At 44.0% G+C, this 72,089-nt stretch overlaps 1 long non-coding RNA gene across 1 annotated transcript; it reads right to left on the reverse strand.

Annotated features, from left to right (window-relative positions):
• Positions 1-405: 405 nt before the first annotated feature.
• On the reverse strand, positions 406-45,333 carry LOC115462429. Its single transcript, XR_003940842.1, has 4 exons — positions 45,223-45,333; positions 7,263-7,355; positions 1,389-1,464; positions 406-443 (listed from the first exon to the last, which is right to left on the reverse strand). It is a non-coding gene; the product is annotated as an uncharacterized LOC115462429 (long non-coding RNA).
• Positions 45,334-72,089: the final 26,756 nt, after the last annotated feature.

Raw genomic sequence — 72,089 nt, forward strand, 5'->3', positions numbered from 1 at the left:
GTGATATTGATTTATCAAGGTTGATCTTATTAGGTGACTTCATTAGGATCTGTTTTTGAGAGCTACATAGCCTTTTGACTTTGATCAAATTGTAAAGCGACCCATGTAAGCACTATCGTTAATCAAATCTCTGCTTCCTCGCTCTCCAGGCATCTAGGAAGTGCAAATCTTGATTTCCACTTCATTCCTGGATGCCTGGAGAGGGAGGCAGCAGAGATTTGATTAAGGATAGTGCTTATCCCATGGACAGATCATTATCTAGTATGTTTTTAACATGCTGTTGAATAAACCACAAGAGTGGAAGTAGCCAAACACAATCCGCAGATGGATCACAAAAGTCATTTTTTGGGTGTAAAAATATTTAATCATTTTGACTTCAAAGGTCTTACATTCCTGGATAGTCTCTTTCGGTATTCATACCATAAAATCATTGATGCAGTGTTCTGATTGAAAATAGAAAAAGACAGTATTATAGGATGTTACACTTTGAATTGACCCTGAGAATGATTTGAAGAATTGCATAATAGTCAGTTCCGATTGTTAATGTAGATATGGTAAATCCTGATGAGTATCTACAGATGAGTCATTTGAATTTGTGCAAGAGAAGAGATGAAACAGTACCATGTGAACAGAGTGGAGGTTAAAGGATCTATTTTGTGATCATAGTTTGTTTGTTTATTTATTTATGACATTTATATCCCACAGTATTCCCACCCAAGGGCAGGCTCAATGTGGCGTACAATAGTTAATAAGCAAACAATAGTACAAAATACAGGTCACAAGAGAAAGAAAGGAAGTTAGAATTGAAAAGCTGGAGTAGAGGGTAGCAACTTTAAAAACAACAACCTCTCCACTGGACCCATGTCCAACTGGATAGATATAGGTAATAAAGTCTGAAATTATTCTTTAGGGATGCACATTCATTTGAAAGCACATAGGAAATGAAAACAACATTTCCCATGTTGTTTCATATTATTCTAATCCAAAACAGGAAAACTTCCAACATTTCAGATTTTTTCCAGCATCATTAATAGATGTCAGGTATGAGTTGACTTCAAAGCAGTGAATCTTGAGTTGAAGGACATCTGTTTTCTAGGAGAAGTCGTTCTGCCTTTGAGGAATCAAGCTCTAGCTAGTTCACTGCTAGTTGTGTCTTGTGTTTCTGGTAAAATTAGTTCCTTTTTCCTAATTGGCCCAGTGGGAACCAGCCTAAGACAGGCTTGGAAATTTCTGCCCTGCGTCTGGACTTGTTCCCTGCTGGTTCACTGCATTTGGTTCTTGTTTTTGTTTTCTTCCTGATGCTTCAGAATTCAAACTTCATGTCAAACACTGTTTGCCCTTCTGTGTTCTATTCACTTCTTGGAGATAACAGTGATGTCAAAACTTACCTTGAGTACTCTTTCTCATTTTATTCATGTCTTAGGAGTTCCTGTCTAGGAGCTACCCTCGTCCCATCTTGGAACTCTGTGACAGAATGGACAGCCAATGTAAAGTTACTGATAGACTGGCACAGTCACCTAAATAAAAAAGTTGATAAAGGGACTCAGCTAAGAATGAGTGCCCACAGAGCTGCCAAGTTACCCAGTTCGAGGAGGAAGACTTTTCAACCAGTCCAAGTTTTAAACTTATATCCCAAAGCAGTGTGGAGTCATTGATTCATTTCTGTAAGTCAGAGAGGCCTACAGAAATCAGTTTACAAAGCATGCTTATATTATCTTCAGCAGCAGCGAGGGGGACATTAGTCCCCTGGGCATTTCCTTTCGCATGAGTAGAGGCTTCACTAGAACAGATGAAGACCAGATATAATACATTCCTTGCATATTAATACTGATACTACCAAAGGCCTCACAGTGCCTTCTGATGAGGCCATTAACATATCAGGTGGTACAAAGAAACATAAAGAAATGGGTGGTTTTCCAACTGCCTCCAAATATGCCCAAGGTACTGATCTGGTCCATGTCTTACCTCATACCATGCTAAGTAAGTTATGTTTTAAATCACAATTTTTTTTTTTTTTGGGGGGGGGGGGGGGTGGAAGGGGGTAAGTGACCACTTGGGGGAGTAAGGGGAGGTCATTCCTGATTCACTCCAGTGGTCATCTGGTCATTTAGGACACTTTTTAAAGCTTATTCTTTAATAAAATAGGTCTAGACCAAAACATACAACTTATAGCCCTAGATGTTTTTGTTTTGTTCCTTTATGTCAAAAATTGTTCATATCCTGCCCTTAACATGTGCCCAATAATGATTTGAACACACTTCTGACAGACTTCATAGCAGATTTATGCCACTTTTTGGACGTTTTTATCTTTTGAAAACGAAACCCGTGGAGAGGCATAATCGAATGGGGACAACCATCTCTAAGGGCGTCCATCTCTAATGATGTTCTGGCGAAGGGACGGGGAAACCTGTATTATCGAAACAAGATGGGTGTCCAACTTTCCTTTCGATAATACAGTCGGGGACACCCAAATCTCAACATTTAGGTCGACCGTAGAGATGGTCGTCCTTAGGTCGTCCTTAGGGATGGTCGTCCCTGGTTTTCGGCCATAATGGAAACCGAGGACGACCATCTCAAAAATGACCAAATCCAAGCCCTTTGGTCATGGGAGTAGCCAGCATTCGTAGTGCACTGGTCCTCCTTACATGCCAGGACACCAACCTGGCACCCTAGGGGGCACTGCAGTGGACTTCTAAATTGCACCCAGGTGCATAACTCCCTTACCTTGGGTGCTGAGCCCCCCAAACCCCCTTAAAACCCACTCCCCACAACTGTACACCACTACCATAGCCCTTAGGAATGAAGGGGGACACCTACATGTGGGTACAGTGGGTTTCGGGTGGGTTTTTAGAGGGCTCACATTTACCACCACAAGTGTTACAGGTGGGGGGGATGGGCCTGTGTCCGCCTGCCTGAAGTGCACTGCAGTACCCACTAAAAACTGCTCCAGGGTCCTGCATACTGCTGTGATGGAGCTGGGAATGACATTTGAGGCTGGCATAGATGCTGGAAAAAATGTTTTTTAATTTTTTGGGGGTGGGTGGGAGGGGGTTGGTGACCACTGGGGGAGTAAGGGGAGGTCATCCTCCATTCCCTCCGGTGGTCATCTGGCCAGTTCAGGCACCTTTTTGAGGCTTGGTCGTGAAAAAAAAGGGACCAAGTAAAGTTGACCAAATGGTTGTGAGGGACGCCCTTCTTTTTTCCATTATCGGCCGAGGATGCCCATCTCTTAACCACGTGCCCATCCTGCCTTCGGTACACTGCCAACGCCCCCGTGAACTTTGGTCGTCCCCGCAATGGAATGCAATTGAGGATGCAAAAAATCGGCTTTTGATTATGCCGATTTGGGTGACCTTGGGAGAAGGATGCCCATTTCCCGATTTGTGTCGGAAGATGGGCATCCTTCCCTTTCGAAAATAAGCTAGCTAGTAACATAGTAGATAATGGCAGGTGAAGACCTGCATGGTGCATCCAGTCTGCCTAACAAGATAAACTCATATTTTATCCTGATCTGTCCACCCCATTTCCGGAGCATAGACTGTAGAAATCTGTTTGGCACTGGCCTTGTTCTCCAACCACTGAAGTTGTCATCAAAGTCCCACTCCAACCCATCCAAATCTGTCCAGCTACGATCAAGGCACAGAACTTAGTTAGTCTGCCCAGTATTGGCTTTGCTTCCCAATTACTGGTGTTGCCATCTAATTGAGACTAGGCTTGTTTGGTTCCATTCTTTCTATACAGGATTCCTTTGTGTTTATCCTATGCATTTTGAATTTCTTTACTACTACTACTAATCATTTCTATAGTGCAACTAGACGTACACAGCACTATGCACATTACATGTAGTTGCTTTTTCTGTCCCTAAGTTTTTGTACCTGGGGTAATGGAAGGTTTAGTGACTTACCAAAGGTCACAAGGAGCTTGCAGTGGGAATCAAACCCAGGTTGCCAGGATCAAAGCCTGCTGCACTAACCATTAGGCTACTCCTCCACCCATTACTGTTTTCATCTCCATCACCTCCAGCAGGAAGACATTCCAGACATCTACCACCCTCTCCATGAAAAAAGTACCTCTGTAAATTCCTGAGTCAGCTCCCCTGTAACCTCAGTTCAGTTCATGTTGTCTAGTTCTACCACCTTCCTATATCTGGAAAAGGTTTGTTTCTAGATTGGCACCTTTCAAGTATTTGAATGTATATATCATATCACCCCTATCTCTCCTTTCCTCCAGGGTATACATGTTCAGGTCCTCAAATCTCTCATACATATTGAGATGCAAACCCCATACCATTTTCATCTCTTTTCTATGAACCACTTCAAGTCTTTACGTCCTTAGCAAGATACAGCCTCCAAAACTGAACACAATACTCCATGTGGGGCCTCACCAATGCCTTAAATAGGGGCATCAACCCCTCCTTTCTTCTGCTGGTTATACCCCTCTGTGCCATGGCCACTACCTTGTTGCATTTATGATCAAATCAGTTAATGTTAAAATAAGCAATTAAGGGCCTCTTTTGCTAAACCACACTAGCGATTCCTGCGCAGCAAACGTGAGGCAGCCCATTCAAAATAAATGGGTTTTGTTGCATTTGCCGCATTGAGAATCACTAGCGTGGTTTAGTAACAGGGACCCTAATTTTTGCCCTGGATTATGTGTTTACTTTAAATGTCTACATGTTTGAAGAGATAGAAAAGTTGCATTTATAAATACACTTTATAATAATGTGCACCATATATTTTTAAAATAAAATATACAAATTTTCCAAGTATATTACATACCAGCATTCTTTTTAGCCACAAATGGATCCATAAAAGGAAGTGATGTGTGTATAAGAGAAGTTCACTTCTGGCCCTGGCCAGGGTTGCCATATAAAAAAAAAATTCCGACCCAAAACAGCCCAAAACCTGCCCAAAAACCGCACACACCCCACCCCCGCCGTCATCAACCCTGCCCCTTCCGCCATCACCCCCGCCGTCATCAGCCCCACCCCTTTCATCATCACCCCCGCCATCATCAGCCCCGCCCCCACCGTCATCGCCCTGCCCAATATGTCGGCAAACCCCGCCCAAAACGTCATAAACCCCGCCTCTATCACCATTAGCCCCACCCCCTGCCGACCGAAAAACCGCCCCAAAACCCGCCCAAAAAACCGCAACCCACCGCGGGCAAACGTTTCCTGCGGCGGGTTGCGGAAAACTGCCCAATCTGGCAACCCTGGCCCTGGCCCTTCCTCTACTTCTGGCCCCATCCACACTTCCTGCCCTTGCTCCACCCCCAGTTCCACTTCCTTTTCATCTAAGCTCTGATCTGCACTATTGCTGTTCCTACTGTGTAAGCTATAGGTGGTCCCCTTTCTATCCTGGGCAATGTGCAGCCAGTATATATTCTTCCTTTTCTTTTCAACCATACTTCAACTGTACTGTCACCTTGCTGAGATCTGATAAAGATGTTATACAATGGAGTCACCACGTGAAGGTACTCAGCAAGACTTGAGAGAAATCATTCTTTCTCCTTCAGAGACACAAAGTTGCTAGGGTTGAACTCCATGCTGTATGCCCCCTTGATTGCTGCCTGTGCAGAATGCCTGATCTCCCCGAATGAAAGGATGGTGCAGGAGAAAGTGAGCCTTGCAGATCTGCATGCACAATGAAACATTTATTGTGGATGATAGCAGATAAAAACACCACATTAGTTCCCACCCTTCCTTTCTCTCATTTTCTTTCTTCCTCCTGTTTCCCTGAGTTTTGTCACTCTTCTGCAAGGCTTCTAGCTGTTAATTTTGCCCTCCACCAGCTGTAAGCCCTGGCCAGGGCCGTGCCTAGGGTCTCTGGTGCCCCCCTGCAGACTATCAGTTGGCGCCCCCCCCCCCCCCCCAGTGAAAATGATCGCTCACCACTTGCTACACTGACAGAAATTGTCAGCAATATTCGTAGAAACAAATTGCTATACATTGCAAAATAAGATAGCAGATGTAAATTCTCAAAGTGGACATATTCCAAACGCTAAAATGAAAATAAAATGATTTTTTTCTACCTTTGTTGTCTGGTGACTTTCTTTTTCCGATCATGCTGGCCCAGTATCTGAGTCTGCTGCTATCTGTCCTCTTAACTCCATTTCCAGGGCTTCCTTTCCATTTATTTCTTTACTTTCCTCCTTTCTTCTTCATTTCTTGCTCTATATCCATTTCCAGCAATTTCTTCTCTCTCCCTGGGTCCTGTCCTCCCATCCACGTCCATCCTTGTCCCTCTCTGCCCTTCCCTCCTCCATCCATAGCCAGCAATCCTCCTCTCTCCCCTCCCCTCCATTTCCAGCAATTTGTCCTCTCCTTGGGCCCCCATGTCCATCCTTGTCCCTCTCTGCCCTTCCCTCCTCCATCCATAGCCAGCAATCCTCCTCTCTCCCCTTCCCTCCATTTCCAGCAAATTGTCCTCTCCCTGGGCCCCTATGTCCATCCTTGTCCCTCTCTGCCCTTCCCTCCTCCATCCATAGCCAGCAATCCTCCTCTCTCCCCTTCCCTCCATTTCCAGCAATTTGTCCTCTCCCTGGGCCCCCATGTCCATCCTTATCCCTCTCTGCCCTTCCCTGCTGCATCCATAGCTAGCAATCCTCCTCTCTCCCCTCCCCTTCCAGCAATTTGTCCTCTCCCTGGGCCCTGCTGCTGCCCTCCCATCCATGCCTGTCTCTCTGCCCTCCCATCCATGCCTCTCTGCTCTTTCCTCCGCGCCCTGGGGCCTTTAAATCTTTTACTTCTGGTCACAGCAGCGTCAGTGAAAGCGGAGTGCTGCCGACGTCTCCCTTCCCTTTGCGCTCTTGGTTCCCTCAGTGTCCACCTTCTTCTGACGTCAGAAGAAGGCGGGACACTGAGGGAACCAATGAGTGCAAGGGAAGGGAGACGTCGGCAGCGCTTTCACTGACGCTGCTGCGACCAGGTAAAAGATTTAAAGGCCTCGGCGGCGCGGGGCGAGGGGAAGCACCGTGGCGGCGCCCTCCAGAGGTGGGCGCCCCCCTGCGGCGCTTACCCCGCTTACCGCATCGGCACGGCCCTGGCTATGAAGTACCAGATGAAGTAATGTTGTTCTTAGAGGCTAGGATTCCCCCAGACCACTCCATTGCAGTTCCCAAATAGCCCAGCTGCTGCTCTCCAGGGGTTGCTGTCCAAGGTCATGGAAGCCCACACAAACCTTAAGTACTATAAACTTGCAGATTGTAAATAAAGTCACATTTACTCATTAAAAATGTTTCAAAATCAAAGCATAACTTACTGCCTCTGCCTTCTCCTATCATGCCTTACATGTCTTTAGCAGCCTCAAGCATATTTCTGGGGCTCTGGCTGATCCTCTTCATAAGGAAGCTGCCTGAAGGTTAAGGCAAAATCATAGAACTTGTGATATGTTTATGTTTATTAAATATTTGATATACCACTTTTCAAAAAAATGGTTAACAGTACAAATCAAGAATTTAGAACGGAAAAGAGCTACAATCATGGACAAGAGAGAGAAATAACAGAAGTTAGAGCAAATTAGAGAAAAGGAACAGGAAGAGAGACAAAAAACTGCTCACACAGCACATACAGCTACTGGACTATGAACTCTGGAAGGCCAGAGAGAAAAAAATGGATTTTCAGTAAATTTCTAAACCTGTGGTAAAAGTTTAAAAATGTCACCTGTCTTTGCGGAGCTGTAGAGTAGATCCCCACTAAAATCTATCCAGACACTCAAAGAATGTTTTGAAAAAGCCAAATGTCTTGTATGTCACATTCTTTGTCGGCAGTGAGCTACATTGAAGCACTGTTCAATTGTACACCCTGCTCTAGAGTTTGACAGCTAAGATGTAGGGCATAGTCATTAATGTGGGCTACCATTAAGATGTCTTATTTTACAACTAGCTTGTGGTGTTTTACCACAGGTTCCATTTTATGAGACCTAGTTACTAATAACTGGGGATAGCAGTAACATAACTTAATGGCAGTCCATGTTGATGACTATGCACCTTCATGCTAAAAAATGCAGAGTCATGTATTTGGGATGCAGAAATTCAAGGTAGCCATATAGTATTTGGGCTACCTTGAATTTCTGCAGCCCAATTTTCTGAACACAAAAGAAGAGCAGGACTTGGAGTTGATTGTTTCTGATTATCTAAAGGTGGTCAACCAGGTAGAATAGGCAGTGCATATTTTCTAGCAAAAAAGGTGCCGGTACTCAAATGCCAGGTCACCCTTCAGGGTTGGGGTGATCACTGAGGAACCCACCCCATAAGAGCCAGGCCCCCTGCAACCAGTAACAGAACCTATGATAAGGCAGAATTGTTGTGTAGAGCCTGAGCTCTTTCATTAAAACTTGGAGACCATGGGTCAATTTTAGCAGACAATGGAAAAGGTGCCGGTACTCAGTACCCCCAAGTACCCCCTCAAAAAAAGCGCTGAGAATAGGTGAAGGCAAAAGACAGAAGAATGCTTGAGGAGAGAATGTACGGGGAGAGAACTGATCAGCAGAAAAGAGGAGGTGGTACTGCCTATATATAATTCTTTGAGACCTCATTTGGAGCACTGTGTGCAATTCTTCATAAACATACAGAGAAGATGGAGTCAGTCTAGAGGATGGCTGCTAAAATGGTCAGTGATCTTTGTTATAAAACATACGGGACAGACTTAAGATTTCAATATACATAGTTTAGAAGAAAAGCAGAAGAGGGAGAACGGGAAATGGGACTTGATATACTGCCTTTCTGTGGTATTTTGCAACTACATTCAAAGCGGTTTACATATATACTGGTACTTATTTTGTACCTGGGGCAATGGAGGGTTAAGTGACTTGCCCAGAGTCACAAGGAGCTGCAGTGGGAATTGAAGCCAGTTCCCCAGGATCAAAGTCTGCTGCACTAACCACTAGGCTACTCCTCTACTCCTCCAATGATAAAAACATTTAAATACCTCAGTGGCATAAATGCACAGGACTTAGACCTCTTTCAATTGAAAGGAAACTCTGAATGAGGGGGCATAGAATGAAAGTGAAATGGGATGAACTCAGGAGTAATCTAAGGGAATGCTTATTTGCCGAAAAAGTGGTGATGCATGGAATGGCTCCCAGTGGAGATGGTAGAGACCAGGACCAAATCTGAATTAAAGAAAGCATTGGATAAACACAGAGATGTTTAAGGGAAAGGAAAGGATAGCAAGAGTAGTAGCTGGTATGGATGAGCAGACTGGATAAGCCATATATGGTTTTTATCTGCTGCCATTTTATCTGTTTCTTTGTAGTTCTCACACAAACTAAATATTCAGTCCATTAATCCTAAACATCATCCAACACCAACACAATTAGACGCACCAAGACACCCAGAGTTACCACCAATATACCCAAGAACTATCACCAGTTCTACAGCCACACACAGATATAGAGACCCAGACACAACCAGAGATGCAAACATGCACACAGAAGCCCAGGCACATGCTCACATTCACAACCACCCATAGCCTCCTAGAGGCTTAGTCACGTACTTCAAGGTTCATACAGAGAGGTTCAGTCTTCTACAGAATCAGGCAGCCAGATACAAAACAGAGACACTCAGATGCACAAAGAACAAGCTGGTAAAATATAGAAACATAAAAACGTAGAAAACTGACAACAGATAAAAAAAATACAACCTATCCAGCCTGCCCATCCATATTTTCTTTAAGCTCTACAATCCCTTCCTCTCCTCAGAGATCTTCTGCAGTTGTCACATGCTTTCTGGAATGTAGATATTATCCTCATCTCCATCATTTCTACTAGAAGGCTGTCCCACATGTAAAGATCTTTTAAGACGCCCACTAGCCCAGTAAGTTTCTGGGCAGCAGGACCATACCACCTTAGGGTTGTGAGGAAGCATAAACCATTTTTCTACGTCCTCTCCTTTTGGAATGGCTACAGTGGTTGTACCTAAACCTATATTTGCTATCTGAGAAGAGCAGTGTTTTTCTGTTTGGGCTTTGCACTAAAAAGTGTCCTTAGCGCACCCTTACATGGGTCTTTCCTGCATGCTAAGTCAATTTTTACAACAGGCAGAAAATGGCTGATATTCCATTTTCCAAATTAATGGCCATGCACTAATGTTGAACTACACAAAAAGTTGAAGAAGAGAACCACACAAGCACAAATCAGCAACAACAACCCCCCCCCCCCCCAAAAAAAAGATTCTCTTATAGAACTAACATGAGCAATACCCACATGATTCTTATTGACGATTGTTATACATTGACCATGTTTTCCATTATCCTTATTTCTGCTACCCCATATCCATTCCTCTCCATCTTCCTAAGCCTACCTCCCAACACTCATTTCCTTCTGCACCCTATTCCTCCCATGTTCAATTTACTTATCTGTTAACCCCATTAATGTTGTGTTTACCACAAATTGTACATTCTTCTTACGACCTTGTAATTATTTATATTGTTACTATGTAAGCAGCATTGAGCCTGCAATGTGTGCGAAATCGCGGGGTATAAATGTAATAAATAAATAAATAGGCATATTGAAAATGAGGAAAAAGCCTCAAGAAGCTCCCAGCTACAAGCAGCGGGAGCAGGACTGCGTCATCACTGGCAAAAAACCTCCTTAAAAATGATTACAGTATTTTGAGAAGGACAACCTCATCAAAAATATCTTAAACAGTTCATCAAAATGACTTAACCAGCTATCAATTCTTAGCTGTATAGTGCTTCCTTCCTTCAATAAACAGATCGTGACCTGGCCAGTGTTTCATCTAGCTGCATCAGGGTCAAATGACCAGAAATCTGTAGGAGAGAATAGCTCACGGTCTGTTTGTTAAAGGAAGGAGGTTGTTTTTTTTTTTTTTTTTTTTTTTACCAATGATGAAGCAGTCCTGCTCCTGCTGCTTGTAGCTGGGAGCTTCTTGAGGCTTTTTCCTCCTTATTTTTAATATACTTATTTATTGATCTTGTTTAGTTCCATAAGAGAATCTTTTTATATGCACTAATGTTACCATTAGCACATAGCCATTAACAGAAATGAGTGCATGAGCCCTTACCGCCACCTATATTGTAGGCAGTAAGGGCTCATGCACTAATCATGTGTTAATCAGTGAATGGTAATGCAGACATGCTAACTGATTAGCACAGAAATGCCCACTCTCCACCCCCAGACACACTCCCTCTGTGTTTGCATGTGTAGATTGCTAAATTACCACAGGACGCCTCAGCGTGTCCTGCGGTAAGCTCTTTTAAGCTGTGGTAAGAACATGCTAGTTCTTACCACAACTAAGTAAAAGGACTCCTTAGATTTTTAAAGTGTCCTTTTATTAAGGTGAACTAACAGATTTAGCGCGCAGTAATGATTAGTGTACACTAAATGATAAGATGCCCATAGGAATATAATCATTAGTGTGCGCTATATCCATTAGCACACCTTAGTAATAGGACCCCTAAGTCTATCCCCATAGACTTCATGATGAAGACATTGCCCGTTATAACAGCCATCTTCTGGATCGGCAGCATTTGGTTTATATCCTTTTGAAAGTGCATCCAGAAAATGGCTGCCCGCGACCTCTCGCAGCAGTCTCACAGTCCTTCTGTAGTAGCATGGGCACATAATTTTATAGAATGGTCACGCTGGCTTAAAATGAGATACATTGTTTCTGGGGAAAACTTATCCTTGTAGGTTCTAATATCTGTCAATAAAACCAACAATAACAAAAAAAACAGGTTGCAGGAAATGAGCTTTGGGAATAAAGAATTGTGTATATCATCGAGAACAGATATATCATCCAATGAAAAGATCTTTCCACTCTCAAGAGCTCATGATCCACAAAATCTTTTCTTTGTTGATGTTTTATGTGTGTCAAAAAAAACCCAAAACCCTATATATATTCTGTTCGTTTAAGAGCCAAACATAATCCCATTGACATTATTTGTGAAATTATATTTGGTCCTAAATTCTGATTTCAAAAAAGTCTAATTCACATGTGTTTAATGTTTTTTTTTTCCATTTCATTTTAATTTCAGGAAATGGAACACACCCTTACAATGTCTTAATGATTTTACTTGAATCTGATTAATTGGTTCATCAGCCATGTAAGCTAAATCATAATTACAGGGTATGGAGCTAAAGAATGCTTTCATGTCATCCAGCATTCCAAAAGCACTGGAAATGTCAGTTCTAGTCATATTTCGTCAAAAATGTAGCCTAAAGAGCATGATCCTCTTTTAATTTGTGGAATTAAACTTAGAAAATACAGATACCATCTTACTTAACAAAATCATGTTTATAATTGTAACACATTACAAGAGTGAAATTGAGATGCAAATAGAAATACCTTGCTGTATTTTTCCCCACCGCATTGCAATGGGTGTAAAGGCAGAGTGTAACTGTTTAATTTGATGAGGGCATAGGAGGTTAGGGAGGTCAAATTGATGGTGGGTGATTGCTACCTGCTCCCTACTCTGACATGGAATAGCTAGGAGACCACTATTTCTGTGCTCCCTATTATTATTATTAGTAACGTTTGTATAGCGCTACAGACGCACGCAGCGCTGAACATCCAACACAGAGAGAGATAGTCCCTGCTCAAAAGAGCTTACAATCTAAAAATAAGACAGACAGACAGACAAAAACAATTAAGGACAAGGGAAGTACTGGGTGAGAAGGAACAAGGGGAGGGCAAATTGAGTAGTGGTTAGGAGTCAAAAGCAGTGGTGAAAAGGTGCGTTTTTAGCATAGATTTGAAAACGGATGGAGATGGAGCTAGACGTATAGGCTCAGGAAGTCTATTCCAGGCATAAGGTGCAGCGAGGGAAAAGGAACGAAGTCTGGAGTTAGCAGTAGAGGAGAAGGGGGACGAGAGAGATTTGTCGAGTGAGCGGCGTTCACGGGGAGGAATGTAGGGAGAGATGAGAGTGGAGAGGTAATGGGGGGCTGCAGAATGGAAGCATTTAAAGGTCAGTAAGAGAAATTTGAACTGTATGCGGAAGCGGACAGGAAGCCAGTGAAGTGACTTGAGGAGTGGGTTAGTGTGGGTATAACGATTTTGGCGGAAAATAAGTTGTGCTGCAGAATTTTGGACAGACTGGAGAGGAGAGAGATGGCTGAGAGGAAGACCAGTGAGAAGTAAATTGCAATAATCCAAGCGAGAGGAAGGGGCGAATTTTGCTAATGAAACTACAGGTTTTGGTGATCTGTTGAATATGCTGTGATAAAGTCATATCCAGGATAGTTGGGTTAAGGCAGTTTCAGTCTGAAATACAAGTCCCAGAAGGCATTGCAGGCAAGGAGCCAGAGGGGGAGATGAAGAACCCGGACTGGACTCCTAGCTACAATCAGGGAAGACATGGGTGTAGGCTGGCAGGTTGTGTAGAGTGGCTGCCACTAGGTGGAAAGAGAGTTAGGAAACCCTGTGTGCAGGAGCTCATCATTGGTCTCATTAGTTTAATGCTTAACTCAGCTGGTTTGGGTGTGAGGAAGCTAATGAAAGGAGAATGGTTGGTTGTGGTAGCTGAAGCCAGGGATTGATTAGGCAGGTGGGAAGGAGTCCCAGGGTGGAGTTCAGTTCAGTTCAGGAGAGAGAAGCAGAAGGAGAGAAGGAGTTGCAGGCAGAAAACCCTTGGGCAAGGAGGTCCCTAAAGTACTGGTAGTTACAGGCTGAAAATCCTTGGGCAGGGAGGTCCCTAAAGTACTGAAGCAGGCTGAGATTCCTTGGGCGAGAGGAAGTCCCAAAAGTATTGAATTCACTGGGAAGCTGATGCAGGGGAAAACCCTTGGGTAGAAGGAGTCCCTAAAATATTGAACTCTCCTGAAGGTAAAGAGGATAGAAGGTAGAAAATGCTGCTTAGTGACTGAACTGTGATGATGAACTGAAAGAACTGTTTGTCTTGGAAATTGAATTACTGTTTACTGTGCACTGGATAAAGAGCCCAGACTGGAGCCTGTAAGCCTGTATTGAATCCTGGTATGTGCTATGCTGCTGTTGGAACTGTGTACTAGAAACCTGCATAGAATAAAAGTCCTTAAGATTGAAGTTACTGGTGGACATCTATTTCTTCATTGTGCCGGGAGCCTGTGGCTGAAGGAGATTGTTCTATCCTTGGCTGCACCTAGGGGCACCTGGTTACAATGCACAGAGAAGAAGAGAGAGGAATCAAAGATGACTCCAAGGTTACGAGCCGAGGAGACAGGGAGGATGTGAGAGCCATTAACAGAGATAGAGAAAGGGGGAAGAGGGTAGGTTGGTTTAGGAGGAAAAATGAGAAGTTCAGTTTTAGTTATGTTTAGTTTGAGATGGCGTTGAGACATCCAAGCAGCAATGTCAGACAAGCAGGATTAAATTTTGTCCTGGACTATGGTTGTGATTTCCCTACCTCAGTCTGTCACAGTTTTTCCCTACCTCCTCACCCCTGTCTCCCAATCTTCTTCCACCCCCTCCTAAATTTCTTAATCTCCCAGACTCCCTTCAACCCCCCCCCCCCCCCATTCTTCAGTGTCCCACCACTCCTCAATCTAGTGTGCTAGCCTCCCTCCTTCCTTTACTACAGTCTCTTTCCAACTGTCACTTTCCAATTGTTTCAGTCTCTCTGCACCCTTTCCAGCAAGATCCTCAGGTTTTCTCCTCCCTATCTTAAGGAAGACCTGCCACTCTGGCTCACAATTGATATCATGACTGCCACTGCTCCGGTGATGCCAAGTTTTCTAGTTTTAGGAAGAAGGATTTTTGGCCTTCTCAATTATATCCCAATGCAGTGTGGTATTTGTAGTCCCTGATTCCAGGCATTGATATTAGTGCTGCAGATCCCATAATGCTTCAGGATGGCATTGTCAGAAAAAAAAGGACTAAAACTCTGCTTCCTGGAACTGGGTAACTTGGCAGCCCTGTGGCTGCTAATGACTAGCCCCACCTTGCTTATGACCCCTCTACAGCCCAGTTCTACACCCTCTGAGGCACATGGTCTCATGGACCAGTGGCAGTTCCAATTCCTTTAGCCTGCAAGCCTCTGTGTTTTTAAAAGAGAAAGGATTGGTTGAGCACATGTGGTATATATTCCATTAATGTTTGTCAGTCACTGCCATGTGATGTGTTCAGTGCATGCACAGACATGCCACAGTGGACAACCAGACTCCCTCTATGTTACTATTTTGATATTACGTTTTATGTTATGTATTTGTTTCTTATGATAACTAGGATGAGGATTGTTATTTCCTTTGGATAAGTACTGCATTGTAGACGTTATTGTTTTTTGAAAAATTCAATAAAGATTTTTTTTTAAGCTATGTACATTATGGAATGTTATAATTAAATTTACAAGATCAATTTTGAGTCCACTACCAGTGAGCAAGTGCCCACATTGATAAGTACCTTTACAATCTAGACTCTATCCCTTGCAGAGGGGATGGAGTAAATAAACAAGATAAACCAGATAAGAAGCCTCAAGCTTACAGAAAAATACACTGGTGTCAAGTCAATATTTAGCAGTACTTTCACTGGGAATTTCTGCTTTCATTACCAGGGCCAGTTTAAGGTATGGGTCAGTAAGGTATTGGCTCACGATGTAAAAACTTAAAGGCACTAAAAGCCTGAATCACTGGCTCGTCTTTTGCAGTGGCAAGAACTTGCTTCTTCTCTCCTACAACTCTGCTGTTACATAGGCCAGGCCAGGCTGCCTCTGGCATTGTGGCAGGTTAGAAATGTGAGAATAGGGCTCAATAGAAACAGCAAGTCAAGAAGTGCCTGTTCTCAAGTTTCAAAACTGCTGCAATGCCAGCAGCAGCAGCACAGTTTGTGGAAGGGCAGAGTGAAGCAACCATAGGAACAGGCTACTGTTGCTGAGCATGGATTAATCTGGCCTGGGGAGGGGGTGTAGGCAGGTTGTTTGACGCAGAGACAGGGATTAGAAGGGTGTGATGCTGAACCTGGGACTGGGAGAAAGGGGCTGGGCCTTTGGATGGCATAGAATGTGGCTAATTTTGAGGCTGGATGGGGAAGATAATGATACTAAGACTTGGAGAAGGGGGTTGAGGCTGGAAGGGTGCCGATCCTGATACTGGGGCTGGAATGAGGCTGATGTTAGCAGATGCTGGGAGGTAGTAGAAGAGGCTGATGCTGACAAATGCTTGGGGAGTGAGAAGAAAGAGGAAGATAGATATTTTATGGGAGAAACAAGGACATATGCAGGGGAAGGTTTATAGGGAAGGGTAGAGTAATGGATACTGGGATAAGGAAGAGGAAAGATGAGGTCAATGAGTACTGATGAAGGAAGTAGATGAGCAGGTGCTAGGGAGGGGGCGAAAGAGGTATGAGGAGAAGGCAGGTACAATGGATGCTAGGGTAAAGACAGAGAAGTGCAGAAGGGAATTCTTTAGAGCCATTGGGGCTACATGAGAGCAGGGACTCAGACTTTGAAACTCTGGGAGTGGGAGAGAGATCAGAAAAAGACTCTGAGATTGATTATTGGAGGTGTAAGTGAGGACAGGGCTTGGGTGGAATTGTGAGTAAAGAATCAGTGGTTGGGTAGGATGGGAGAATAGGGACTTGAGGATTGCCTGGGGGATAGTGGTGGAAAGAAATTGAACAAGGATTAGGAGCACAAGGGAGATTAGGTGACTGGGTAAGTAGTATGAGTTGGGCTATGAGGCAATACAGAAAGGTAGGAAGGGGAGGATTTGGGAAGCATTTGAGATGGGCAGAGGGCCATGGAGAGGGTGAGAAATAAAGAAAATGGACAGGTCGTTGAAGGAGGTGAGAGATAGTGGAAATAGGGAAGGAGTCATGGGCAAGGGAACACCTTTGCAGTTGGTGGGGCCAAACAAAACATCTTTCATTCTTCACCCCCAAGCTCCCTAATTTCTGAAGCTTTGTGGGGCAAAATGTTGGACAGGTCATGTCTCCAGTAGTCTACCCATTTCACTGCTTATGAGGGAAACACAAGGTGAATGGGAGTCTGGATAGAGGGTAAGTCATAAGAAAAGAACAGATGAGTGACATGGAAAGAGCTTGACATGGAAAGAGCTTGGGTGGGTGAGGGGATGAGAGGTAGGTGAAGGTAGACTGAGGAGGGGATGAAAACAGTGGAAATGTGGACTACAAAGTTGGTGAAAGATGGGAGAAATAAGAGACTGGGAAGGAATAAGATATTGGTAGGAAATGAAAGCACTAGGGACAAAGAGTAGGAAATGGAAAGCAAGTAAATAAGTGGAAGGTGAAAAGAAGGAGGCTGAAGACTGGAGGTGAAGGAGGAATGAACTCTAGCTTTAGTAGATTAATTTAACTGAATTTGATTTACTGCTTATATTGCTAATATCATGGCAATTTACATTAATCATGGTTATAACACATGATCAGTCAAAAAGGAGAAAAAAGAAAGAGAAGGCATAGGTAGGACGGGAGGGTGGCTAGAATGGAGATAACATGAAAATAACATCCAAGGAAGTAAGTAAGAGGTTATCGCTCTTCAGTTTGGAAAAGCGAAGGCTGAGGGGGGATATAATTCAGGTCTACAAAATCCTGAGTATGTAGAATGAGTGAAAGTGGATCAATTCTTTACTCTTTCAAAAAGTACAAAGACTAGGGGGCATTCAATGAAGTTGCATGGAAATACGTTTAAAACAAATAAGATGAAATATTTTTTCACTCAATGAATAGATAAGCTCTGGAACTCTTTTCTGGAGAGTGTGGTAACAGCAGCTAGTGTATCTGTGTTTAAAAAAGGTTTGGACAAGTTCCTAGAAAAGTCTATAGTCTGCTATTGAGACAGACATGGAGAAACTTGTCCTGGGATTTCTGGCATGGAATGTTGCCATGATTTGGGTTTCTGCCACGTACTTGTGACCTGGCTTGGCCACTGTTGGAAACACGATACTGGGCTAGATGCACCATTGGTCTGACCCAGTATAGCTACTCTTATGTTCTTATGTGTGTATATGCAGCATGCAATCTAAATGCTATTCTGTAAATACACATTATGCAAGATAGTCACATATTTGCAAGAGGGTATACACAGGGGTGGAACATAGACACGGTTCCCACTCATGAGTGTAACTTGCAAAATAATATGTTAGGTGCGTTCCTGCTGCATGTAGATGCACTGATACCAGGTTATTCTAGTTTTCCATAATGGAACCTAGGAGTATAATAGGCTCCTACCACACAGCTTCAGGGTGCCTAAATGGAGATTTTCAGTTATAGAATTGCTGTATACCACCTTAATTAATTAATTATTTATTTCAAACTTTTGCTATACTGCTGCAAGGCCTACACATAGGCATCTGAGCGGTTTACATAAGAATGTAATAAGAGCGGTTTACAAAATACACTAACAGCGGTTTACAAAAATACAGCAATGCAGGGGAAAATAAATCATCAATCAGGCAGTGCTAGGGAGCAAAAGAGAGAAGAAGTGATCCAGAAGGGAAGAGGGTGTTAGCAGCAAGGAGGGACATGGGGTATCCACTGTAGGAAGAGCAGAGGAGTAGCCTAGTGGTTAGTGCAATGGACCTTTAAACCAAAGAACACAGATTCAAACCCCACTATAACCTTTTTTGTGTTTGTTTGTTTGTTTTTTGTAAGTATAATCCCTCCAGGTCCTGAAAAATACCAACTGTACCTGAATATACCCAACTTCAATAGTCTTCAGACTTGCAGATATCTTATATATTTAGGCATAATGTTTCTGTTTTTGGAAGGCTCAAAACTATTTTTTAAAAAGTTGAAATGGAATTTGAACCTGGTTTATAGTTGAAGAGCAAAGAATTAATAAGTATAATAAAAAACCAAATTCTTGCTCCAGATACTAATGACAGAGGTCTGCTGGCTTATATCAATTAAAAAAAAGGGAACCTCAACTGCCTAGGAAGCCTACAAAGATGACATTCCACTACTAGCTTTTATCATTGGTTCCAAGAGACACTCAGAAAAAAAGCCAGAATACAAAACAACTCCATCAAAAGGAGAAAAAACTATTGTAGCCAAAAAATAAAGAAGTCTCTTATCAAACGAGAGCACAAGCAGAACTCTATTCAATTAGTATCATTAGTTCAATAACTGAAATACTTTAACATACTGTGCACAGTAAAAGATAAATAGCACTGAATACATCAGAACACGGTGATCTAACAATCAAAAATCAAAAATATCAAACCAGTCCTTTTCTAAAAGTATTCCAACTATAGCACAGATCAATCCCCCCGGTTTGATATTTTTGATTTTCCATTGTTTGATCACCGTGTTCTGATGTATTCAGTGCTATTTATCTTTTACTGTGCACAGTATGTTAAAGTATTTCAGTTATTGAACTAATGATACTAATTGAATAGAGTTCTGCTTGTGCTCTCGTTTGATAAGAGACTTCTTTATTTTTTGGCTACAATAGTTTTTTCTCCTTTTGATGGAGTTGTTTTCTATTGTGGCTTTTTTTCTGAGTGTCTCTTGGAACCAGTGATAAAAGCCAATAGCGGAATGTCATCTTTGTAGGGATCACTATTTACATCCCATTTTCCAAAACTCTTGTGATATCATTAACAAAGTCAGATTAGGTATCACATTAACTGAATCTTGGACTTCTAATTTTAAATTATCATCTGACTATTTTCACAGATTTTCGAATTGATAATATAACCTATCCTCTTGTATCCTCAATGAGAATCTTAGTGGTAAAGTCTCACGCGTTAACCGGGTGGTAATCATCAGCATGCGTACAATGCTGATTACCACCCGGTTAGCACCATGCAGCAGAAAATTTCCAGGGTGTGTAGTGGGCGCACATAAAAAATGAAATTACTGCCCGGGCCATGCAGTAGCCAGGCGGTAATTCAAGGCTGATGCACTTAGGATGCACATATGCGCCTATGTGGCTTAGTAAAAGGGGCCCCTAGAGATCCGTGCCAAACTCCAGGCGTATTCTATAACAGTGCGTGTAACTTAATTGGCTTAACAAGCTAATCACCATTGAAACAGTACTTAACTAGCAATACTAAGTACTAATTGGTAATAAATAGAATTTTCATGTACAACTCACTAAGCATATTCTGTAATGAACTGTGCCTAAATTCTAATGTGCAGTTCAAAAGAGGCATGGCTATGGGCAGGGAAATGTGCATTTCGTGGGCATTCCAAAATTTACACGCATAGTTATAGAATATGGCCCAGTGTGTGTAAATCTATGCGCAGATATTTATGCCACATTTTCATTGGTGTAAATGGAGGTACATAGTTTTAGGCGCTGAGATATCAACTAAGCATGTTCTATATTCCACACCTAAATCTAGGCACCGCTTATAGAATACACTTAGGCCGAAATGTTTTCTGTATGGAGTTTTTAGTCGCCTTATATAGAATCTGGCCCTTTGTCTGTATTCCTTCAGAGGCTCCAAAGAACAGCCACTATCATTTAATGCTGCCTTGATTCATTTGCAAAGCAATAGTACACTTAAATCATTTTAGATTTATACCCTGGATGAATTGTCTGAAAAATGTTACTCTTTGGCCTTCAATTTCACTCTTTGGGATGGTTCACCCTTGGCTTGATTTTGTGCATTTTTTACTTGTACTTTTTTTTTTTTTTTATGGTCCAAAAAGATAGACACACTAAGCACAACGTTATCTAGGAAATAGTCATTTTCAAAGAAAACGTAGACGTCTTTCTGGTTTGAAAATGGTTGTTTTTCAGTACTTGATTTTTGGACATTTTCAGCAAACCATCCAAAGTCAGATTTAGATGTCATATTGAAAAAGCCCCTCTTTGGGACTTTTCACATAGGTGCCTAGTTATAAAATTACCCCCCCCCCCCATGGCCTATTCCAAGGAAGTTCAGTTATTTTTAAGTTGCCCATCTAGACTTGACTCAAAGCCTTCTAAGGACCCTCAACATCAGCACATAGTCAGTAATACCAAAATAGAAAATAGGTCATTTTATGGCTGAGGTAAGAATGGCCTTAGCATGTAGGATAAACCCACATAAGGGCACAGAATGGCCACTTTTTACTGCAGCTTAATAAAAGGACCCTCACGTTTCCTCTGTTTTAGCTCTTATCCAGAGGAATATCTGATATGTTTGCTGTAGTTTTACCCTATTTCTCCCTTCCCCCATTCAATAGAGCTATTCAGCCCTCTCATTCACCAGCAAGGGGATGATCAGAAGCAAACAGCGGCGCTGGAGGCTGTTAGCTCCATACTAGCGCCGGCGATTGCTACTGCCCCATGATCAGAGCCCTCGAGTGCATGAAACAACGCGCTCGAGAGCTGTGAATGCAACTAGCATGCAAATGCATGCTAAACAGGGCTAAACATATTCATCTCCAATGATCAGCAGCCAGCGCACCAAAGATTGGGTCACTGGCCGTGGCAAACCCTACACCAGCTCCAAGCTGGCATTAGGGTTTGCAGATCATTGGGGAGGAATGGTGAGCCCTGTCCAGCATGCATTTGCATGCTGGCAGGCCCCCATTCCCCCCAACAGCAAACCTGCCAGCGACAGGGGGCTGGAGGTCCAGTGAACCTCCGGTCCCCCCGAAGATCCCCCCCCCAGGTTCAGGGAGGGCTGGAGATCCGAGGAGTCACCAGCCCCCCCTAATTCCCCTCAACAAACAGTCCCTGGTGGCCTAGTAGGCGACCAACCAACCCCCCTTCTCCAGCTACAGGGGGACTGGAGGAGGGAGGGTAGCCTGCCACCCTCCTCTTCCTGCAATGCTGCAATATGGCAGTGCCCAGCCCTGCCCAGTGTATCCTAGGAGGCACTGGGTGGGGCTATACACCATATAAGTGAGAAACTCCCTCATATGGTGTGTAGCCCCACCCAGCACATCCCAGGATACACTGGGCAGGGCTGGGCGCTGCCATTTTGTGGCATCGCAGGAAGAGGAGGGTGGAAGGCTACCATCCCTCCTCCAGCCCACAAGGTAAGGGGTAGGGGGGATTGGACCACCAGGGACCCTTTGCTGGGGGACTAGGGGAGGCTGGAGACCCACCAGATCTCCAGCCCTCCCTGAACCTGGGGGGGGGGGGGATCATCGGGGGGACCAGAGATCCACCGGACCTCCAGCCCCCATTGCTCGGGGCAGGGGTAGTTGGGGCCTGGTGGTCCCATGGACCTCCAGCCCCTGTGTTTGACAGGTTTGGGCTTTTTACAGCCCAGACCTGTCAAACAAGTGCGGGAGGATTGTGCTGAGCACAATTCTCCCTCACTTCTACCCCATGATCAGAGATAATTGCATGCTTAAATTTGCATGCAACTATCTCTGATCATTAGTGTGGTAAAGCCCCGTGCTGTTCCAGTGCTATCTTAGAGCACTGTTTGGAACAGAGCGGGGGTTTTTGATCATCTGCTTGCAAATGCTCTTTTAAATGCTGATTAATTACAGTGCCTTCAACAGTGGACTTTTAATAGTGGGAAGGGAAGCAAACCAGTGCAGGACATGTTTTTCAGCTTGTTTTGTCAAAGCTGGTGGGCATAAATAGAAAATATTACAAATGGGGAGGGGGAAGGGAAATTCCAATGGCATGAATCTTTTTCCTGTTATCAGTAACAATCTGGTTAACAAGCATATTCTCTGGGATAATGAAAATAATTGCCAAGCACATCAAGAGCTCAGCTCACCAGTTGCAACAAGTATATGATAGCACCTGGGTGAAATTCAGGGACACTCCTTAGGCAGCGCCCTCTTTTCAGCTTGCTTTTGATCTCTGTGTAGGAAAAAAGTAAAAGGTGTAATAAATAAAATGGTTCAGCACATATTATTTTCCAAAATAGCTATTGCAGCATGCCTAGTTTCCTTCCTGTCTTAGATGTGGAAACTGATCTATTTTCTCACACTCTGATGTTCCTGTGTGAGAATGAGGGGTGGCATTAGTTTATGCGGACACCTGCAGTATCACAGTGTCCAGTTCTTTATATATTTTAATACGTAATTTCTTCATATAAAGAGAGAGAGAAAAAAAATGGTTCATAAGAGCCAATATTGCAAAACAATTGGGGATGCTAAACTGAACAGAAATGACATCTTCTTGACACAAGGTCCCAGTATTTAGACTGCGGAAGATAGCTGGGCTGTCTCCTGCGGTCAGTGCTGAACCCAGATATTCAATGGTATGCCGTTTCCAGTGACTGGCATTAAATATCCAGTTTAAATTTGGCCAATCCCAACTTAATGGACCAAGCCGATTTTCAGTGCAAGCTGGTCAAGTCGGAGCTGGCCAAAGTTATTCCACCTATTGTGGCTCACTGGCTAATTGGTGGATAGCCTGTTATATTGCGCAATATAACTGACCATCTTTCAGCTGCTATTCAGCAAGATTCGGCACTGGATAGCCGGTTAAGTGCCGTTTGGGTGGTCAAACCATTTAAAATATCGGGCAGAAGGAGTTTGCTCAGTGCTGGGGATGTTCAAGCATCTTCTGTTGAAAAACATAGTGTTAAGCACTATTCTATAAAGGGGAGAAGTTAGGCATAAAGAACAGCGATTAACACTGAGAATCACAACTACATTTAGGCATGACCATTTACACTAATGAAACCTTTGAGTAAATTCCCACACCTAAATTAGCCGTGGATGCCCATAATTTTATAATAACGCAATGATCTGCCCACAGCCGCACCCCTTTTTGGATCCTGTGTCTAAATTTACACACATAAATGTTACTTAAATCTAATTAGCACTTGTTAAGATTGCAATTACCAGTGCTAATTGGCTTGTTGTTCAATTAAATTGTGCACTTACATTTGGGACATTTCAGAATTTCCACAATGAATATTTATGAGATCTATTTGCACACAATGGAAATAGGGAAAGGGACTTGATATACTGCTTTTCTGTGGTTTGTGCACCTACATTCAAAGCAGTTTATGTGGAGGGGCATAATCGAATGAAAACGTCTATCTCCATGGGCGTTTATCTCCGTGAACAGGTCCATGAAGGGGCGGACCGAACCGTATTTTCGAAAAAAATAGACGTCCATGTTTTATTCGACAATTTGTGAGCTGGGCGTTTTTGCTTTTCAGCGATAATGGAAAATGAAAGCGCCTGGCTCAAAAACGAATAAATCCAAGGCATTTGTTCGTGGGAGGGGCCAGGATTCGTAGTGCACTGGTCCCCCTCACATGCCAGGACACCAACCGGGCACCCTAGGGGGCACTTTTACAAAAAAAAAAAAAAAAAGGTAAAAGAGCTCCCAGGTGCATAGCACCCTTCCCTTGTGTGTTGAGCCCCCCAAATCCTCCTCAAAACCCACTGCCCACAAGTCTACACCATTACTATAGTCCTAAGGGGCGAAGGGGGGCACCTACATGTGGGTACAGTGGGTTTGGGGGGGGGGGGGTTGGATGACTAAGCATTAAGCAGCACAATTGTAACAGGTAGGGGGGGATGGGTCTGGGTCTACCTGCCTGAAGTCCACTGCACCCCCTAACAACTGCTCCAGGGACCTGCATACTGCTGTCAGGGAGGTGGGTATGACATTTGAGGGTGAAAATAAAAAGTTGTGAAACATCATTTTTTGTGGTGGGAGGGGGTTAGTGACCACTGGGGGAGTCAGGGGAGGTCATCCCCGATTCCCTCTGTTGGTAATCTGGTCATTTAGGGCACTTTTTGGGGCCTTATTCGTGAAAAAACAGGGTCCAGGAAAAGTGCTCTAAATTCTAGCTACAAATGCATACTTTTTTTCCATTATCGGCGAAAGGCGCCCATCTCTGTTCGGGTGATAACCATGCCCCAGTCCCGCCTTCACTACGCCTCCGTCAACTTTGTACGCTTCCGCGATGGAGTGCAGTTGAAAACGTCCAAGTTCGGCTTTCGATTATACCGTGTTATTCGTTTTTGTGAGATAAATGTCCATCTCCTGATTTAGGTCGGAACTTGGGCGTTTTTCTCGTTTGATTATAAGCAGGATAGTATATACACATACTTATTTTGTACCTGAGGCAATGGAGGGTTAAATGACTTGCTCAGAATCACAAGGAGCTACAGTGGGACTTGAACCCAATTCCCCAGGATCAAAGTCTGCTGCACTAACCACTAGGCTACTCCTCCATATACATTCATATATATTCTTTGTGGAAATTCTGAAAACCAGGCTGGGTTGTGGACCTCGAGGACTGGAGTTTCGGTCCCCTGCTCTATTGAATAGATTCCTACTGTGCACCTTTGGGGTTGCTAAATGGAGGCACCCAGTTATAGAACTGTCCTCATAGTTTATAAAGTATAGGTGTAAACACATACTTTCCCCCTAATTGTGTAAAATTTGCCCAAAATTGCATGCACAATTTAATTAACCAAGTTAATTTGTGCCAATAATTGACTTTTAAACAAGAAATGATTGGAACTAATTAAATTTAATTGAACTTTACACTTGTAAATGTAGCTGCGGAATATGCATCTAAAATTTCTGCACGCTTTGAAAAAGGAGGCATGGGAATGCGAGAGTCATGGGTGGAATGGGGGAGCTACTAAAAGAGATATTTGCCTAATGTAGGCATGTATATTTGTACCACATTTCAGTTGGTGAAAATGGCCAAACCTAAAGTTAGGTGCGATTTCTGGGCATAAACGCTATTCTATAAACTGTACCTAACTTTAAGCACAGATTATAGAATAGCCCTTTTTTCGGCACCAGGTTTTTTGGGTTTTTTTTGTGCTATATACAGAATCTAGGCTTTATGTGTAAATATTTTCACTTGCTCCTGAACAGGCATAAATGTTGCAGTATCAATCTAGGTGTGATTTCTGTTGCTTTGGTCCAAGTATTTTGTAAAGACACAGAGGTGCCTATGGGGCTCATTTTCAAAGCACTTAGACTTACAAAGTTCCATAGATTACTTTACTATGTAACTTTATAAGTCTAAGTGCTTTAAAAATGTGCCTCTACGTCTTCATAAATTAGGCTTGAAATCATGGGCGTAGACTGGGGGGGGGGGGCGAGGGGGGCAATGCCCCCCCAAACGACGAAGACGACGAAAACAACTTAATCTTCTTTCCCGCAGTGGCGAACGGGCAAGTGTAAAAACAGCAAGCAAGCGCAGCCAGGCTCAAGTACTCCGTCCTTTGCTTTCTGAATCCTGACCTCTCAGCGTCCCGCCTTCCTCTGATGTCATTTCCTTTCGGGCGGGACGCTGAGAGGTCAGGATTCAGAAAGCGAAGGACGGAGTACTTGAGCCTGGCTGCGCTTGCTTGCTGTTTTTACACTTGTCCGTTCGCCGCTGCTAGAGAAGAGAAGCATTTATTTAAAAGTAGATGGGGTGGGGGGTGGGGGGTGGAGAGGAGAGCTGCCGTATTGGTGCGGGTGAGAGAGAAGGAAGCTGGTCGATGGATGGAGTATTTGAGAGAGAGGGAGCTGCTGGATTGCAAGTGCTGGTGGGGAGGCTTGAGAGAGAGGAGAGTTATTGGAATGGGGGGGGGGGGGGGTGTTTGAGAGAGGGAGCCACTGAATCACAGGGGCAGGAGGGGTTAAGAGAGGGGGAACTGCTGGATCACACAGGCTGGGAGTGATTGAGATAGGGGGAGCTGCTGGATTACAGGCACCTGGGGGGTTGAGAGAGGAGAACTGTCGAATTGGAGGGGGTCAGAGAGAGGGAAGCTGCCAGATCAGTAGGGGGGAGGGTGAAAGGGGAGAAGCTGTTGGACTAGGGAGGTTGAATGAGCTGAATCACAAGGCTGGGGGGGGGGGGGGGGTTGAGAGAGAGAAGGCCTGCAGAATCAGGAGGTGAGAGGGAGAAGGATGAGCTGCTGGACAATTGGAGGACAGTTGAGAGAGAGGCCAGCTGCCAAACTGCAGAGGAGGGGATGCTTGAAAGAGAGGGAACTGCAAATTAAGCATACATATCATTTGCGAATAGAGAAACTAAATGATCAGACAACAAAGGTAGAAAAAAGTATTTTATTCAGAATTTATTAACTGAAATATGTCAGCTTTTTGAAATGTGCATCTGTGATATTTTGTCTGTAAATTTCAATTCCTTCCTCCATATTAGCATATTCATTTGCATATGTATATATGCAAATGAATATGCTAATATGCTCCGCCCCATCCTTTGCCCCCCCAAATGAAACAGTCAAACTACGCCTATGCTTGAAATGGGTGTTCAGATAAACCAGTCCTTTACTGTGTATTGTACTTCTGATAGAGATTTACTAGTCACACAGCACATTCTGGGTCTCTGTCTCTTCCTATGGCCTTTGTTCTGTAAATTCACAAATGGAGCTAATTGTTTTATTTGCCTGATATTTAGCACCTGTTGCTAATAAGTGTCACAGTTGTGCAGTGGGAGATGTCTGTCCCCTTACCTGGAATTTCTGTTGATTCTAAAGGGATTTTCTCCTGTGCTCCAAGCCTGTTGATTGATCCTATTTACTCTGGTGGAGGCACAATTTATCTGAGGTGGTTTTGTTGCTCCCATTTGTTTTCTCTCTCTTTCTCCAAGGATATGTATTCATTTTGAAATGCAATAAAAACACAATTCAATAAGCTGTATCAGTTCATTATGTAATAAAATGCATGAAATCTACTAGTTGAATTTTTTTCCTTTAATATTTCATTTTGTTTTCTATTAAAACATAGGGGGGAAATGATTAGGGATCTTTTTCATTCTTTCCAACCCAAATAAAGTTGGAAAGAATTATACAAAAGTCTTGAAGAACATTCTAGACTTTGTTCATTTGTCTGTCTATCTGGGGGCAATATAGCTCTCCAGAAATGTAACAGAATGAGATTAAACTTGGCACGAGGAAAAAAAAACAGTAAAACAGCACAACAGCTGCCTTATCTTCAAAATACAATATGGTAAAATTGGGGGACAAGACATTTTTCAGATATGTTAGTAATAGGAGGAAGTGCATTACTTTCAGGCTTATTTTCGAAAGAGAAGGGTGCCCATCTTTCGACACAAATCGGGAGATGGGCATCCTTCTCTCAGGGTCGCCCACATTGACATAATCAAAAGCCGATTTGGGGCGCACTCAACTGCTTTCCGTTGCGGGGACGACCAAAGTTCATGGGGTGTGTTGGCAGCATAGCGAAGGCGGGACTGGGGCGTGCCTAACACATGGGCGTCCTCGGCCGATAATGGAAAAAAGAAGGGCGACCCTGACGAGCACTTGGCCGACTTTAATTGGTCCATTTTTTCTTGCGACCAACATAGTAGATGACGGCAGAAAAAGACCTGCACGGTCCATCCAGTCTGCCCAACAAGACAAACTCATATGTGCTACTTTCTGTGTATACCCTACCTTGATTTGTACCTGTCCTCTTCAGGGCACAGGCCGTATAAGTCTGCCCAGTACTATCCCCGCCTCCCAACCACCAGCCTCGCCTCCCACCACCGGCTCTGGCACAGACCGTATAAGTCTGCCCTGCACTATCCCCGCCTCCCAACCACCAGCCCTGCCTCCCACCACCGGCTCTGGCACAGACCGTATAAGTCTGCCCAGCACTATCCCCACCTTCCAACCACCTTCCCCGCCTCCCACCACCGGCTCTGCCACCCAATCTCGGCTAAGCTCCTGAGGATCCATTCCCTCTGAACAGGATTCCTTTATGTTTATCCCACGCATGTTTGAATTCTGTTACCGTTTTCATTTCCACCACCTCCCGCAGGAGGGCATTCCAAGCATCCACCACTCTCTCTGTGAAAAAATACTTCCATTTTTCTTGAGTCTGCCCCCCTTCAATCTCATTTCATGTCCTCTCATTCTACCGCCTTCGCATCTCCGGAAAAGGTTCATTTGCGGATTAATACCTTTCAAATATTTGAACATCTGTATCATATCACCCCTGTTTCTCCTTTCCTCCAGAGTATACATGTTTAGGTCAGCAAGTCTCTCCTCATACCTCTTGTAACGCAAATCCTATACTATTCTCATAGCTTTTCTTTGCACCGCTTCAATTCTTTTTACATCCTTAGTAAGATGCGGCCTCCAAAACTGAACCCAATACTCCAGGTGGGGCCTCACCAACGACTTATACAGGGCCATCAACAACCTTCTAGCTAAGGCCACTGCCTTGTCACACTGTTTCGTCACCTTCAAATCCTCAGATACTATCACCTCAAGATCCCTCTCCCCGTCCGTACCTATCAGACTCTCACCGCCTAACACATACGTCTCCCGTGGATTTCTATTCCCTAAGTGCATCACTTTGCATTTCTTCGCATTGAATTTTAATTACCAAACCTTAGACCATTCTTCTAGCTTCCTCAGATCCTTTTTCATGTTTTCCACTCCCTCCCGGGTGTCCACTCTGTTACAGATCTTAGTATCATCCACAAATAGGCAAACTTTACCTTCTAACCCTTCGGCAATGTCACTCACAAATATATTGAACAGAATCGGCCCCAACACTGATCCTTGAGGCACTCCACTGCTCACCTTTCCCTCCTCCGAGCGAATTCCATTAACCACCACCCTCTGGCATCTGTCCGTCAACCAGTTCCTAATCCAGTTCACCACTTTGGATCCTATCTTCAGCCCATCCAGTTTATTTAAGAGTCTCCTGTGGGGAACCATGTCAAAAGCTTTGCTGAAATCTAAGTAGATTACGTCTATAGCTCGTCCCTGATTCAATGCTCCTGTCACCCAATCAAAGAGTTCAATGAGATTCGTTTGGCACGATTTCCCTTTGGTAAAACCATGTTGTCTCGGATCTTGCAACTTATTGGCTTCCATGAAATTCACTATCCTTTCCTTCAGCATTGCTTCCATTACTTTTCCAATAACCGAAGTGAGGCTTACTGGCCTGTAGTTTCCAGCGTCTTCCCTATCACCACTTTTGTGAAGAGGGACTACCTCCGCTGTTCTCCAATCCCTCGGAACCTCTCCCGTCTGCAAGGATATATTAAACAAATCTTTAAGAGAGCTACCAGGTACTTCTTAGCCAGGATCAGGTGACCCTCAGGGGGAGGAATGCTGGCTTCGGCCTAACCCCTGGTAAGCCTTTTCTTGGTTGAGAGGTGCCCAGCTCTCCCACCGGTTGCCTTCTCAGGTGCCGTGGAGGACTTGCAGCTCATCTGCATATCCTCGGAGCCTTCGCCAGAGTGACTCCCAGGTCCGTTCCGATCCACTCGGGGCCTCTGCTCAAGGTGCACAGTGCTCCTACCAGGTGCTGTGGAGGACTTGCAGCGTTCTGCATATCCTCACAGCTGCATCCGGGGTGACTCCCAAATCCACCCCGACCTTCCCAGGGCCTTCGCCACAGTTACCCAGGGCTTTCGCTCCACCTACCCAGAGCTACCAGGTACTTCTTAGCCAGGATCAGGTGACCCTCAGGGGGAGGAATGCTGGCTTCGGCCTAACCCCTGGTAAGCCTTTTCTTGGTTGAGAGGTGCCCAGCTCTCCCACCGGTTGCCTTCTCAGGTGCCGTGGAGGACTTGCAGCTCATCTGCATATCCTCGGAGCCTTCGCCAGAGTGACTCCCAGGTCCGTTCCGATCCACTCGGGGCCTCTGCTCAAGGTGCACAGTGCTCCTACCAGGTGCTGTGGAGGACTTGCAGCGTTCTGCATATCCTCACAGCTGCATCCGGGGTGACTCCCAAATCCACCCCGACCTTCCCAGGGCCTTCGCCACAGTTACCCAGGGCTTTCGCTCCACCTACCCAGAGCTACCAGGTACTTCTTAGCCAGGATCAGGTGACCCTCAGGGGGAGGAATGCTGGCTTCGGCCTAACCCCTGGTAAGCCTTTTCTTGGTTGAGAGGTGCCCAGCTCTCCCACCGGTTGCCTTCTCAGGTGCCGTGGAGGACTTGCAGCTCATCTGCATATCCTCGGAGCCTTCGCCAGAGTGACTCCCAGGTCCGTTCCGATCCACTCGGGGCCTCTGCTCAAGGTGCACAGTGCTCCTACCAGGTGCTGTGGAGGACTTGCAGCGTTCTGCATATCCTCACAGCTGCATCCGGGGTGACTCCCAAATCCACCCCGACCTTCCCAGGGCCTTCGCCACAGTTACCCAGGGCTTTCGCTCCACCTACCCAGAGCTACCAGGTACTTCTTAGCCAGGATCAGGTGACCCTCAGGGGGAGGAATGCTGGCTTCGGCCTAACCCCTGGTAAGCCTTTTCTTGGTTGAGAGGTGCCCAGCTCTCCCACCGGTTGCCTTCTCAGGTGCCGTGGAGGACTTGCAGCTCATCTGCATATCCTCGGAGCCTTCGCCAGAGTGACTCCCAGGTCCGTTCCGATCCACTCGGGGCCTCTGCTCAAGGTGCACAGTGCTCCTACCAGGTGCTGTGGAGGACTTGCAGCGTTCTGCATATCCTCACAGCTGCATCCGGGGTGACTCCCAAATCCACCCCGACCTTCCCAGGGCCTTCGCCACAGTTACCCAGGGCTTTCGCTCCACCTACCCAGAGCTACCAGGTACTTCTTAGCCAGGATCAGGTGACCCTCAGGGGGAGGAATGCTGGCTTCGGCCTAACCCCTGGTAAGCCTTTTCTTGGTTGAGAGGTGCCCAGCTCTCCCACCGGTTGCCTTCTCAGGTGCCGTGGAGGACTTGCAGCTCATCTGCATATCCTCGGAGCCTTCGCCAGAGTGACTCCCAGGTCCGTTCCGATCCACTCGGGGCCTCTGCTCAAGGTGCACAGTGCTCCTACCAGGTGCTGTGGAGGACTTGCAGCGTTCTGCATATCCTCACAGCTGCATCCGGGGTGACTCCCAAATCCACCCCGACCTTCCCAGGGCCTTCGCCACAGTTACCCAGGGCTTTCGCTCCACCTACCCAGAGCTACCAGGTACTTCTTAGCCAGGATCAGGTGACCCTCAGGGGGAGGAATGCTGGCTTCGGCCTAACCCCTGGTAAGCTTTTTCTTGGTTGAGAGGTGCCCAGCTCTCCCACCGGTTGCCTTCTCAGGTGCCGTGGAGGACTTGCAGCTCATCTGCATATCCTCGGAGCCTTCGCCAGAGTGACTCCCAGGTCCGTTCCGATCCACTCGGGGCCTCTGCTCAAGGTGCACAGTGCTCCTACCAGGTGCTGTGGAGGACTTGCAGCGTTCTGCATATCCTCACAGCTGCATCCGGGGTGACTCCCAAATCCACCCCGACCTTCCCAGGGCCTTCGCCACAGTTACCCAGGGCTTTCGCTCCACCTACCCAGAGCTACCAGGTACTTCTTAGCCAGGATCAGGTGACCCTCAGGGGGAGGAATGCTGGCTTCGGCCTAACCCCTGGTAAGCTTTTTCTTGGTTGAGAGGTGCCCAGCTCTCCCACCGGTTGCCTTCTCAGGTGCCGTGGAGGACTTGCAGCTCATCTGCATATCCTCGGAGCCTTCGCCAGAGTGACTCCCAGGTCCGTTCCGATCCACTCGGGGCCTCTGCTCAAGGTGCACAGTGCTCCTACCAGGTGCTGTGGAGGACTTGCAGCGTTCTGCATATCCTCACAGCTGCATCCGGGGTGACTCCCAAATCCACCCCGACCTTCCCAGGGCCTTCGCCACAGTTACCCAGGGCTTTCGCTCCACCTACCCAGAGCTACCAGGTACTTCTTAGCCAGGATCAGGTGACCCTCAGGGGGAGGAATGCTGGCTTCGGCCTAACCCCTGGTAAGCTTTTTCTTGGTTGAGAGGTGCCCAGCTCTCCCACCGGTTGCCTTCTCAGGTGCCGTGGAGGACTTGCAGCTCATCTGCATATCCTCGGAGCCTTCGCCAGAGTGACTCCCAGGTCCGTTCCGATCCACTCGGGGCCTCTGCTCAAGGTGCACAGTGCTCCTACCAGGTGCTGTGGAGGACTTGCAGCGTTCTGCATATCCTCACAGCTGCATCCGGGGTGACTCCCAAATCCACCCCGACCTTCCCAGGGCCTTCGCCACAGTTACCCAGGGCTTTCGCTCCACCTACCCAGAGCTACCAGGTACTTCTTAGCCAGGATCAGGTGACCCTCAGGGGGAGGAATGCTGGCTTCGGCCTAACCCCTGGTAAGCTTTTTCTTGGTTGAGAGGTGCCCAGCTCTCCCACCGGTTGCCTTCTCAGGTGCCGTGGAGGACTTGCAGCTCATCTGCATATCCTCGGAGCCTTCGCCAGAGTGACTCCCAGGTCCGTTCCGATCCACTCGGGGCCTCTGCTCAAGGTGCCGCGCGCCTAACGGCGCGCGAAAGCTTTCCTTCTAATAAGTTCTGGGAGAAGAGGATATTTCTCTGGTAAGTGAACAAATTTTGCTTGTGCTTTCGGAATTTGAAGATTGGGGTTTAAAGGAGGAACTGTAAGTTAGTGATAGGCTGATATCCTTAATACTTTAGCAAGTTTTAAATTACGGAAAAAACTCAAAAAACACTAAGATGGAGTCAGCAGTCCAGCAGCGAGAGGGGTGCTATCCAGTCTTTTGCATTGAGTGTCACATGTATGATTATCTCCCAATTGGTGAGGTGTCATATGTGTGTGCCCGATGCAAAGAGCTCCTAGCTCTCAGAGAACGTGTCCGTTCCCTTGAGGCTAGAGTAGCAGACTTGATGGAGCTGAGGGAGACAGAGAGGTACATAGAGGAGACCTACAGGGATGTTGTAGAGAAGTCCCACCTCCAGTCAGGTAGCCCCTGTGCTACCTTGGAGGAGGGAGGTCTCCTAGAAGGAGAGCATCACCCTGGTGAAGTAGGAAGTACTCCTGTAGCCAGGACCTGCCCACCAGGGGATGTATTATCCTTTCGCACCGAGGATATATCTCCAAATGTTGCCCGGGAGGGAAAGGTTAGGACAGCTGTTGTACTTGGTGATTCGATCATTAGGCATATAGATAGCTGGGTGGCTGGTGGACGTGAGGATCGCCTGGTGACTTGCCTGCCTGGTGCGAAGGTGGCGGACCTCACGTGTCACCTAGATAGGATTCTAGATAGTGCTGGGGAGGAGTCCGCTGTCTCGGTACATGTGGGTACCAATGACATAGGAAAATGTGGGAGAGAGGTTCTGGAAGCAAAATTTAGGCTCTTAGGTAGAAAGCTGAAATCCAGATCCTCCAGGGTAGCATTTTCTGAAATGCTACCTGTGCCACGCGCAGGGCCCAAGAGACAGGCAGAGCTCCAGAGTCTCAATGCGTGGATGAGACGATGGTGCAGGGAGGAGGGCTTTAGATTTGTTAGGAACTGGGCAACATTCTGGGGAAGGGGGAGCCTATTCCGAAAGGATGGGCTCCATCTTAACCAGAGTGGGACCAGGCTGCTGGCATCGGCGTTTAAGAAGGAGATAGAGCAGCTTTTAAACTAGAAATGGGGGGAAGGCCGACAGTCGCTCAAAAGAGCATGGTTCGGGATAAGGTATCTTTCAAAGATATCACCATAACAGGGAAGATAGAGTATCCTGATAGTGAGGTTGCAAAAGAGATTGTAGTAGATCGGGTATCTTTAAATAACAATAAAAATCAGACAAAAGATTGCCAATTAATACTGTCAAGTACTAAGCATGATGTACTTAGGAACAACAAACATAGTTTGAAATGTCTATATGCGAATGCCAGGAGCCTAAGAAATAAGATGGGGGAGTTAGAATATATTGCACTAAATGAAAAATTAGATATAATAGGCATCTCTGAGACCTGGTGGAAGGAGGATAACCAGTGGGACACTGTCATACCGGGGTACAAATTATATCGTAGTGATAGGGTGAATCGGATTGGTGGAGGGGTAGCATTGTATATTAACGAGAGCCTTGAATCAAATAGATTGAAAATTCTGCAGGAAGCAAAACACTCCTTGGAATCACTGTGGATTGAAATTCCATGTGCAAAGGGGAAAAGGATAGTGATAGGAGTGTACTACCGTCCGCCTGGCCAGGACGAACAGACGGATGCGGAAATGTTAAAGGAAATCAGGGACGCAAACAAACTGGGCAACACAATAATAATGGGGGATTTCAATTACCCGCATATAGACTGGGGTAATGTAACATCTGTACACGCAAGGGACATAAGATTTCTTGATGAAATCAAGGACAGCTTCATGGAACAGCTAGTTCAGGAGCCGACAAGAGAAGGAAAAATACTAGACTTAGTCCTTAGTGGTGCTCATGATCTAGTGCAGGGGGTAACGATACGAGGGCCGCTTGATAACAGTGATCATAATATGATCGGTTTTGATATTGGCATTGAAGGAAGTGAAACTAGGAAATCAAGTACGCTAGCGTTTAACTATAGAAAAGGTGATTACGACAAAATGAGAAAAATGGTGAAAAAAAGACTGAAAGGAGCAGCTCGCAGAGTAAAAAACTTGCATCAGGCGTGGATGCTGTTTAAAAACGCCATCCTGGAGGTTCAGGACAAATATATTCCACGTATTAGAAAAAAGGGAAAAAAGACTAAACGTCAGCCGGCGTGGCTAAACAGTAAGATAAAGGAAATCATTAGAGCCAAAAAACAATCCTTCAGAAAGTGGAGAAGAGAACCAACTGAAAGTAACAGGATAGATCATAAGGAATGCCAAGCCAAATGCAAAGCGGAGATAAGGAGGGCAAAAAAGGACTTTGAGAAGAAATTAGCGTTGGAAGCAAAAATACATAGTAAAAACTTTTTTAGATACATTAAAAGCAGGAAACCGGCCAAAGAGTCGGTTGGGCCGCTGGACGAAAATGGTGTTAAAGGGGCGATCAAGGAGGACAAAGCCGTAGCGGAGAAATTAAACGAATTCTTTGCTTCGGTCTTCACCGAGGAGGATTTGGGGGGGACACCGGTGCCGGAAAGAATATTTGAAGCGGGGGAATCGGAGAAACTAAACAAATTCTCTGTAACCTTGGAGGATGTAATGGGTCAGTTCAGCAAGCTGAAGAGTAGTAAATCACCGGGACCTGATGGTATTCATCCCAGAGTATTAATAGAACTAAAAAATGAACTTGCGGAGCTACTGTTAGAAATATGCAATCTGTCCCTAAAATCGAGTGTAATACCGGAAGACTGGAGGGTAGCCAATGTTACTCCGATTTTTAAGAAGGGTTCCAGAGGAGATCCGGGAAATTATAGACCGGTGAGTCTGACGTCGGTGCCGGGCAAGATGGTGGAGGCTATTATTAAGAATAAAATTGCAGAGCATATACAAAAACATGGACTGATGAGACAAAGTCAGCACGGATTTAGTGAAGGGAAGTCTTGCCTCACCAATCTAATGCATTTTTTTGAGGGGGTAAGCAAACATGTGGACAATGGGGAGCCGGTTGATATTGTATATCTGGATTTTCAGAAGGCGTTTGACAAAGTGCCGCACGAAAGACTCCTGAAGAAATTGCAGAGTCATGGAATCGGAGGTAGGGTATTATTATGGATTAAGAACTGGTTGAAAGATAGGAAGCAGAGAGTAGGATTGCGTGGCCAGTATTCTCAGTGGAGGAGGGTAGTTAGTGGGGTCCCGCAGGGGTCTGTGCTGGGTCCGTTGCTTTTTAATGTATTTATAAATGACCTAGAGATGGGAATAACTAGTGAGGTAATTAAATTCGCCGATGACACAAAATTATTCAGGGTCGTCAAGTCGCAGGAGGAATGTGAACGATTACAGGAGGACCTTGCGAGACTGGGAGAATGGGCGTGCAAGTGGCAGATGAAGTTCAATGTTGACAAGTGCAAAGTGATGCATGTGGGTAAGAGGAACCCGAATTATAGCTACGTCTTGCAAGGTTCCGCGTTAGGAGTTACGGATCAAGAAAGGGATCTGGGTGTCGTCGTCGATGATACGCTGAAACCTTCTGCTCAGTGTGCTGCTGCGGCTAGGAAAGCGAATAGAATGTTGGGTGTTATTAAGAAGGGTATGGAGTCCAGGTGTGCGGATGTTATAATGCCGTTGTATCGCTCCATGGTGCGACCGCACCTGGAGTATTGTGTTCAGTACTGGTCTCCGTATCTCAAAAAAGATATAGTAGAATTGGAAAAGGTACAGCGAAGGGCGACGAAAATGATAGTGGGGATGGGACGACTTTCCTATGAAGAGAGGCTGAGAAGGCTAGGGCTTTTCAGCTTGGAGAAGAGACGGCTGAGGGGAGATATGATAGAAGTGTATAAAATAATGAGTGGAATGGATCGGGTGGATGTGAAGCGACTGTTCACGCTATCCAAAAATACTAGGACTAGAGGGCATGAGTTGAAGCTACAGTGTGGTAAATTTAAAACGAATCGGAGAAAATTTTTCTTCACCCAACGTGTAATTAGACTCTGGAATTCATTGCCGGAGAACGTGGTACGGGCGGTTAGCTTGACGGAGTTTAAAAAGGGGTTAGATAGATTCCTAAAGGACAAGTCCATAGACCGCTATTAAATGGACTGGAAAAATTCCTCATTTTTAGGTACAACTTGTCTGGAATGTTTTTACGTTTGGGGAGCGTGCCAGGTGCCCTTGACCTGGATTGGCCACTGTCGGTGACAGGATGCTGGGCTAGATGGACCTTTGGTCTTTCCCAGTATGGCACTACTTATGTACTTATGTACTTATGTAGGACCCGCCAGAACCTCTCTCAGCTCCCTCAATATCCTGGGGTAGATCCCATCCGGTCCCATGGCTTTATCCACCTTTAGCTTTTCAAGTTGTTCATACACATTCTCTTCCGTGAACGGTGCTCTATCCACTTCATTCTCATTTGTACTTTTTTCCAGTCCATCGCGGTCCTTCTCCAGGATTTTCTTCTGTGAAAACAGAACAAAAGTATCTATTTAGCAAATTTGCTTTTTCTTCATCATTATCCACATAGCAATTCGCAGTATCTTTTAGTCTCATAATTCCCTTTTTAGTCATTCTCCTTTCACTAATATTCCTGAAGAAATTTTTGTTACCCCTTCTTACATTTCTACCCATTTGTTCTTCCGCTTTCGCCAGACGTATCTCTCTCTTGGCTTCTTTCAGTTTCATCCGGTATTCCTCCCTGTGTTCCTTTTCTTGAGTTTTTTTGTATTTCTGGAATGCCAACTCTTTAGCCTTTATTTTCTTAACCACTTGCTTGGAGAACCATATTGGCTTCCTTTTTATCTTGCTTTTATTTACTTTCCTTACATAATGGTTTGTCGCCCTATTTATAGCTTCTTTCAGCCTGGACCACTGTCCTTCCACTTCTTGTACTTCCTCCCAGCCCATCATCTCCTTCCTCAGGTATTCCCCCATTTTACTAAAGTCAGCACGCTTGAAATCCAGGACTTTGAGGTTTGAGTGGCCGCTCTCCACTTTAGCTGTTATATCAAACCAAACTGTTTGATGGTCACTGCTTCCCAGGTGGACACCCACTCGGATATTTGACACGCTATCCCCATTTGTGAGCACCAGATCCTGCATCGCTCCCTCCCTCGTGGGTTCCGTCACCATTTGTCTGAGCAAAACACTTTGGAAAGCATCCACGATCTCTCTCAAAAAGGTGCCCAAACTGACCAGATGACCACCGGAGGGAATGATGACCTCCCCTTACTCCCCCAGTGGTTACAAACCCCCTCCTACCCTAAAAAAAAACATTAAATTTTTTTGCCAGCCTCTATGCCAGCCTCAAATGTTATACCCAGCTCCATGACAGCAGTATGCAGGTCTCTGGAGCAGTTTTAGTGGGTGCAGTGCACTTCAGGCAGGCGGACCCAGGCCCATCCCCCCTACCTGTTACATCTGTGGTTGTAAATGTGAGCGCTTCAAAACTCACCAGAAACCCACTGTACCCACATGAAGGTGCCCCTCTTCACCCCTTAGGGCTATGGTAGTGGTGTACAGTTGTGGGGAGTGGGTTTTGTTTGGGGGGGGTTGGGGGGGCTCAGCACCCAAGGTAAGGGAGCTATGCACCTGAGAGCAATTTGTGAATTCCACTGCAGTGCCCCCTAGGGTGCCTGGTTGATGTCCTGGCATATGAGGGGGACCAGTGCACTATGAATGCTGGCTCCTCCCATGACCAAATGGCTTGGATTTGGTTGTTTCTGAGATGGGCATCCTCGGTTTCCATTATCGCCGAAAATTGGGTACGACCATCTCTAAGGACGACCATCTCTAAGGTTGACCTAAATGTTGAGATTTGGGCGTCCCTGACCGTATTATTGAAACAAAAGATGGCCGCCCATCTTGTTTTGATAATACAGGTTTCCCCGCCCCTTTGCCAGGATGTTCTGTGAGGACGTCCTCAGGAAAACTTGGGTGCCCCGTTCGATTATGCCCCTCCACGGCACTCACATCACATCCATCCTTACTCTTACACTCAAACCAAAAAATTATACAAAACCATATTTTGGCAGAACTGGCCATTGCTTTATTTATATTAATAACCATCAAAAAATAATGCAATCAACAGCCAAACTAGAAACCACTCCCCCCTCCCCCAGCAATAGCAGCCTTGTATACCCACTACCCTCTCCCTGTTTTTACGGGCTAGTTGGTAACAACCTAAACCCATTTCCCATACGAATGTTCAACTAATAAAAATAGGTTGCCAGGCTTAGTGACCTTCTACCCCCAAAACTGCAACTCCCTGTAGAACCACCCAACCCCTGCTCTGCATCCAAAAATTCTCACCATCCCACCCCACTACCAGCCAAAGGGAGTGGGAAGGGAGGGAAAAACACTTTCTTTACCCCACAACTTCCTTATATCTGCTCCCAGCCTTCCACAAAAAATTAACCTGGCAATTTCCCAATTCCCCACATTGTTGTCTGCCTTTATTCTTTCCACCAATCCAGATATTCAATGCTTTTCTTCCCATTCCATGCTTCTCCAGATACAGTCTCTCACCAGCAACCTATCAAATTTGACTTTACAAATCCCCTTCTCTTTAATATATCAAACTACTCATGCCCATTCCTACTATCAAAGTCCCAACACCGCTTCCCCCTGCTTACCCTTTCACTATCCTTCCCAGCTCTCTGTCCAACTATCCAAAATTGACAAAAATCACCCCCCTCCCCCAACTACATGGACACAGCTCGGACCAAGGTTAAAAATCCACTGCTAAGATCAGTAGACTCTCTAAAGTGGCATTGTGACACTTAAAGGTGAAGGGAAGGAATACGTAGAAGCTGATAAATATAAGGTGAACTTGCTTAAGAAATATTTCTGTCTGTGTTCACAGCTGAAGGGCCAGGAGCAGGACCACCACAGAAGACAAATACAAATAGGAATGGAGGGGTAGTCCCTGAATGAATTTCAGAGGACTGTGTTTGTGAGGAGCTGGCTAAACTAAAGGTGGACAAATCGATGGGGCTGAATAGCATACATCCGAGGGTAGTGAAGGAATTTAGGGAAGTTCTAACTGCTCCACTGGCTGACATTTTCAATGCTTCTTTAGAGCAACATGCAACAGAAAGGGTCAAAATACACAACAAAGATAGTCCAGGAAAAAAGCACAAAGGGCTCTTAAGTATGGAACAAGTGTCATTAATAAAGCACGCCTGCCTATACCTGGGAGCCCTCAATGGTTCTTGAGTCAGGAGTGGTCCCAGAGGACTGGAGAAGAAGGCGACATTGAAGAGGTGGGCTTTGAGCAAGGATTTGAAGATGGGCAGGGAGGGGGCCTGGTGTATGGGTTCAGGGAGTTTATTCCAAGCATGGGGTGAGGCGAGGCAGAAGGAGCGGAGCCTGGAGTTGGTGGTGGTGGAGAAGGGTACTGAAAGGAGGGATTTGTCTTGAGAGTGGAGGTTACGGGTAGGAACGTAAGGGAAGATGAGGGTAGAGAGGTAAGGAGGGGCTGCAGATCGAGTGCATTTGTAGGTTAGTAGGAGAAGCTTGAACTGTTAACTTAACCAGTTAGTGGACATTTTTGGGATGTTATGAGCAGGATGTCCCAATCCTGGCTTTCTCATTGAGTCAATTAGGGGCCCGTTTACTAAGCTGCGATAAGCACTACCGCATGTTTACTACAGCTTAAAATGGCAAACCGCAGGGTACGCTCAGGCATCCTGTGGTAACTGCCAAACCAGCATACACTACCCTCAGGCTAAAAAATACTTTTTATTCTTTCTTGGAGGGGATGTGTCAGGGGAGCTGAGAATGGGTGTTCCTGTACTCATGTACATTACCGCTAACTGATTAGCACAGGATTAACACGTGAGCCCTTACCACCTGCAAAATAGGCGTCGGTAAGTCACACAGTAATTTCATTTAATGTCCACATGCTAATGGTAACATTAGTGCATGGCCATTAATACAAAAATTGGAAAATACTTCATTTTACTGCTGTAGTAAAAATGGACTCAGTGTGTGGTAAAAATCTGTGCAAGAATGACTAAGGCCATTTCTTACTGCAACTTAGTAAAAGGACCTCTAAGTGTGCATTACAATTCTATAATGCATGTTTTAAAATTCTAGTAAAACAAATGTGTGAAACCAACAGAAAAAAAACATCAATCATGAAAAATGCAGAAAAGAACATAAATCAATTGAATAAGAAAGGAATTGACAGGAGCACAATTCTTTCCTTCTTGTCCTGCCTTACCTCAAGGTATCTTGCTCCTCTCATTTCCTTCCTTTATTCAGACTTGCACCTGAACAATATTCTACACCATCTCTGCATCCCATCCAGCCCTTACTTCCTACCACAGCTCTTCTCTGTAATTAACCTTTCAAACTTTGGTACCCTTATTTCCCCCAGTGGCGTAGCCAAGGGTGGGCCTGGGTGGCCCACCCAGTAGCAGCACAACTATGATGTAGCTGGCCAGCCAAAAACTCCCAACTGTCCCTCCTGCATACAGTAGTTTTATTTTGAATCAGAACTGATTACCAGTCCAGTTACTTCAGTGAAAATAGAGTTGCAATGCAACATTTTTTATATCTCCCAGAATCTATAGAAGAATCTAGACTCTCTGCCTAACATTGGAATATACCCCAGGGGTTACACTTATACTTCATCAGTATCCCATACTACCTCCCACCAATGACCAAACTCAAACTAAATAGATACAAAACCAAATTCCTATCAGGGGCGTAGCCAGACTTCGGGAGGAGGGGCCAGAGCCCAAGGTGAGGGGGCACATTCCCCTCCCCCGCCAACCCCCCCGCCGCCATCTTTGACCCTCCCTGCCGCCATCTTTGACCCCTCCCCCGGCGTCACCAACCCTCCCCCATCGCCATCACCGTTGAGTACCTGTGCTGGCGCGGCTCCCCAATCTCCGCCAGCCGAAGTTCTGTGTCTTCACTGAAGACTCTACAGCTCGTCTCTGGGTCGGCGCGTTGCTGCAGACTGCTGCAGCAGCTGATCTGATTCTGCAAGCGGGAAGCCGATTCTCTTTGCGTGAATGTGCAGGACATCAGGACGATTCATACCACGCAAAGAGAATCGGCTTCCCGCTTGCAGAATCAGATCAGCTGCTGCAGGCTGCAGCAACGCGCTGGCCCAGAGACAGGCTGAAGACACAGAACTTCGGCTGGCGGGGATTGGGGACCCCCGCCAGCACAGGTACTAAACGGCGATGGCGACGGGGGAGGGTTGGCGACACCGGGGGAGGGGTCCAGGGCCAAATCTGAGGGGGCCCAGGCCCCCCAGGCCCCATATAGCTACGCCACTGGTTCTAACTAATCCGCACAACAAAACGTCTTACCAAACCTTCACAATCAACCAACAAACATACAGGATCAAAACACAGCTACAAATACTAGGAATTATCTTAGATAAACATCTATCCCTTGAAAACCAGGTATCAGCAATCACAGCAAAATTTTTCAAAACCCCATGGAAACTGAGAAGGATAAGATACTACTTTCTCAGTCATTCATTCTGCCTTATGGTACAATCATCGATACTACCCAACTAGATAATGCAATACAGCATATGTAGGTTGCAGAGAAAACATTATAAAATCGTTACAAACCCTCTCAAAACACAGCAGCAAGACTGATTTTTAAGAAGTCAAAATACAAAAGCACAACACCTCTACTTGAAAAGCTACACTGGCTTCCCATCAAAGCCAGAATATTTTTCAAAGCTTGCACCATCATTTTCAAAATCTTGTTTGGCATGGCTCCTGAATACATGTTAGACCTGATAGACCTTTTCCCAAGAAACGTTAACCCTGACTCCAGAGGATACCTACTACTACTACATCTACTCAACTGCAGAAATACAGCCTACAAGTCCATTTACACAACTGTGTTCAGCTATCTGGGCTCTAAGTGGTGGAACTCTATATCAAAGGCCATGAGAAGCATTAACAACTACCTCCAATTCAGAAAGGAACTAAAGACATATCTCTTCAGGGACAACCTATAGACATTCACACTCATGGACAAACTCTAAATACATTGCAACCACTATCCACCACTGTAATAGCCACATAACAGCTACGTGTAAGCCACTTTGAACTGAAACTTGCTTTTGGAAGTGGGATACAAGAACAAATAAATAAATAAATAAATATGGGAAATGTCATTATGAAATGAAAATAAACAGAAAATAACATGAAAATTAATATTTTATTGTTTACCAATAACAGTGCACACTCTTTCAAGAGAGTGTACACTATTTGCAAAGAGAGCACCCAATGCGTTTGCACAAATTAACATACACGGGCAAACTATTGAGCATGTACACCTGCACCCTAATTCTATATAGGATGCTCAAAATTGCACACACAATTATTGGCCTGTACCCAATTTGCACATGCAATTTAATTGATAAATGAGCCAATTAGTGCCGACAATTGGGCACTAATTGGCATTAATTTAAATTTGCATGTGCATCTTTAGGCATCAGGATCCATGTGTAAATTGTACAGGTGGCTACAAAAAAGGGGGGCCATGGGAGGGGCATGGGCGGATTATTTGTGTGCACTTTTACTGAATAAGGGAAATCCATGTCTAATTTAGGCATGTGAATTTGCAGCAGGTTTTATTTGGTATAAATCCTTGTACCCAAAATTGGGCTTGGATCCCAGCAGCAAACACTCTTCTGTAAATGGCATCCAACTCTGAACATTATTTATAGAATAGTGCTTAGTGCTAACTTTTATTGGCACTGATTTTATGGCACCATATACAGAATTCAGTCCATAGTATGCACTCTCATAAAGAGTGCACATGCATTCCAGATTCTATTTAAGGCACCTAGATTTGTGTGCCAAAATTTGGCACACAAATGGGAAAATTAGTGGATGATCATTAACACTGGAAATAGAAAAATTGACCATTTTATCCCTGTGGTAAAAATATCCTTAGTGTGCAGGAATAACCCATGTAAGTACTAACTAAGGCCACTTTTTTTTTCTGCAGTTTAGTAAAAGGACCCCTTTAATTAGAATATTCAAACAAATTTGTTGAAGGTATTAATCTTGGCTTTTGGCTGCGGCTCTTTCCGTGTTTTTTGTATGTTTTACTTTCCTTCTCCATTGTTCAAGAGTGCAGGTTTCCGGGTTTTTCCACTGGGCTGTGAGGCCAGTTCTCGCTTGGATAGAGTCTTTAGTTCTAGGTATAGAGTAGTCCCTTGTAGCATTAATGTCTTGCCCATTTGGAGTTGTTCCTCTGTAATATTTTGAGGTTTGTCTCTGACCTGTTGCCAAAAAGTTTTGATTTTTGGGCAGTTCCACCACATGTGATCAAAATCAACTTTTTCTGTACGTTCTCTCCAGAAAATGTTGGGGCTCCCCTCTTGTATTTTGTGCAGTCATTCTGGTGTAATATATATTCTGTGTATGATTTTATATTGTGTGTCCAGGTAAGATAGACACTTAGGGTTCCTTTTACTAAGCTGCGGTAAAAGGGAGCCTGCGCTAGTGTCAGTACATGTTTTTGACACGCGCTGAGGCTTCCTCTTATCGCAGCAGTTAAAAGACTATCTTTTTCTGAAGACAAAAAATGGCCATACAGTAAGTGAACCACTTGTCATGTGGCCATTTTAAGAGGGAGCACTTACTGCCACCCATTGAGGGTGCTGTAAGGGCTCCCGCGTTAACCCAGTGGTAACCGGGCAGCAATTACCAAATAGACACTTTTTGTAGCACTGGAAATGGCACCTGCTAGGGTGGGAACTACCACCAGGCTCCTGCTGTAGCTCAACGGTAGTTCCAGATTGGTTTGTAGCAAGCCTGTTGCCGCACACCAACCCTTTGGTAAAAGGGCTCCTTACTGATTTTTGATGATGTTTCCCAGATTTGTTCCCAGTATGTTTCTGTTCAGTCTCCTTCTCCCTGTTCCTATGCCTATCTTTATTTTAGATCCCATCTTGCCCATTTTGTTATGATTATCTTATATATAAGGGCCAATAAGCCCTTTGCCTGCGTGTCCTTTGTGTAGGAGTTACCCTCAAACAGCATTCCAAGAGAAGACCACACAAAGACTTGAAGATGTAGGATGAAAGTACGAAAACATAGTATGACAGAATCACCTCTTCCCCACTCAGGCCAGATCCTTCACACAAGAAACTACAACAACAAGGAATACCTCTCAGAGACTAACTCCTCTTGAAAACCCTCAAGGCTGTGCCAGAACCACACCAGGAAAGAACATCAGGGGTCATCCACTTGCAGAACTGATTACAATTACGTGCTTTGAATGTTGGAGTTACAATGTTGGTAGAGGGTAGATAGGAAATGTTTAGAAGTAGTGAACTTATTAATCAAAGGTAATCATTAATGAGATGTGAAGGCAAGTTAACCCCAGGCAAGAGAGTTAGATGTGCAACACTTTGTAATCACCAATTGCTGACTGTAATATGCTATGCTGTCAATAATGACAAAAACTGTTCAGAATGCCTTTTTATAAATTTATTCATAACCACTAAAAACATTTTAAAAAAGAATATTCAAACAACATGGATATGATGCTCACAATATGAGTATTATGGCAAGTGCAATGTTCAGACATTTAGAGAAAGGCATTGGGAGAAATAAATGTATGGTTAAACTGATGGTAAATTATATGTTCAGTTGAATAAGATTTGAGGAACTGGTCTTAGTTACAAGGTATGTGGAAAGCTAGTCCAGATGCAGAACAAGTGGATTGTCAGTTGCTATAGATATTATTGGCTTGGGAGAAGAGTCAGGCTTTCGCCTGCTTCCTGAAGATGGTCTTGAGTTAGGCAAAGCCCCGCTTGGGAGTGAGTTCCAGCATGTGGAGACTAGACATGCACTTTTCTGACTTCAGGTCAAGGGTGAACTGACCATCAGGATAATATGGCAGTACCCAAGGGTCCACAACAGTAAGGGGCCCTAGTCTCCATCTAGTTTAATCACTTTTGATAGGTGTTTAGGGGCCCATGGCCCTTATTGCCTGGTCTGCTCCTGCTTCACGAACATTCTTTAAATTAATCCCCTTATTTTCTAACTCCTGTTACCCTATCTTATCTATGTGTTCCACCTCTGCTTATACTTTATTCTGTCCATTAAGATGTTATATTGTGTGTTGTCTAGACATTGTAACTAGCATGCTATGACATACTATATACTGTTATTTCCACATTTTTACTGCTGTAACTGTCTGTTGCATATGCTCAACTTATTCTTGCTGTACACTGCTTTGAGTTTATTTCTTCAAAAGGGCTGTAAATAAATTCTTATAATAAATAAATAAACATTATGACTCGATTGAAACTAAATGTACAAAATCACAATTCTACCACTGTTCCACCCAAGTCTGCCCCAGAGCATGTCTACACATGGGCCACATAAAAGCATATGACTTCTTGTCACCATACCTTTATACACATATCACCTGTGGAAATTTTATAAAAGTCTTATCCATGGGTTTTACACGTGAAAAAAAATGTAGAAACTTACCCCTCCCCCCAAATGTATAGTCCAATTGTAGCTGCAACTGAACCTATTTTTATTCTGATCTGTTTTCTTAAAATCTTATGGTAATTTTTTAAAGCAGAAATCATTTAAGATAGGATGTATGAGTGTATAAAGGTATTTTTGCAGTGACAAAGATTTGTGTATGCATTTAGAAAGCTATAATTTCTCGCTTTTGATTTACTGGCTGTGGCTTTCAAGCCTGAGCTGCAAGCAGAAATTAGTAATAACAGCCGGGTTAAAAAGGATTTATGCATATGCAGGTGTTTTAGCTTTCATATCCGTCCTTTGTGCTTACATCAGCACTTGGGGCTGGCTCAATATTATCCTTCCTCCTTTAGTCTAGATATCATCCAAAGAGCTGCAGATCAAAAAAGCTGAAACAAGAAGGAGGAAAGCAAATGGAGGTGTCCTAATGTATGAACAAGGTTCTGGAAACCTCAGATATGCAGCACCTCTCCGGCACAAGTTTTGAAATAGAATCCAATTTGATTATTCCCTGCATGATCTCTCAAAATGTCCTCGTGCATGATATCTTACAGCCAACCAGATTAGGTAGAATCAAAGCCTCTGTCTTTGTGGCTTCTTTCCGCTGAATTGGGTGGGCGTCACTAAGCTGATTAAATTGCAGGTGCTTTGTGATTTAGAGGGATCAGTGTTGTGTTCATATGGTGCATGAATCATTTTCACTGGTAGCTCTGACAGCATTTGAACATCAACAAACATTAGCAAATTCTAAGTGGGGTTCAAGGCCACTCAGTGAGTGACACATTTTTGATCAACATCGTTGCACATTCTAGCACACTGGCTGCACATATTGTTTGCGTTTTTGCATAGCAATTTCAGACCAAGTACTTCTTGTTAATAAGGAAATCCATATTCAGAAATCCACTGAGTGGGATAGTGATGCGGATAATTTTATCTGGATATTTGGAGAATTAACAGGCTTTTAGTTTTTAGAATTTTAAATTGTTCAATTCAGCAATAGCATAAGAACATGTATTTATTTATCTAATACATTTATAATCTGCCTATCCAAACATCCAGGTGAGATACAATAAAACATTCATTAAAAAAAACACAAACAATGCATAATACACAAAATGGAAATAATACATAGAAATAAAGATGAAAAACAAAAGTTGCATAACATTATTTCTAACTAGCCCACATCACAGAGATGAAGAAGCACAAAATATAAAGAAATCATGACAGTCAGGGTCTAAAATTAGAAACCTGACCCTAATAACGTTAATATAAAATTCCAAATATTCAGAACCAAAAACTGTTTACCCATTATGATAGCAATTTTATAAAGAGATAGCTAAATTAAGGTGCCACAAAGGTGTGTGCTTAGTACCAATTTTCTATTGGCATTAGGGCATGCCTAACCTGTTATAGTATACTAGTGCAAATCCAATTGGGCACTGAAATTTAGGCATGATCGCTTATACTATGCCGATGGTTGGCATAAGCTGGCGCATGTATTTGCACCTTGTATTGTGCACAAGTGATAGTACAATAAAGTCTCGATTAGCCTACATAAACGGGAATGACCCATTGTTGGATAAGTGAAAAGTTGGACAGTTCGGAAAACGGTTGAAACCCTGGCTCACAACAGTGCTGTTTTGCAGTAAAAGCAGGGTCCCAGCTCACAATGATGCTGTTTTGCGGTAAAAGTAGGGACCTCGGTTCAAAACTAATTGCCTCAGGTACAAAACTTCCCTCTGTGCTATGCTAGAAAACAGAAAGAGAAGCCGTGTGCTTCTTAGCGGTGACATGGTGATGTCACTGGGAGTCTGTCAGATAAGCCAGATGGTCAGATCAGCGAAGGTTGAATAATTGAGACTGTACTGTATTCTATAAATTGTGCATATTGCTAGATGGTCGCCCAAGCTCCGCCCACTGGTATGGCCCACTTGCAATTATGCACTACGTAACATATACACCAAGATTAGAATGGCGCCTAGCACTTGCTTACATAACTATCAAATTATGGTGAAAATCACATGCATAAGTGCAGCTATTCTATAAACTTTGGGGAAAATTCTATATATGGTGCTGTAAAACCATGCAGTTAGCATGATTTTATAAACTATGCCTAAAGTTAGATGTAGTTTATACAATATACACTTGCGCCATTCTTGGAACCAAAATTTAAGTGCACCCATTTAGGCCACCTAAAACCAGGCCTAAATACCTGCACCTAAGTTAGGCACAGATTAAGTGTATTCTATAATATTCTGCATAGTTTCAATGCCCACAACCTGCCCATTCCATGTCGATTGCCATGCCCCCTTTTGGACTGAGTGCATTAGAATTTACACACACTGTGTTATAGAATATGCACATAAATTCTAATTAAAGCCATTTAGTGCTACTAATTGGTTGCTAAGTACCGATTATCGGCTCTGATTGGCTTGTTAATCAATTAAGTTGTGCGCAGAATTTGTCCAAGCGGCCAAATTAGTACATATAACTTAGGGCGCCATATACAGAATTTGGGGGTTGATGTGCAGTTTGGCACCTTACCTTAGGCATGCTTTACAGAATTGCCTTTTATGTCTTTGCAGAAACTTTTTCCAGCTACAGGGAATCCCAAAATATATATTCCTTATTATGGCAGTAAATCATATTTTTGCAAGGATAGTTAAGGAAAAAAGGGGCCTAAACTCTAGACTTTAATTGGGGAAGCTATCAATGTTAAGATGTGTTATTTTACTGTTAACCCCAGTTATTAGTAACTAGGTCTCACTGAATAAAATGGGACCTGTGCTAAAATAACATATCTTACCCACATTGATAATTTCCCCCCTAAATCCAAAACAAGTTTGTTGTCTAAATTGTGTTGACCAAGCCACATCAGAGTAGCTTTTAATCCATCTGTAGTTGGCTGGCTAACTTTAGCCAGTCTGTGTTAGATCTCAGTGCTGACTGGCTAAAGTTTAACTGCACCCTGGGAATGCCCTCAATGCCAGCTCTTTTTATCTGAGTAAATATGTGCAGCAATGATTTCCTTAGATAAAATTTAGCCATTGAGGCAGGAGGAAGGATTTAAACAACTAGGATTTGTCCTGCTAGTTCCATAAGTTAACCAGACAAACCATGTGAATATCAACCTCATGGACCGATGCTCAAAATTCCCACGCTGTAGGGAAGAACGCCTGCCTTATAGAAGAGGAGCAGCACAGAGAAACAGCACTCCAATGCTCGAAGCTAATGGCATTCAAATTATATGTGTGGTGTAACTGAGCTAAACAAATGCAAAGTATCTGGAAAGCATGCACATTTTTTCACACACCAGTACAAGCCCAGAACAATGCAGTTCTCCCACGCATGTGCAGTGGTTGGTTCGAGTCATGTGCATGCACCAAATAAGCGTGCTGAAAAGGGTGGAAATACTGCTGAAAAACTGTTGTACAATACCGAGATAGTTTAACGTCCTGTAGTTCTGTGTGCTGGTCTATTTGTCTTTGCGTTTCATTCAATCAGCATTGTGCGTGATTGCATCTTATTTGTGCGTGCTGTCAGCGTTGGTGTTTTTTGGGAGGTTTAGGAGAGTGTAAGATGCATGTATATTCAGTGATGTGTGTGTTTTAGTGTGTGTTATTGGTTTTATAACCTTTTTGTTTCATGTTGGGCTTTTATCTTTGCTTGCCTGCTTGCTTGTTTACTTGCATTGGCATTCCCCCCTCTTGTGAGACTTGTGCCTGTAGTTTTTCTACTGTAAAGAGGTAAGTGTAAAGGTGACCAAGGTGGGACCAGGACAGTTGGAGGGACACAAACAATAGGAAGGAGCTAGTGGGCGGCGGCGGGGGGGAGGGCAGGCTTGCTGTTGGTGGTGCTAGGAGGGTCAGGTAGATGACAGAAGGGTAATGGATAGGTGAACATAGGGATGGAAAGAAAAGGAGGAGGGGCAGGACCGCCGAGAGGGGGGGCAGGGGGGACAAAATTCCCTGGGCCCGGGCCTCCAAGGGGGGCCCGGCGCCACAGTTCCCGGTCTCACCCGCCCGCCCCGACTCCGTCGACAGCCCCTCTCCATACGCCACCCTCGTCTGATGTAACTTCCTGTTTCCGTGAGGGTGGGACACAGGAAGGGAAGGCCCGAGGGGAGGCTTTCACATGGAGGTGAGGCACTGCCGAATCAATTTGAATGCAGGGGGCCCGGTGGCGGACGGAGGGCGGGTGGAGATTGGGGACTGCGGCGCCGGCGGCCTGAGTAGCGATTGGGGAGGCGGTGTTGGCGGCCTTGGGGGGGGGCGGCAGCGGGGACCCAGGAGCGGCCTTGCCCCGGGCCTGGCTCAGTCTCTCGGCGGCCCTGGGAGAGGGATGATAGAGAAGAGGAGGGAGATGGTGGGGAGGGGCAGAGGAGGAGAACAGGGATGATGGAGCTGAGAAAAAGGAGGAGAGGGAGGGGGAGAAGTGGCCCCAGGGCTTGAAGGCGAGAGGGTGGGGGCTGGCCTCATCCTCGTCCTCTTCCTTTGTGCCTGAAAAGAATCAGATCACATGTTAGGGACTTGTGATCTGCCCCTCCCAAAGCAGCCACATATGCTACCGCATGCTTTGCACAATGTGATACTCAGGAGGGATTACACCGAACATTGGCACAATGATGGCCCTCACTCTCTCAAGAAATGTCTGCTGGAAGGAGGATTCCAGAGGGACAGGAGTGGCGGTTGGGGGGGGGGGGGGGGGTTGTATGAGGTCAGGATGTGAGAAATCCCTCCTCCTCTTCTGAAGTTGTATCTGAGAAAAAGGAAATGGCACAATAAAGAGCAATAAAGCCATACCAAAACCCCCAACCTGTAGATATATCTCCAGCGCCCCACATGTCCCTCACAATGCTCCCGGGGATATAAACGGGGCTAGCATGGTGCATGGTCTCCCTGGTCCCCAGAGGAGGATGTCTCTGATCGCTCTCCCTTCGAAGAGGATGTGTCCTTGTTCTCTTCATAGAAGAAAGAGGAAAATGCCTCAATATAATAACAATAGGGAAATGGAATTACAGTTGCCAAACGAACAAAAAAAAAAAAAAAGAAAAACAACCTGTACATAGGATATCTCCCAGATCTCCCTCCATGGGGTGTCCCATGCCCCCCCACTCCCCCTTGGCCCTATAGAGACTTGTGCCTCACAATACTCACCAAGGATATTAGTGGGGCAGCAGTGCACGTGAGGAGCAGCTGTGGCTGGTGCAGGGCCCTTCTCTCCCTCTGAGGTGGACTTATACATGTTCTCTTCAAAGAAGAAATAAGATGATAGCACATTACCACAGTAGGGAAATAGTAATACAGCTGTAAACCCAACAAAGTTAAAAGTGTTAAAATGTCTTAACTAGCACAAATTCCATCTAAGGGTGCCTATCTCCACTTTAAGCCCATACCTACTACATCACCCCCCTCCCTATTTGTTCTGTGAATAGTTAACCAACACAATACTTACCAGGGGTGTATATCAATGTTGCACTCATTGCCTCCAGGCAATCCCCCTGGTGTTTGTGCAGGTGACATGCCTGCTTCTTTAAGTCCTCGATTTGGATAACAGCAGAGGATTAAGGGCCCTCCATGTGTCTTAAAAGAAGTCACCAAAAAGAGCCTTTCCTGTGTCTCAATAGGAGTCTGCTACCCACCTCCCCCATCCCTATCCCTTACCCAAATGCTGTTCCCTTGTGCAGAAGAAAAAAAACAGATATCAGAATTTATGAGAGGTTCCCCTTCTTCCCCCTCCCCCACCAAGAAAATACAGCTACACCAAACAATTAAAAACAAAGGATATCAGTGGGAACAGAAGAAGAATGCAAATATGCATAATCAGGGAGGGGAGAAAAATTATTATTATTATTATTTGTTACATTTGTATCCCACCTTTTGCAGGCTCAATGTGGCTTACATATAACTGTTAACGGTGTTAGCCGATTACAGTTTGAACAAATACATAGTATGAATGAATACAAAATGATATTGTGGTATAATGAGGTACATATATGGTAGGAAACAGTTGGGGGAACTTAGAGAGGGAAAGGGGGAAGAAGAGTCAGGTAATGTCCGTTGCAGTCTTTGGTTATGTTGTGTCGCAAGTGACCGGTATTTTTATGTTGGGTCATTGCGGTATGCTCTTCTGAACAGGTCTGTCTTTAGTGCTTTCCGAAAATTTAGGTGGTCAAGCGTAGTTTTTACTGCTTTTGGCAATGTGTTCCATAGTTGTGCGCTTAGGTAGGAAAAGCTGGTTGCATAGGTGGATTTGTATTTGAGTCCTTTGCTGCTTGGGTAGTGGAGGTTTAGATATGAGCGTGCAGATTTTGTGGAGTTTCTGGTTGGCAGGTCAATGAGGTCTGTCATGTATCCCGGTGCCTTGCCGTAAATAATTTTGTGAACAGTCGTGCAGATTTTGAAAGTGATGCGTTCTTTGATTGGTAGCCAGTGCAATTTTTCCCTGAGTGGTTTGGCGCTGTCGAAACGTGTTTTTCCAAATATAATGTAAGAGGCAGCTCTTTCACCTCCCTTGAGAAGTATGCCATTTCATTGACGAGGGACTGGAGACATCTCCAGCCCCTCTCCATTCTGAAGATGTTCCTCCTCCTTCTCCTTTACTGAGGGAACAGAGGCTTGTTGTTGCATAGGAAGAGATCCATGAGGAGCTGGTTATCTGCAAATGTAAAATTGGTCTTTCTGCCCCACAGACTACTTCTTTCTGCCATCACTGCACTGTAGATGAAATCCATGTGCAGCGCACAGTTATATATCAGTAGCTTGCATTAGTGATGTAGATACTATTCGTGGATTTGCTTGTGCAGGATAACAGGCAGGCAGGGTGCAGCAGATGCGCAGCTCTACGGGCAGATGCAGATTCCATCCATGGATTTCATTGGTGCAGGGTATTGGGGGCCCGCCCACACCTTAAAGTATGTCACAATTTTGCGTGTGTGTCTCCAGCTTTGAATTTTGACATTCACTGGCCCCTCCTTTGCCTGTTGGGCATCAGATAGTGTTTCTGGCTTTGTGTTTTTTGATATTCAATTATAAATGGCAAATGGAAGGGCTACACAGGGGCGAAAGCCCAATTGTACACATCGAGACACCCTGCTCTTGGCACAGCTTTTTCTGCACAATGAGAAGCGCCTTTTCCCTAAAGAGAGGAAAAGGTACAATATTGTCCTTATGTATGATGGCTGGCATCAACAGAAGCGTATGTAGAACCAGGAGGTGTCATACCCAAGACAGGTAAGGGCTCTGAGGTACACTTGCAGCACTAGAAAATTAAGAAAAAAACAGGTTCGGCAGGAGGGGAGGCATTAAGCAGGGGGCTGGGGGAGGGTAACAGAGGGAACAAGCTAGCAACAACAGGTAAATGCTTTGAGAGAGACCCAGGGTTGGATCGAGGGGCGATGAGAAAGTTGGGGTGCCTGTGTGCAAAAAAAAAAGAAAGAAAAAAGTTAGTAAATAGGGTACACATGTATTTAAGAGGACAATGTGGAAACAGACTTTCGGGATCTCTGCATTTTACGGGGGCTGGTCAAGGTTTCTTAAGGGAGGGGGCTTTCCTGATGCATCCCTCAGCCATGTAGCATTTGCCCCAGGCAGCAATAGAACAACTGTCCTCTTCCAGATCCAGGATCTAAAGAAGAAAGCAAATTACTTGAGGAAACATGAGGCATGATGGCTGGAGGCAGTGAAAAGTGACCTCGAGATGTCAATTGGTGAGTGCTATATTTCTTTTTTTATTTTTATTGAAATCCAAAAAAATATATTTCTGGCTAGAATACAAGGGTCTTTTTTCATTGGTGGGCTACCTTTGTATCACCCATATGCTACAAGCTTGCATTATAACACACTTCCCTTTTTCAGAGCCATCATCATGAGAGAGTGAGGGACCCGCTGCATCCCCCCCCCCCCCCCCCCCCGAACCACCTCCAGGACCAGCAGCAACTCTTGAACAGCCTCAGGGAGCTGCTATGCCCCCAGACCACGACGAGGGACCTGCTCCACCAGCAGACCAGCATCCTGCGCAGGCCCCCCCAGAGCCGTTACTCTCTCCCCCTTTCATACATCCCAGAATTATGGTTTGCTCTCCACCAGCTCCAGCTTTTCCTTCCCCTATGCCCCCTCATCCACCTGCACAAGAGGGACAGGCAGACAGAGATGGTGAGGTAGTGATCGCAGAAGAGAAGGAGGAAGAGGATGAGGTGGTCATCATCTCCGAAAGTCTTCCTCAGGATGCCAAAGCATGAACCAACAAGGCTAACCCTGTTGCTGCAGTTCCAGCCAGAACTGCACATAGGCGGGGGGGGGGGGGGGGGGGGGGGGGTGAATAGCAGAATTTAGCAGACATCCTGAGGGAGATAACAGAGATTAGGGGTTTGGTGGATGATATGGAGGGGCATAATTGAACGAAAACGCCTATCTCCATGGGCGTTTATCTCCGAGAACGGGTCCGTGAAGGGGCGGACCGAACCGTATTTTGGGAAAAAATAGACGCCCATGTTTTATTCAACAATGTGTGAGCTGGGCGTTTTTGTTTTTCAGCGATAATGGAAAATGAAAGCGCCCAGCTCAAAAACGAATAAATCCAAGGCATTTGTTCGTGGGAGGGGCCAGGATTCGTAGTGCACTGGTCCCCCTCACATGCCAGGACATCAACTGGGCACCCTAGGGGGCACTTTTACAAAACCAAACAAAAAGGTAAAAGAGCTCCCAGGTGCATAGCACCCTTCCCTTGTGTGTTGAGCCCCCCAAATCCCCCTCAAAACCCACTGCCCACAAGTCTACACCATTACTATAGCCCTAAGGGGTGAAGGGGGGCACCTACATGTGGGTACAGTGGGTTTGGGGGGGTTGGACGACTAATAAGCATTAAGCAGCACAATTGTAACAGGTAGGGGGGATGGGCCTGGGTCCACCTGCCTGAAGTCCACTGCACCCCCTAACAACTCCTCCAGTGACCTGCATACTGCTGCCAGGGAGGTGGGTATGACATTTGAGGGTGAAAATAAAAAGTTGAGAAACTTCATTTTTTGTGGTGGGAGGGGGTTAGTGACCACTGGGGGAGTCAGGGGAGGTCATCCCCGATTCCCTCCAGTGGTCATCTGGTCATTTAGGGCACTTTTTGGGGCCTTATTCGTGAAAAAACAGGGTCCAGGAAAAGTGTCCTAAATTCTAGCTAAAAACGCATACTTTTTTCCCATTATCGGTGAAATGCGCCCATCTCTGTTCGGCAGATAACCACGCCCCAGTTCCGCCTTCGCCACACCTCTGACACGCCCCCATCAACTTTGTCCGCATCCGCGACGGATTACAGTTGAAAACGTCCAAAAATCGGCTTTCGATTATACCGCTTTATTCGTTTTTGTGAGATAAACGTCCATCTCCCGATTTAGGTCGGAACTTGGGCGTTTTTCTCATTCGATTATAAGCAGGATGCTCACCCACATCTGTGACACTCTGGAGACACCAGGGGGCCATTCCACGCATCCGCCACCCTTTCAATGAAAGTGTATTTTCTTAGATTCTTCCTAAGCCTATTTCCTGAAATTCATCTTATGTCTTCTCATTCTACAGTTTTCCTTCATTTGAAAAAGGCTAATCTGTTGTACATTAATGCCACTGAGGTATTTAAACATCTCTATCATATCCCTTCTCTCTCACCTCTCTTCCAGTGTAAACATGTTGAGGCTCACAAGCCTGCCCCTATATGTTTTATGACAGAGACCACTTAACAGTTTTGTAGCCGCACTCTGGACTGACTCCATCCTGTTTATATCTTTCTATAGGTGTGTTCTCCAGAATTGCACACAGTACTCTAAATAGGGCTTCACCAGACACTTATGCAAGGGCACTATCACCTCTTTTTTTCTTGCTGGTCATCCCTCTCCTTATGTACCCAAGCATCCTTCTGGCTTTGACTGTCACCTTTTCTACCTATTTGGCCACCTTAAGGTCATCAGACACAATCACCCCCAAGTCCCACTCTTCTTTTGTACACAGAAGCACTTCATCCCCTATACTGTACCATTCCCTTGGATTCTTGTAACCCAAGTGCATGACCCTGTATTTCATAGCATTAAATCTTAGTTTACAATTATAGGACCATTCTTCAAGCTTCACTAGATCCTTCTTCGTGCCATCCATACCCTCCGGGGTGTCACTATATTATAGAGTTTGGTATCATCTGCAAAGAGACAAACCTTACCAGACAGTCCTTCTGCAATATCACTCACAAAGATGCTAAAAAGAGCCAGCCCGAGGACCGATCCCTTTAGTACACAGCTGATAACATCCCTTTCCTCAGAACAAGCTCCATTTACCACTACCCACTGTCTCCTTCCATTTAACCTGTTTTTAACCCATGTCAGTCACTTTAGGTCCCATACAGAGGGCGCTCAGTTTATTTATCAGTTGCCTGTTTGAAACCGTGTCAAAGGCTTTGCTAAAATCCAAGTATACCACATCTAGCACCCCTCCCACATCCAACTGTTTGATCACTCAGTCAAAGAAATCAATCAGATTTGTTTGATATCACCTGCCTCTAGTGAAGCCATGTTGCCTTGGGTTCTGCAGGCCATTTGATTCGAGAAACCTCATAATCCTCCGCTTTAGAAGTGTTTCCATTAATTTACTCACCACCGAAGTCAGGCTGACGGGTCTGTAATTCCCAACCTCCTCCTTACTTCCACTCTTGTGCCAAGGGACCATATTCGCCCTCCTTCAGTCCTCCATGACCATTCTAGACTCTAAGGAAGCATTGAAGAGGTCAGATAGCGGAGCTGCCAGAAATTCCCTGAATTCCTTGAGTACCCATCAGGCCCCATCGCTTTGTCTTCTTTTAGTTTAGCTAGCTCCAAGGGTGCAATCTAGGGAAGGCTTTGTGGATTTTGCTGTGCAATGTTTTTTTTGTGTGTTTATTTTTATGTGGATATAGCATTTTTGGTCCCCCATAAAAAAGGTTTCTTCAAACAAAAAGAAATATTTTATTCCAATTGCTACATGAAAACAGGGACAACGATGAGCATCAAAACTTTATCTGAACATAATAACACAATCCTATATAATAAAACACACCTCCAATGTTCTGAAGCTGACTGCGTGGACATAAGCCTTGAGGCATTCGTGCTTCTGTATCCATGATGACGTCTCCCACTCCTGGGTGCGTCAGCAGCGACTGTGCCCAATCACAAAATAGCAGCGCGAGCCAACTCCGTCGTGCACCTGTGCTGACGGGGGACCCCAACGCTCGACAGCCGAAGTCCTCTTCTCAGATGCCGCGGCGTTCCTTGCTGAATGATCTGATCAAGTTTCTGTGCGTGTGACTGACATCAAACACCATGTTTCTTTTTAGTTTTGGACTTTCCCTCAAGAGTAGATCTTTGAGCATTGGCTCTTTGAGACCAGATGAAGGAACAAATAGCTGCAAAGAGTAAAAGGTTGGCATACTATTAAAAAAAAAAAGTTTGGTGTTTCTGTACCATTTCTGCGTGTTAGAGGTATTACTTACCCAAGAGCCAGCCATCGCTGAATTTACCAGTGGCAAAATTGTGACCTATTGCAGAGTGGGAAAATATGTAGGAGCCGTGGCAGCTCCTCGAGAACTTTGCAACAACATCCAGGATCCTCATGTTTGTATCGCACACAACCTGAATATTCATGGAGTATGGCAATTTCCTGTTGTAGTATGCTGCTTCTCTTGCTGATAGGGTGAATGGTACATGGGTGCAATCTATTGCACCCAACACATTTGAAAAACCTGCAACCCTGAAAATTTTCACCTTTAACTCCTGCCATTGAGCTTCATGCTCTGGGAAATGGATATATTCCTGGAAATGCTTTGACAGGGTGCGCAAAACCTTCAAGTGTTTTGAAAATGTGGATTGCTCCACACTACAGTAACCCACAGAGCTAGGAACTGCAGGTTGTACAGTAATTTTTCAAGCCCTGGGATAGCATGTGATCATGCTGTGGGGGAATCAAATCAGACCAGATATTTTCATACAGTTCCAAACTACAGACAAACATGCAAGCATCAACAGGAAACCTCCATCTGCAGACGTTTTGCTGCAAAACACACTCAACAAACTTTTAAAAACATGCTAGGAAGACACACTCAACAAAGAAAGAGGCATTTCTCTTCCGGGATTTTTCCTTCTGGCATATTCCTTCCGATATGGTAGAGAATATGTGCATGACTGTTGAGCACCAGGGGTGTGGGACCACATGCCCTTTCACAGTAAAATGATTTACCCTGCTTTTTAAAATAAAAAATATATAATTTAAAGCAATACAAGAAGCACTTATGAAGTGTGTTTTTAAAGGATCAAATATGCTTTTACTTTCAATTTCACTCTGAAACACACACCTTATTTTTCTTACTTGTACAACAAGACAAATCTGCAGTTTTTAATTGGTAAAAGTTTGGCAACCGTCTTCTCCTGAACCCTAATGCTGGTCCGGACCTGGCATTAATTTTCAGCATTGGGAAGGAATACCAAAAGACCTCATTAACATCCATTTGACTACATTTAAATAAACTTTACGCTAATCTTTGGCATGTATGTTGTTTCCTGCGCTATAGCCTTTGAGCATTCTGTGCGCATTAACACCAGCGCTAGTCTGGCACCAATCATCTCTAACACCGGCTTTAGGTTTTGAGCATTAGCCCATCAGCTTTATATCTCAAATCATTATTTATTATTGCTATTATTTCTGTAACACAATGAGCTTTATTAAAAAAGGACTTTTCCCTATACAGAGCCCACAGCAAACATTCAGATTACATTCACCCATGCTTGGGCTTAATTCAATCTTTCTAGTCCAATACTGACATCTAGAGGGAGTGTTCCTGATCACAGGCAAGCAAAGATGCTTCTAATGATTGTCATTCTCCCCAGTTTTTGCAATGTGGTTTATTAACTTTTTTTTTTTTTTTTTTAGCTGAAAAAGGAAATAACTGTTTTGATTTTTATGAAGCCTTACAAAGGCAAGCATGAAAGCATAAGGTGCAAATCAGAGGCTTAGCTAGGTGGGATGCAAGGGGAGCAGCCACTCTCCCAAATTAATTTTGAATGAAATGGTGCCTTTGCAGATCAGCCCTTCAGTCTTGCACCGGCCCCTGTTTTACAAAATGCTTGCTCCCCCTGACATCAAAACCTGTCTATGTGTTACGTCTGTGCTCACCTCGCCCTCTGGTGGCCAGAACCGGTGGCTGCTGTGGACCGTCACCCGTTCCAGATTTCAGCCAAGTCCGGTCTGGATCTTCCGGGCTGCCAGACTTGCTTGCTTGGATTGAACCTACACAGCATACGTAGTTTCCTGTTGATTGTTGTAGTGAGCTCCAGGTGCTGCTGGGCTTATTAGCCATTCTGAAACCTTTCTGCTTTGCCTTTGCATTGCGTCTAAGGCCATGATATGTTGGTGCTTTGCACTTCAGCTTGAGTTTGTTTCCTTGCTCTAGTTCTTGCCTGAAGTCTTGCCTGTTCTGGTTAGTCTATGTTTAGTTTAGAGTATTGCTTGTTTCCCAGTCTTATGTCTTGTTTGTATGTCTTGCCTAGTTCTGAGTTTATCTGTGTTTGTTCCCTGCTTCAGTGGCTGTTTGCAGCTTTCAGTTCAGTCTTGTGTCTGGCTGTGTTTGTTCCCTGTTTCAGTGGCTGCTTGCAGCTTTCAGTCCTGTCCTTTAGCCTATCCTTTCCCTGCCTTGCTGTTAGCCAGTCCTGCCCTGTCCAGTAAATCCTGCCGGCCACCTGAAGCCTTGAGCTCAACTCTTGGTGGAAAGTGGCCAGGTGCAGGTGAAGATCTGCCCTGTGTCTAGCATGGGGTGGTTTTAGTCCAATAAAAAGCTGTCATCTTATTTTACATTTTTTTGTTTTATTTTTATTTATTAACCTGTAAAGTGGACTAACATGGCTATTTCATTCTACTTTGCTATCTGGCATCTAATTTTTCTAATTGGGCAGGTCGCAGTCTCTGGTTACTGCTTTTCTGTCTTTTAACTCTTTCCATATCTCCTGTTCATTTATCATTTTTCTCTCTTCGCATGTCTTCTTCACATCTTCTATTACATCCATCTCCGACACTGATTTTTCTTTTCTGCTTTCTTCCATTTTTCTGCCTCTCTGACCACTCAGACTTATCCATGCTTCATTTTGCCTGTTTTCCATCTTTTTCCTTCACCCAGGGTGTGTGTGTGTGTGTGTCTCAACTCCCCCTCAGCCATATCAAATCTGTTTCTCTCTCTCCCACCCCACCATACAGGATCTTGTGTGTGTGTCTCTCTCCCTGCCTGCCATAATCTCCTCTCTGTTTCTCTCCCTCCATCTAACTTTCTTCCCCCTCCCTGCCATGCAGCATCTCTTCTCTCTCTTCCCCTGCCCCAGGCACCCAGAATCTCCTCTCTCTCTCCCACCTCACCCTACCTCACATTACACGTACCATACAGATCTCTTCTCTGTCTCTCTCTTTCTCTCTCTCCCCATACAATGCACCTCTGTCTCTCCCACACCTTCCAGCATTGCTCCTCCCTCTCTGTCTTCACTCTACACCTCAGCCTCTTTTCTTCCACTGCCTGTTTTTCTTTTCACTATCCAGTTTTGCTCCTCTGTCTCTTCCCCTCCCCCCCAATATCTAGCTTTTTGCTCCTCTGTTTCTTCTCTCCCCCTAATATCCAGCTTTGCCCATCTGCCTCTTCTCCCTCAAAACATCTAGCCTTGCTTCTCTGTCTGCCCCCTCCCAATATCCAATCCAACATTGTGCCTCTGCCTCTTCCCTCCCCATCATCCTCTCTGTTTCCTCCCATTTCCTGCCTCCAGCATTATTTTTTCTCTCTTTTTTCTTCCCCCTAGCCACAAAAAAAAAAAAAAAAGCTGGAACTTCCCTTCCATGCTGCCTTGCTGCCAAACCCGCTGCCTCTCTGATTCAGTGGCTATCGGTAAACAAACACTGTGCACGGAGCCATAGAGCTCTGCATGGCATCGCTGACAGCTCTTCTGGTCCCACCCTCTATGATGCAACATTCTGTTCGGGCAGGAACCGGCAAGCTGACAGCAACGTGCAGAGCTCTATGGCCCCTGTTTATTGATGGCCACTGAATCGGGGAGCAGAGAGTCTCAGGCAGAAAGGCAGCGGGGAGGGAAAGCTCCAGTTAATACCTTATGCTGTCGCCAGATTGGGGAGCGCTCCAAAAAGAGTTTGCATTTGGGCTGGGGAGGCTTAGCCTCCCCAAGCCTCTTATACGGGGCGCCTATGGTTAGTCTGGAATACAACTAGAACACCCATTTGCAGTAAGCCATGCCTGGTATGAATTTATGTGAGAAAAAGCCACAGGTTACCTTTTTGTTTGAGAGGCCAGGCTATAAACTAGGTGTGAGGCAGTGACCAGGGCAACAGTTAGGCTTGGGTCACATTCTAGGCAAATTTAAAGTGTAGGACATAACCCTAGTGAGACATTTGTGGCCAGACTATTAACTTAGGCATTCACACCTTCCTCATTCAGAACATAAATCACAAAGCATAAATGAATCACAATAACTCAGACTTGACAACTATTAGGTGGCAAATCTTGGCCACAGTTTTATTATTATAAATAAACATTTTAAGAATAAATGAACATAAATAACTGAATAGGACCAGATGGTGTCGTACTAGTCCATACATTCAATGCATAACTCATCTCTTCACAGCCTGCGGTAACGCAAGTCTGCAAATAACTTAACTTATTTTTCAAACTCCCTTTCTTTTAACCTAAAAGCACGGTGGTATCACACATGCCTTACCGCCTACACTTCTAACAATCACAGCTCACCTCTTCTATCACAAACTCTTAAAGCTGCAACAAAACCTACAATAATACAAGACCCTAAAACTCTCTAACCATCCAAAACCTACGTGGTGGATGGGTGGGCAATTTTAATAATTTAAATAGAAATTTTCACAAGACCCTGCTCTCTTCAGCTAACTACTCCTTTCAGCTCCTTTCCTGCTCAAACTTCTCCTACTTCATCCAATCGCCTTTCTCCAAACCTAAAACCTCCTCACCCCCCCCCCCCCCCCCATTCCATTGCTAATTCTCAGAAGCACTTCATTTTCTGGAAGGGCTCAGCCAAGTTATAGCGCACTCCTTTAACTTAGTCAGGCTAATACATGGGGGGGGGAATGGATGGTTGTACAGAATGCCCTGGTATTTCTGCTGCTCCTTTGGCAGCAAGACATAGTTCCCAGCAGTATGGTGATAATTCACATCAACACAGTGTGTCACCATTCATATGGATGCTGATGTTAATTACCGTATTTTTCGGACTATAAGACGCACCGGACCATAAGACGCACCTAGGTTTCAGAGGAGGGAAACAGGAAAAAAAAATTTTCCTTTTTCCCTCCTCTAAAACCTAGGTGCTCCGGTGCGTCTTGTCCGAGTTCGGGATCGCCCTCCCCCTGGCCCTGTCACCACTTCTCCCTACTCACATCACGCGATCTTCCCTGGTGGTCTAGTGACGTTGGGGCAGGAAAGAGCCCCCTCTTTCCTGCCCAGCGCGCTGCTCTCCATCCTCCTGTATGCAGCCTGACGGTCTCGGCGAGATTCAAAATGGCTGCCGAGAATTGAAGTCTTCTACCCTTCAATTATGGGCTGCTCATGTCTTTGTCAGTGGGCAAACTTACAAAATCAGCAAGGGATCAAATACTTATTTCTACCACTGTATGTTATATTGGTTAAAGGATACTGGGCTAGATGGAACAGTGGACTGATCCATTAAGGCTATTCTTATGTTCTTATGATGTGAGTGCTCTGGCTGGAAGGAAGTGCAGGAGGAGGGCAATGTTTGTGTGTGTGTGTGTGTGTGGGGGGGGGGGGGGGGGGTTGTAAACGTTGGTTCAGGATGCCCCAGTCACTTGAACTGGTCCTGACAGAACATTAATTCCTCTTGAAAAAAAAAATGACACATTACCAAGTTTCAGAGATACCTTTAAAACTGTGTAGCCTGAATCAGACATAGAAATCCATCCATGAGTGACTGATCTTGTTACCAGTGTTGCACCCAAGAATCAACCAGGAGACAGAGCATTCCAGTTGTTTCTTGAAAAGGACAAACAATATAAAAGCTACAGCTCAATTCATACACATATACACTTTTTTTTTGTGAGACACCTGATTGTATGACAGTCAGCTGCCCTCAGTGTCATCTTTGTACAACGCCAGACCCAGTTAATAAATTTGCACAAGCAGACAGGTCACACTGAAGAAATCAAGAACATTAGCAATCAAAGTAAAGTTCTTAAAGATGGTTCTCTTTGGATGCAAAATATCTTTATTGATAATAGATAAAGAACATTCATCCAATCCATTACACAGACACTTTCTCATCTCAATGAGATATGTAACTATGATAGACTCATTTGGTCTGATATTCAAAAGAGTTTATATGGTTAACAGTGACTGCTAAACATATCATCATTTTTTTCTGTGAAAATTCAATGGACTACTACTACTACCATTACTTATCATTTCTATAGCGCTACTAGATGTATGCAGGGCTGTACACTTGAACATGAAGAGACAACCCCTGCTCGACAGAGCTTACAATCTAATTAATGGACCTCTATGGATGGTGCCTTTGAAACTGTCCCAGTGCTATCTGGTTAATGCCTCAATTAAACTAATCACAGATCGTAATAAATTTGATCATGTCACCCCGCTACTCAAAGCAGCCCACTGGCTCATCGCATAACTTAGAAGTTACTGCTACTTGTTTATAAAATCCCTTAAAAACCCTTTAAAAACTTGGAAATTTGGAACATGGGTGTTCTGCCTTATTGTACTAATAGCCGGTGATGCTCAGCCAGTGATGGATAAATTTAGCACTGTAAAAGGCTATAGTCTACATCTATATGGAGAGTGGCTGAATATTGCTGGCTATAAATTTATATTTATATTCAGCACCACCGCATCTACGGAGAATGGTGCCAAATAGATTTGAAATACTTAAAAGCTGCAGCCGGCATTTTGAAATAGCTTTCACAACAGTGTTTAGATGTTGACCTGATCACATACACTGTAATGTTGTTTTGAGGTTAATGTAAAGTTTAAATAGTGGTACGAGGGGGGAGGGGGGGAGTAAACCATCATAACAGCAATTGTATTATACTATTCTTGAGCATGCATAACAGATTACTCTTTTTGTCATATACTGCCACCTGTTGACCTTTTGAGGAAACTACAGCCACATCCTCACATTCCCTGACATTAAGGCCTGTGTGTTCTGATTCCTCACTGATAAATGAATCTTAGGCAGGATCATGGGGATTTTCTCCAGTGGATTGATTTCTCCATTTTAGGGGCTTGAACGCTGAAGGTCCTACAGTTCAGTCTCAAGCTCTGGTTTTTTATGCAGCACTTCAGATGTGGTCCCACAATTCAGCAAACATACTTTGAGGATTCATAAAAGCTCCTGACAACTTGTGGAAAGAGTCTGTTATTTTTTATTCCATTTAATCATCCAATATGTTGTATAATTTCTAATTTCTGTTATCTGTTTAATAAAGTTGTGAAGTTAAAAAGCTGAATTTGGGTTAGCTTTCTACTTAGCTGGATACAGCACTATTATATACAGAGAAATGGAATACACAGGAGCATTGATTTTTAAGAATCAGAGATCAGAATTTTAATTTTTAAACCCCAGGGTTTCTTTAGAAATGTATGCCAGTATCATATTAGATTTAAATGTTGTTTAATATTGTTAAAGATAATCTATTTTTAACTTTATTTTCATTATATTTCAAATTATTATGAGCCAAGTAAATAAACACTTGTACAGAAAACAGGAAAGAAAAGAGAAAATTACATTCCTAATAAGTTAAGAAAGAAAAATGTAGTTAACCAATATAACATATCCTTTCACAGTCCCCAACAGGGGGATCTCACAGGAAACACAGAGAGCTAATATAAAAGTTAAAAACATAATCCAATCAATATAGAAAGAAAAGAGGCCTAGACATGGTAAAAAAAATCCTAAACGGCCAAATATTTTAAATACTGCTATATAGAAGGCACATTCTTACTGCACACCACCTTGAGTGAATTCCTTCAAAGAGGCGGTAAATAAATCCAAATAAATAAATAAATTCCTTTACTGCAAAGGAAACTTATTATGAAGAAGTTGCTTTAAGAGATCGTCTATTTTAAGACCATTTATCTCATAATCTATTTACTCTCTATTCCCCCTTTTACAAAGCCACGCTAGCAGCTGCCGGTGCAGTAATGTCAACACAGCTCATTCAAAGAATGGGCTGTGCCAGCATTGACACCCGGTAGCCGTTAGCGCAGCTTTATAAAAAGGGGCATATTGTGGGGTGCCTCAGGGCTCAGACCTGTCCCCTTCTGATCAGCATTTTCATTAGTCCTTTAGCCACTATCATTCAAGATTTTGGCGTTAGTTTTTATTTCAATCTGCACTGATGACACAACCTTTCAGAGTCATCATTGCAGTGTTGTTTGGATTATGTTGTCACCTGGCTAAACGATTATCAACTTAAAATTAATCCATCCAAGACAAAAGCATGTTGGATTGCTGTTGAATCGGTCTGCTCTACTGTGATCCCAGTCCTGTTCAACTCTTTCATGCAACCTGTTGATTCATTTAGGTCTTAAGGGTTATAATTCCATACTCAAATCTCTAACATTGTAAAATCTTTTTTTTTTTTTGCTTTGTGTCAACTACAAACTGTCTAAAGTTGTTTTAATAGTGAAACCATGCATGTGCTGTTCATTGCGTTTTGATTTTTAGGTTGGATTATTCTATGTGAGGGATCCCTTCTGACATTTAAAACACCTCCAGACATTACAAAATACAGCAGCATATTTTTTGTTGTGTCCATAGACTTTACCATGTTCGACAATGACTGTTTCACTCCATTTACAATTTACCATTGTTTTACTAGCTTTGAAGTCTTTCTTAAGGATATTCCTTGTAACTTGGCCTCAGCAATTATCCCTTAATGATCACTTAATTTAGCTGGTGGTGGTCATCACTTAAAAAAACACTGACCACTGCCAGTTTTTAGAAATGTTGTGAGCCTTTTTTACTGTCAGCTCAGTCCTTCAATTTATACTAAATCAAAATGATTCTCCGTATAAAAAATTACATATCATATTAGTTTAATTGGAAGAGAAAGATCAGTACTATCATCTACATAATTACTAAGAACAATAATAAAGAGAATGGGTTGAATGTTATAGCTGTAACATGAGTTTAGCTTATTGATTTTCTAGACTGTCTTTCATTATTTATTTATTTATTATCTCATTTGTACCCCACAGTTTCCCAAAAGCGTCAGGCTCAATGTGGCTTACAATGCACCACAGAGGCAGATGCCAATGTAGTAAAGTAAAGCTAATATAGCAGAAAACCTACATAAGAAATAGTGGGGAGAATGAGGAAGGGACGGAAGGAGCAGAGAAACCAGGAGAGAGGAGGGAAGGGTAAATATGTCCAAAATGTGTCTCTAGATTGATGTGTGTCCAGCAGAGAAGACACATGTTAAGTCCTTGGGATAAGCTTTTCCAAATAACAAGGTCTTAAGCGATTTCCTGAAAGATAGGTGGTTGTAGATGGTTTTTATGGGTTTCGGCAGAGAATTCCAAAGTTGGGTGCTGATGAAAGAGAAGGATGAAGCATACACATTATATCACAACAAGGCAGCTTGCATAATAGTAAAAAAAAAAAAAGAAGGAATGAAAAAAAAAGAAATAAGAGGAATAATAAATGAAATGGAATACCAATCAGAAAAAGAAAAAGAAAAACAAAATATACCCTTGCAGCAAGGGATCTTCCAGGTGGTCTAGTATTCCAAAGGTAAGCCTTTAGAATATTCTCTGCTTTGTGATTATACGAAATACAAAAGCGCCAAACCCCTAAAAGAAAAACTACACTGGCTCCCTCTAAGAGAACGAATTGCGTTCAAAGTTTGCACCCTTGTCCACAAAATTGTTCACGAGGAAGCCCTGACCTATATGTCAGACCTCGTAGACTTGCCTACTAGGAACGCAAAAAGATCATCATGAACATTCCTCAATCTCCACTATCCTAGTTGACTACTGAAAATGAACCTGTTCAAGAAGGCTTACCATAATGCTCCATCTTAAATACAAAATAAATAGACTTTACATGAACTAGACAAGGCCGAACCCTTGTCACTTGACTGTTTAACCTCACTGCTATTAAAGAAAGCTACACAATACGCAATACCAATCTATTTCCTAAATTGAAGGTGACATCTCAATAGTCGATGACCTAACTTATGCTACAACTCATTTTATCACTTAGAAACCTCTATACAATGCCATAATGCAATCCTCTGTACCATCTAACCAACTTTCACAAATCTTTGAAGACACATCTCTTCAACAAAGCCTACAAAAAGAACCCTTAATGACACAAATCACCACCTAACCCACCCAAGTATTAAAACCTCTTACACCTCCCTGTCTAACACGTCCTTCTCTAATCCCTCATACATCTTCTGCTTACTACCAATTGTATCTAAGATCCTGTCATGACTATGTCATAACAACACTCTGTAAGCCACATTGAGCCTGCAAATAGGTGGGATAATGTGGGGTACAAATGCAATAAATAAATACAATTAAAAAATGTATGTATGCACCTAAATGTATTACCATTTGAAATTCTGTACGCGGAAATGGCGATCGCCATCATGGCATAATGTAAGCCACATTGAGCCTGCAAATAGGTGGGAAAATGTGGGATACAAATGCTACAATTATTATTATTATTATTATTATTTGTTGCATTTGTACCCCACATTTTCTCACCTATTTACATAGTACCGTAATGGCGTTTGCCAAGTCGGTTGATAACAGATACAAGGTTATATTGTGGTCTGATGAGGTAGGTGTGTGTCAGGCACCATGAGGGTCGAAGGGAATGTAAAAAGTTTATTGTCTCGTGCGATCATTGGTTATGCAGTGTTGCTGGGTATGGTGATTTACGGTGGATCGGTGGGGTAAGCCTTTTTGAAGAGGTTGGTTTTTAGTGATTTCCTGAAGTTTAAATGTTCATGGATTGTTTTCACAACTTTTGGGAGTCCATTCCATAGTTGTGCGCTTATGTAGGAGAAGCAGGATGCATAAGTTGTTTGGTATTTAAGTCCTTTGCAATTTGGGTAATGTAGGTTTAAATATGATCGTGATAATTCGATTCTGTTTCTGGCTGGTAGATCTATGAGGTCTGCCATGTATGCTGGGACTATGCCGTAGATAATTTTGTGGGTCAGGGTGCAGATTTTGAAGATGATCTTTTCTTTGATTGGGAGCCAGTGCAGTTTTTCTCGGAGGGGTTTGGCACTCTCGAATCGTGTTTTTACCAAATATTAGCCTGGCTGCTGTGTTTTGGGCGGTCTGGAGTTTTTTTGTGAGTTGTTCTTTGCAGCCCGCGTAGATTCCATTGCATGTGTGTGCAGAGGGTATGTGCAGAGGGTATCTATTGCCCCAGCAATTGTAAAAAGTACAGCTTATAAAGGGGTTTTTTTAAGCTAGTGTCCTGCATGGAAAGTCAGGGGAGAAATTGTGGTTTCATAGAGATTATCCAGCTTTCGATTATACCGCTTTATTCGTTTTTGTGAGATAAACGTCTATCTCCCGATTTGGGTCGCAATATAGGCGTTTTTCTTTTTCAATTATAAGCTGGTATGTGTTCTTATCAAAAACCCAGCACTCAAGAATTCCTTCTCACTTCAATAGTATGTGAGTCTTATCACACCAGGATCATAACCTAGTGACTCACTCAATTCTTCATTGACTTCCTTAGTATAATATGTTTTTTATAGAAACTTATTAATGTTAACATTTTTGATATAAAAACACATGAAACTTATTTTAATTATTCCATCTAAAAAGTTCTTTCAGGACCTACACCAACATGGCCATGTTTCACGTTTGAGAAGGAATTATTGAGTGCTGGGTTTTTGATAAGACCTGTTGTAGTTTTCTCCCATTTTTTTAAATATTGGGACTTGTTTGACAATAGAGAATACAAGTAGCAGGGATTTAGGTATAAATTTGCCTTTTCCTATTTTCTTTCTGCAAAGATGTACAGATAGGGTACCGATCTCTCTATCAGTGGGGTTCTGAGTGCCCAAGAGAATAGTTAAAACTCCCCCCCCCCCCCCCAAGATTATGTATTTTCTCAATACTAGGTTTAGATTTAATATGTCAAACTTTCAGGCCCTGCAAAGGGTGGGCCCTAACCATGCCAACCCACCAGAGGAACAAAGGAAATTGTGAGGTGTTGATACAATGGAGAAAGTGGTTTCAAGAAAAGAGCTGGAAGGCGGATGAGTGATCTGACCCAATCTGCCGCAGGGCCTAAGACCAGAAGAGGATTATGGGAGGAAGTTCTTAAACCAGCTCTGGTGGTGTCAAGGAATTATGACCTGTTTAGTTTTATGAAGTTTGAAAGTGATGAAGCATCTCTGTAGATTACTAAATGAAAACAGGAGGACAGATTACGCCAGAAAATCACCCAAGACCTGAAGAAAGCAGCTATCTGAAAAGTATTTCATCTAGGGGATCCTATGTTACTGTATAGGAGCCAGAAGAAGAGAATGAAGACATCAGGAATTTAGTATCAGTACCTATTTTTTGCCTCTTCCATTATTTGATTTTCTTTTTCTTTATTGGATATTTGTGTGTTGACAGATGAACTATGCCACTGTAATTGTCCAGTAAATTAATGGGTCAATATTCAAAAGCACTTATGTGGGTCACAGAACCTGTTTTTCTTTTGACTGGGATATTCAGCAGGATTATCTAGAAAATGCCTCTGAATTCTCGTATAGACCAACTCAGAAGGAAAGGGAAAGGGGATGGGATATACTGCCTTTCAGTGATCACAATCAAAGTTACAGAGTATATACAGGTACTTATTTTGTATCTGGGGTAATAAAGGATTAAGGGACCTTTTTAGTAATTAGTGCTAAAAGTGACCAGTGCTATTTTTAGCGCATGGGTTTCCCATGCTCTGAGGCCACTTTTAGCATGGCAGTAAAATGGCTTCAATTTCTATTTTCCCCTTACTGGCCACATGCTAATTTCCCAATTATTGTATGTCTATTAGTGCATGAGCCCTTACCGCCACCTATTTACTAGGCAGTAAGGGTTCCCACGCAAACCCCGTGCTAATCGGGCAGCACGTGGTGATTTACCTGAGCTATCTAATTAGTGCAGGGCATGCCTACTCTCCACCTCCAAACATGCTCCCCATGCTAACAAATGCTTTACTATATTTTTTTAGCATATGCCGATCTCAGTGTCTTTTTTGTGTGTGGTAAATATGCATTAGTGCTTACCGCCACTTTGTAAAAGGGCAGCTAGGTGACTTGCACAGGGTCACAAGGAGCTGCAGTGAAATCTGGTTCCCCTGGCTTCCAGGTCACTTCACTAAACACTAGGCTACTCCTTTATGCAGACCGTCCATGAGCTGAACCAGAGCAATCCCAGAACATATTTAGATAGTGGCCATATCAGTCCTCTATCCAGATATCATATTATTCTAAGTTATTTATATAAGATGCTGAGACAGTGGGCTGAAGATTGCCACTATGCAAATACATTCTGCACTGACTGCCATATCTAGATATTCAGTGCTGGCCTGTAGCCAGATAATGGCGATGACTATTGGAATATTTTTTGACTGTCAACAGCCAGAGTTTAGAAGAAAACGATGACAAGAGCAGCTGAATACTGACCGATATATTTTTAACAAAGCCACTGAAGTGATTGGTCCCTTTTTAAGACATACATCTGAGTTTGAGAGTGAATAACATCTTGGTAGTGAGCAAGTCATGTACTTTCTTTGCATTGCCCTTCAGGTACCAAACAGCCACTAAAAATGTTGAAAAATATCCTTGCCATGACTGGTAGCCAATGTAGTGTTTCAAGCAGTGGGGTTGCTCTTGCGTATTTTGGTTTCTTGAAAATCAGTCTTGCTGCCGTGTTTTGGACTGTTTGCAGCGATTTTAGTGTGCTTTCCTTGCACCCTATGAATGCTGCATTACAGTAGTCTAGTTGCGTTAGTATTGTTGATTGGACCAGTATCTGGAAAGATTGTCTAGGGAATAGTTTGTTATTCTTCTCAGTTTCTATAGTGTTCTGAAGCATTTTGATATTACTGCTGATATTTGATTGTCTAGTGTTAGATGTTTGTTGAGAATGATTCCTAATATTTTAAGTTGTTTTTCAATGTGGTATGTTTGTTTGTTGATTGTGAATTATTGGTAAGATGTGGGTTTGTGTGGGCTGGATAGTACTAGGAATTTGGTTTTGTCTCTGTTTGGTTTGAGTATGAAAATTGTTGCCCATTCTTTCTTGAGGTTCAATCCTTTTTTTTTATTTTGTCCTATATGCTTGTGATATTGTATGAAAATGGTGATGTCATCTGCATATATAAATGGATTGAAACTCATTAATTCCAGTTTTTTTTCCAAGTGGCACCATCATTTCATTGAACACTATTGGTAATATTGG

Source organism: Microcaecilia unicolor, chromosome 2 (genome assembly GCF_901765095.1).
Source record: "Microcaecilia unicolor chromosome 2, aMicUni1.1, whole genome shotgun sequence".
Classification (NCBI taxonomy): Eukaryota; Metazoa; Chordata; class Amphibia; order Gymnophiona; family Siphonopidae; genus Microcaecilia; species Microcaecilia unicolor.